The sequence below is a fragment of the Psammomys obesus genome, unplaced genomic scaffold (assembly GCF_907164565.1).
Source record: "Psammomys obesus unplaced genomic scaffold, mPsaObe1.curated_primary_1811, whole genome shotgun sequence".
Classification (NCBI taxonomy): Eukaryota; Metazoa; Chordata; class Mammalia; order Rodentia; family Muridae; genus Psammomys; species Psammomys obesus.
The window spans coordinates 147,926-215,830 of record NW_026589447.1 but is presented as its reverse complement, the minus strand read 5'-3'; the positions used below and the strand labels follow the sequence as shown (position 1 = coordinate 215,830).

At 47.7% G+C, this 67,905-nt stretch overlaps 5 protein-coding genes across 13 annotated transcripts in view; 3 read left to right on the top strand and 2 right to left on the bottom strand.

Moving 5' to 3' along the window:
- The window catches only part of Foxo4 (forkhead box O4), a 7,009-nt gene extending 3,465 nt beyond the window's left edge, over positions 1 to 3,544 (top strand). Inside the window, exons 2-3 of the mRNA XM_055605102.1 lie at positions 796 to 1,855; positions 2,135 to 3,544. Of these exons, the coding sequence (XP_055461077.1) occupies positions 796 to 1,855; positions 2,135 to 2,142 (1,068 nt within the window). The 3' untranslated portion in view covers positions 2,143 to 3,544. The remainder of the gene's footprint in view (positions 1 to 795; positions 1,856 to 2,134) is intronic.
- Positions 3,545 to 4,079: 535 nt separating this feature from the next.
- CUNHXorf65 (chromosome unknown CXorf65 homolog) lies at positions 4,080 to 6,502 on the bottom strand. Its single transcript, XM_055605043.1, has 6 exons — positions 6,478 to 6,502; positions 6,270 to 6,356; positions 5,935 to 6,069; positions 4,872 to 4,940; positions 4,324 to 4,487; positions 4,080 to 4,172 (listed from the first exon to the last, which is right to left on the bottom strand). Exons 1-6 carry the CDS (start codon positions 6,500 to 6,502, stop codon positions 4,080 to 4,082), a joined length of 573 nt encoding a protein of 190 aa, XP_055461018.1.
- A 542-nt stretch (positions 6,503 to 7,044) lies between these two features.
- On the bottom strand, positions 7,045 to 10,979 carry Il2rg (interleukin 2 receptor subunit gamma). Its single transcript, XM_055605081.1, has 8 exons — positions 10,857 to 10,979; positions 10,510 to 10,624; positions 10,118 to 10,296; positions 9,775 to 9,914; positions 9,124 to 9,286; positions 8,273 to 8,369; positions 8,016 to 8,085; positions 7,045 to 7,697 (listed from the first exon to the last, which is right to left on the bottom strand). Exons 1-8 carry the CDS (start codon positions 10,954 to 10,956, stop codon positions 7,512 to 7,514), a joined length of 1,050 nt encoding a protein of 349 aa, XP_055461056.1. The 5' UTR covers positions 10,957 to 10,979; the 3' UTR covers positions 7,045 to 7,511.
- Positions 10,980 to 16,577: 5,598 nt separating this feature from the next.
- Positions 16,578 to 39,686, top strand: Med12 (mediator complex subunit 12). 7 transcript variants are annotated; one of them, XM_055605057.1, is made up of 46 exons: positions 16,578 to 16,871; positions 17,387 to 17,491; positions 17,683 to 17,874; positions 18,007 to 18,166; positions 18,609 to 18,790; positions 18,949 to 19,059; positions 19,171 to 19,425; positions 19,928 to 20,074; positions 20,375 to 20,474; positions 20,586 to 20,722; positions 20,948 to 21,079; positions 21,859 to 21,985; positions 22,688 to 22,917; positions 23,353 to 23,433; positions 23,548 to 23,718; positions 23,922 to 24,066; positions 24,234 to 24,284; positions 24,578 to 24,696; positions 24,885 to 25,028; positions 25,464 to 25,627; positions 25,853 to 25,984; positions 26,316 to 26,543; positions 26,719 to 26,863; positions 27,031 to 27,151; positions 27,591 to 27,692; positions 27,790 to 27,903; positions 28,158 to 28,333; positions 28,495 to 28,674; positions 29,705 to 29,776; positions 30,222 to 30,355; positions 30,522 to 30,683; positions 31,358 to 31,469; positions 31,625 to 31,714; positions 32,231 to 32,340; positions 32,571 to 32,706; positions 33,280 to 33,441; positions 34,710 to 35,087; positions 35,316 to 35,466; positions 35,604 to 35,800; positions 35,973 to 36,050; positions 36,142 to 36,196; positions 36,272 to 36,359; positions 38,056 to 38,305; positions 38,737 to 38,874; positions 39,065 to 39,146; positions 39,482 to 39,686. In XM_055605057.1, exons 1-46 carry the CDS (start codon positions 16,773 to 16,775, stop codon positions 39,523 to 39,525), a joined length of 6,489 nt encoding a protein of 2,162 aa, XP_055461032.1. In that variant the 5' UTR covers positions 16,578 to 16,772; the 3' UTR covers positions 39,526 to 39,686. The 7 variants fall into 7 exon arrangements, with proteins under 7 accessions (XP_055461032.1, XP_055461031.1, XP_055461028.1 ...); XM_055605056.1 differs by having other exon boundaries at positions 35,604 to 35,809; XM_055605053.1 differs by having other exon boundaries at positions 22,688 to 22,911; positions 35,604 to 35,809; positions 36,142 to 36,359.
- A 1,734-nt stretch (positions 39,687 to 41,420) lies between these two features.
- On the top strand, positions 41,421 to 63,810 carry Nlgn3 (neuroligin 3). 3 transcript variants are annotated; one of them, XM_055605082.1, is made up of 7 exons: positions 41,421 to 41,526; positions 44,019 to 44,673; positions 49,246 to 49,305; positions 50,970 to 51,119; positions 57,114 to 57,299; positions 59,650 to 60,439; positions 61,138 to 63,810. In XM_055605082.1, the coding sequence occupies exons 2-7, from the start codon at positions 44,217 to 44,219 to the stop codon at positions 61,979 to 61,981; spliced, it is 2,487 nt and encodes an 828-aa protein (XP_055461057.1). In that variant the 5' UTR covers positions 41,421 to 41,526; positions 44,019 to 44,216; the 3' UTR covers positions 61,982 to 63,810. The 3 variants fall into 3 exon arrangements, with proteins under 3 accessions (XP_055461057.1, XP_055461058.1, XP_055461059.1); XM_055605084.1 differs by lacking the exon at positions 41,421 to 41,526 and adding an exon at positions 45,320 to 45,379 and having other exon boundaries at positions 44,181 to 44,673; XM_055605083.1 differs by lacking the exon at positions 49,246 to 49,305.
- The last annotated feature ends 4,095 nt before the right edge of the window (positions 63,811 to 67,905 follow it).

The window sequence follows — 67,905 nt, the reverse complement described above, 5'->3', positions numbered from 1 at the left end:
GATTTAAGCTTGGCATCCAGTAGAATTTAGAGAAGGAAACCTCCCTAGGAAAAAGGGACAGAGAAATTATACCTCATGAAAGTGTGGAGTGTGTCCCAACTGGCAATAAAAAGACTGCTGCACCTTTTGATGTTTTGAGACAGGGTCAGTCTCTATAGCTCTTGCTTTCCTGGAATTCACTTTGTAGACCAGGCTGTCTTCAAACTCACAAAAATCCACCTGCCTCTGCCTCTCTGAATGCTAGAATTAAAGGCCCAGCCTCAGATCTAATCCAAGAGAGTTATCTGGTTGACCTAAAGGCCCAATGAGGAATGGAGCACCAGCTGTGCTGAACTTCCAGCCCTCTAGCAGATTGAGAGAACTGGCCCATGACTGGTCATTCCTGGACTGGTATGGCCACCATCCTGTACCCGACCTTGTACATCAGGAAAGGAATGGAACTATGGAAGGCCTTTTCCTATCTGAGCCTAGTTTTTCTACATCAACAGTACTCCCCGGTGCCCACCAACCCAACACTGCACCCAGAGGTTTGAGAGGAACTTTTCTAGGGTGGATATTGGCTCTCTTTGGAAAGTAGGTTGTTACTTTGTCTTCCTGTACTGAGAAATGTGGAGGTCTCACTGGGCCTGGCAACTTGGTATAGTCTCTTCTCTCCCGCCACACTCTAGTTTTCCTCCCTGGATTTGACTTTTGAGCTTCTGCTGTGTTCCAGCCCTCCCTTAGATTAAACAGCTGGCTACCAACCTCCCCTAAACATATCTCATGCCCCTTTTCTCCTACCTCTGTCCCATCCAGAACTCCATCCGTCACAACCTGTCCTTGCACAGCAAGTTCATCAAAGTTCACAATGAGGCCACTGGCAAGAGCTCTTGGTGGATGCTGAACCCAGAGGGCGGCAAGGGTGGCAAGGCACCCCGCCGTAGGGCTGCCTCCATGGATAGCAGCAGCAAGGTGCTCCGGGGCCGCAATAGAGGCCCCAAGAAGAAGCCATCTGTCCTGCCAGCTCCACCTGAAGGTGCCACTCCAAGGAGCCCTCTGGGCCACTTTGCCAAGTGGTCAAGCAGCACTTGTCCTCGAAATCGGGAAGAAGCTGATGTGTGGACCACCTTCCGTCCAGGAAGCAGTTCAAATGCTAGCACTATCAGCACTCGGCTGTTGCCCATGGGGCCAGAGTCTGAGGTGCTATCAGAAGAGGAAATGCCAGCCTCAGCCAGCAGCTATGCAGCGGGGGTCCCTCCCACCCTCAGTGAAGATCTAGAGCTGCTAGATGGGCTCAATCTTGCATCCCCCCATTCCCTGCTGTCTAGGAGCAGTCTCTCTGGCTTCTCTTTGCAGCATCCTGGGCTTTCTGGCCCCTTACATGGCTACGGTGCCTCCCTTTTTGGCCCAATAGATGGGTCTCTGTCAGCAGGAGAAGGGTGCTTCTCAAGCTCCCAGTCTCTAGAGGCCCTGCTCAACTCTGATACACCACCACCTCCTGCTGATGTTCTCATGACCCAAGTAGATCCAATTCTGTCTCAGGCTCCTACACTTCTGTTATTGGGAGGAATGCCTTCCTCTAGCAAGCTGGCTACAGGAGTTAGCCTATGTCCTAAGCCACTAGAAGGTCCAGGTCACAACAACCTGGTTCCCAGCCTTTCTGTGATGGCACCACCGCCAATCATGGCAGGTGCTCCCATCCCTAAAGTCCTGGGAAACCCTGTGCTCGTGTCTCCTACTGAAGCTACCAGCCATGACAGAATGCCTCAGGATCTAGATCTTGATATGTATCTAGAGGACCTGGAGTGCGACATGGATCACATCATCAGTGACCTCATGGATGGTGGTGAGGGACTGGACTTCAACTTTGAGTCAGGTATAACACCTCTTAATCACTACAGCATCTTTGCTCTTGAATGCTCTGCTAATTCTAAGATATGAGCCAGAGAGAACCTTGTAGCAGATAATAGAAGTTCCTGGGGAGTTGGAGAAAGGATGTCATATTAGAATAGTATAACTTCTAGATCGGACCTCCGGGCTCCTCATCACGGAAGGGAGGGCTGTGTGGAGGTGAGGGAATACCTACCTCTGGTATGAATCTGAATGGTGTCCCAAATGAATCTTTTATTTTGTCCTTTATTTCTTTTTCCCACAGATCCCTGAGTCACAGCCGGAAGCTTTGTCCCCTGCTTCAGCGGTAGAGGTGGAGCCAGGCCTGCCTTCATCCATTTTTCCCCCTTGAGCCCTCTCCAGGAGTTTGGGGCCCTGCTTTAGAGCTAGGGTTAGGTGGTCACACAATAGAGTGTTGAGAAATTATAAAGATAATGCTTTGGCATATGGGGATTGTGGAGGAGAGTGATAGGAGGAAGAAGGGAAGAGGGCTTATTCTCACTGTGCCAATTAGGGGATAATTATGGCCCTTTCTTGAGAGCCATCATTGATCTCCCCATTCCCACCTCCTAGGCCTTGTAGCAGGGGCCAGCAATGCTGTTGGAAATGTGAAGTCACCAGTGGCCTTATTACCCTGCCTTTGGGAGCAGGATTACTCTTTTTTTTTTTCTTTTGTAGAGTCTTACTAGAGCTGGGCCAGGCTAAATTGAGCCTGGATTTTTATGCAGTGGGGTGGGAGTTGGGTAGGGGATCTAGAAGGGCCAAGTTTTGAGCACTGGAGTGGCTCACCAGGCCAAATCACTTTTGGAAGGATGCAGATAACAGACAGGCTTTTTATAAACTTTTAAAGAAATAGAAACACAAATATAGAGATTTTTAACAGTGGTGAGGTGCTAGTGATGGGGAGTATGCTTTTTTTCTTTCTGAAGGCTTTGTCATAGTGACATGGTACAAACACTACAGACTTTATGGAAGAGACGCAGGAAGCTGGGTAGCAAGAGTGACTGGACGAAAGTGCTCCCCTTTTGGACCAGGTCTAGAAAAAGCTCTATGCATACTTAGGTTAGAGTTTAAAGAAAGAAGCCTAAGCCAGATTCCCGCATTCTGTTCACTTGTGCCTAGAAGAGGGTGCTGTTGGGGGGCAAGCACACTCTTTGTTTGACCAGCACGGGTTAGTGCTACCAGAGAGAGCATCCAAGGCCTGGAATTGCCTTGGGGCCTGGGAGGGGCGTGAAAGAAGAAGGATTTAGGGTAGTAAAGTTAGGTACAGAGACCTCCCTGTTCAAGACTTGGGACAGCTGTCCCTGCCCTTCTTCCTAGTCCTAGACTGCCAGGGTTATGTGGAAGACTGTAGTGGCTGGCAGGGCTGTGGAGAGGAACAGGGAAGGGGGAGCATGGGGAGTTTGGCTGAGGGTCTGGGAAATGAGCAGGGATGGGGGAATGTGGATCAGGTTTACTAGCACCTGCCAGAGAGGCCATCTGGGGCTCCTCCACCCAAGCCCCTAAGCAGCCCCTCCCCCAGGGTCCTTTGCATTGTCCCCTCCCCCACCCCTGCTGTGGGTTCCCATCATTTCCTGTGTCAGCGCCTGGCCTGCCCAGATTGTATCATGTGCTAGATTGGAGTGGGGAAGTGTGTCAAATCAATAAATGAGTTCAATAAATGTCTATAATCAGATATGGTTTCTGGTTTCTGCTGTCTTGCTGCCCTCCTCCAACATGGGGGATGGAGGCAGGCAGAAAGGTGAAGGGCAGTTAGTTGAAGGGCGGGTGGGAGGGACTGCCCGCAGGCTGGGAGGTGGGGAAATTTCAGCCTGGGAGGTAATGGAGTGGTGGGGGAGGGACACCTCAACCCAGCAGGAGTAGGCGGCTGTAAGATAGGCCTCCTCCTCCTCCGAGGGGAGGTAGGTTACTCTGGTTTGAGAAGACCCCACCCCCTTCTCTGGACCTCAAAGGCTCATTGTACTGAAAGTCTAGTAGCCAGACTTCACAGTCTTTCCTCAACCCCCACCCCCACCCACCCAAGTGCTCGCTCCAGCCCTCTCTGTTGTTCCTCCCATCCACCCTCAGCCTTCCTGGTGTCTGCAGCCTACGGAAGCCTTTGTGCAGATACTAGGAGGAGTCTTTCTAGAAAAAGAAACCTCCTGTTAAAATCCAGTAATTTCAGGTTTTCCCCCGGGTAGTTGCTGCTCTCACTTGGTCACTTTATTGAGTTAACGGTGTCTCTTGACAAAGTCTGCTCTAGTCTTATAGACTGGTTTGCGGCTGGAAGGTGGCCCATCGTCATCTGACCGCGCAGATTTAGACTAGAAAAGAAAAAAATATATTAATGTAGAGGCTCTGCAGGGAAAGGTTTCTACTGTCTAGGGCCAAAGGAAAGAAAAGAGATTGGAGTCAGGTGGTGAACATAGACATCAGATTGAGAAAGGAAATTCTAAATTCGAGCAATGCACGAACCTTCATTTGCCCGCTTGGGCTGGGTGTCTGCTGTACACCACTCTTGGGAGATTTTGTTGGGATATTTACAACGGATTCCATGGCTGCCAATCTTTTAGCTTCTAGAGCTTTAAGCATCTTTATTCGACTTCTTTCTAAGAACTCACATTGTGTGCGAAGGGCGTCTAGAAAACAAGAAAAAGCACCAGTCCCTCAGAGGAACAGAGATGGAACCCATTCTCTGTCATTCAGTGGACCAGTCAGATTAGATGAGAGGATGCCATGCCAGGGTGATAGAGAAGATGGCAAGGAAGTGAGGAGAGTGGCATGTATGGTTCACATGGTTTAAACTAGACAGACCCTCTAAAGTTTACCGAGATCCTTGTCCCCCTTTTCATAAGCTCCTATGATCCCACCTACCACGCTATGCTGGCCCCATCCCAACATTCATACTGCCCCCTTCTCTGTCAGTCTTCCACATTCAGCCCTGGCTGCCTTTAATTAAAAATCCCAGCACATAGCTATGTACACCTCTTCATAGGTCCTACCTCCCCCACCAGATGCCTTACCAACTATTTGAGGTTCTGGATTCTTCAGGAGGGGCACAATAGCTTTGTAGGGATTCTCAATCTTGTTACCTGTAAACATAGCATTACTCTCTCTCCAGCCCCTGATACATACAAAGTCCCTGCCCTTTTGAAGGCCAAGATTTCAGGATTCTAACACTAAACACCTTGAACTGGTATACTTTTTCCCTTGCCTTGGCATAGAACTCCATACACCCTAGGATGAAATAGGATGGCATAGTATATATGTACCTAACTACTGTCATCAAAATAGCGCCCTTTTCCTTTCCTTTTTTTTTTCCCCCTTTCGGTTTTTTCAAGATAGGGTTTTTCTGTGTAACAGAGGCCTGGCTGTCCTGGACTTACTTTGTAGACCAGACTGACCACAAGGTGTATGTCACCGCGGCCAGGCTGTAGTGCCCTTTCTTTGAGCTGATTAAATATAGTCAATTTGGATCTGGCTGAGGATGTCCTACTTACTATTTTGTTTTTGGAGTCTTGAGGTAGGATCTCCATATAGCTTAAGTTCCATGTGAACTCCTAACACTCCTGGCTCCACACTGTAGTGTTTTCTTTTGAGACAGTGTCTTACTATGTAGCCCAAGATGGCTCCAACTTTCAAGCCTCCTTACCTCCATTTCTAAAGATTGTATTTATTTACTTTGAGACAAGGTCTTATGCAACCCAGGCTGTCCTCAAAGTTTCCGTATAAAGATGACCTCGCACTTCTGATCCCCCTGCTTCCACTAGGATGATAGGCATGCTCCACCATACCCAACTTTATGCCATGTTAGGGATGAGACCCAGAACTTCATGCATGCTAGGCAAGCCCTCTGCCAACTGAGCTACATGCCAGCCCTGCTTTATATTGTTTGTTGTTGTTTTTCTGGTATTTGTGTTTGGGATGAAGTCTTGCTATGAAACTAAGGCTGCCCTTGAACTCTCAGTCCTCCTGCCTTAGTTCCTTGAGTGCTAAAAAAGCTGCCTTGCTTTTTTTTTTTTAAGGACAAGTTTCATAATCCACCTTGAGGGACTTGATCTATAGAGAACACCTCCAAACTTCTACCTGGTGCCCCACGCTCCACTTTACAAATGTAGTAGGTATTTCTAGGTGTAAGGAATTTGCTGGCATAGTCTCCAGGTGTCTTCGACAGGAAGAGTAACTTCATGGTCCCCGTTTCATCACAAAAATCAATGATGTCTAGAGGAAGGCCACAGGGTAATTGAGATAGGTAAGAACAGAGAATTATGAATAAAAAGGGCCAGTGGTCCTCTACAGAATGGGTTTGAAGAATGTTTAGGGATATGAGGATAACCCTTCTTGTTGGGAGGAAAGCTTAGAGACAAGAAGCAGCTTGCTGCTTTTGAAATTCAATCACTACTCCTCCCCAAGCCACTTACCTGTTTTACGTAATCCCATTTTCTTTTTGGTGTAATGGAGCAAGAGAAGGATAGAGCAATTGGTATTGAGCAGAAACTGTTCATTATCTGAGAAGAGATGGGATAGAGGTATGCAGGCCCTTCTCTAGTTCCATCCCATCAGTGAGCTGAGCTATCCTCAACCCTGCCCATGTCCATCCCCACAGTGTTGCTCTGTGCTGCCCATCACCTCCATGTTGGACGAAGATAAACATGCTACCAAGATCATCGCACTCTTCAGTCCCTGGTGAATGATGCAGAAAAAAGGTGTTCTAGTGGCCCCAGGGATCTGAGGGGGCCAATGGGGTTGGAGGACTGAAGGGACAGATGTAGCTAATAAGTTGAAGGTGGTCCAGACAGAGCAGACAGGAGAGTCTTTGGCATCTGGGGATGGTCAACATCTGTGGGGGAGGGGCCAGGGGCTGCAGTTAAAGGATTGTGAGGTCAGAAGTGATACATACAATAGAAGGTAGAGTAAAGCCAATGAGAGAAGACACTGGGTCGGAACTCTGAAAGAGCTTCTAGGAGTTGGAACAACATGGCAAATATAATTCTAAACTGGCCCGTAGAACGAGCCCGAGCACAGAGATTTACCATAGAAAAGTAAGTAGACAGAACAGTACTTCTTTTAGCTAATTTGTGGTACCTTTGCTTCTACATTACGACTATATTATAAAATTCCTCCCAACCTCACTGCACTCTAACTTTCGGTTGCTCCCCAATCCCACAACAGACATTTTTGATGATCATTGGTAGAAACTTTATTTTTCATTGATTCAGGAACAATTGAATGGTAGGTAGAAAAGGAGAGGAAGGATCCTGTAAAAGAGAAGGGCCATGCTAGGCATAGTAGTACATGCCAATAACCCCAACACTTGGGAGGCTGAGGTGGAAGGATTACCTGTGAATTATAGGCCAACCTGGTCTACACAGTGAGTTTTCAGCCACCCTGCGCTATAGGGTGAGACCGTCTCCAAAATAAAGTGGGAGGTGCTAGACTGAGCAGGGGAGGGCTTGTACAAGGAAGAAGGAAAAGGGGCATTCTCAACTAAAGCATATGGAATGGAGGAGCAGTTACATGGGACATGAAATTGAAAATTAGCCACAGGGGGAGCCAATGGGCACTGGATCCAGATGGGTGAGATGTGTAGGGGGAAGTTAGAATCATTTAGAGCTATAGGACTCTGATGTTCCATCAAAGGATTGAGGCTCAGGCTTCAGGCTTCAGGCTTCAGGCTTCAGAGAATAACATGGAGGAGGCCAGTACGGGCTATGCAGGCTGCAAGGAGAACCTCCAGGCCCCTCTCCTAGGGCCCCTCCTTTGGGGAGAATCTCACTGACATGGCAGAACCGTTCACTGTAGTCTGGCTGCAGACTCTCAGTCAGCCCTTTAGACACACCACTCCAGGCCTAAAGACAGATATCTCCAGGTCAGAGGTCAATTAAGGGCAGGAAGCAAAAGACCCAGGCTCTGGGCCAAGGGAGCTCTCACAGCCCTGCAACCATTGTGATTCCAGAAGGGCTATCATCCAGGCTCCAGGGCTCCTAAGACCACAATTTCCATTTGTCTTTTGCTCCTTCCCTCTGCCTAGCCCACCCTCCATTTGGTCAGCCACATCCTGATGGTACAGGCCCCTCCTCCCTCTACCTTGCCCCCCTCACATTCTGTCTTGCTGGCTGGCAGTTGGCAGTTGATAACCTGCAATATGCATATGGCAGTATTCTCACCGAAAAGTTTCCGTGGTACTCAGTAACCAGATCCTCTAGATTCTTGATGGTGGGAATTCGAGGCATTGCCCTGAGTGGAGAAAAAGAGGGAGCAGAAGCATTAAATGAAAGCTTCTTTACTACCCTTTATCCAACTGGCCAGCGTGGAACCTATAGCTTCCTCTTAGCACCCCATCATAGCTCTTGGATGATCTACCCTGGAGATCCTGAAGTAACCCCTCACCCCACCTTATTTTAAGGGCGTCCTGACATCTCACCGTTCCAGCCAACAATACACAAAGATCAGGGTAATAATCAATCCCATGGAGCCAACAGGTATGAACACAGCTTCCAGCACAAACACGGAGGGATTCTCTGTAGAAAAAAGAAAGGAAAACGAGCCCTGCATGTGTGGCACTCAAAAGACATGGATGCCAGGCACCATGCCAAACACAATCCTTATGCTGACTTTCCTTCCACACAGCTCCTAAGAGGGAGGAACAATGTTTATCTACATTTTACAGATGAATAAACCAAATTAAAGAGGCCAGCCTAGATCCAAGGTCATCCTCACTATGCCGACTCTATGGAATCCCGTAGAGACCTCCCACACATGGTTAGGAAATGTGCGGCTGTGAAAGTTACACGGCGGGTTCACAAATCACACCACGAGACCAGTTGCACGTGGGAGGTTTATTAGAGGAAGGGAAAGGGGAGACGAGGCGAAAGAGAAAAAGAGAGAGGGAGGAGGGGCTCCAGGAGTTCTCTGATAAGGTGACCCAGGGAATTCGCAGGTGGTTCCAGGTGACCAGCGGGTGGTCTTCTTGGTGGCTTCACAAATGCCTGATAACCGGTTTGTCTGGTCCCTTGGCCGTAGAGATGCCTGTTTACTGATCCCATCACACATTCCATATTCTCCTGAAGCACCCTTTGGCCTTCACTCTCCTATTTTGGCCGCACCTCCTTCTCATCCCTGCATAGAAAACCCTGCTTCATAGTGATCGAGTTGAAAAAGTGAGGGGAAGTAGAGGCTTAGGCATAGAGATAAAGCAAACAATAGTAGTAGTGTGTTACAAAGGTTGGGGTACTACGTTAATGATTTAGAGGTCATGTATCTGGGTGACTTTACCCTTTGTAGTGTGGCTTCCCCAGTAGACTGGTTGGCTCCATTTACTCCAGTGTTGAGTACTTCCACAGATGGGGTTAAAGCGGCTCCGAACTCGGAATGTGTACAGTTTCTGCCCATCCACACTAGGAAGGGAGAATCTGGGTTCATGATCCACTCTTTGTTCCTGTGGAGAAGAAGGGTGAGGGAAAGAGAGTTATTTGTAAAGGAAGAGAGAATGCGAACATCCTTGCCTATACCTCAATGTCATCTTCTGAGTCTTCTAAATTCTTGTTCTTCCCAGTTATGGAAAAACAAACAGACACCAAGAAACTGGTTCTGGTCCCTCTCCCAGTTCTACTTTGCTCCTCTCCTGACTAATCACAACACACTGCTCCCTTGTCTAACTTGACTCAGAAGTAGCTCTCCCCTCCAGATCTACTCGCTGGCTTCCTTTATGTCTGGCATCAGGAAGAAGATGATCTTCCTGATCACATCTGGGAAAAGCCAGAGTAAAAGCTCACTGGTGATGATAGAAAAGGAAATGAAAATATAGACAGAGAGCTGGGAGGCAGAGAACTAGGACTCAGTATTAGGTTCTTATATCTGAGTAGTTGAATCCTTTCTCCTCTTGCATGGCCTTAGCTACTGCATCCACAATGCCAAGTCACTCACCATCCAGTTTCGATCTCGGTCGCTCCGGTACTGCACCAAGTATTGTAAACAGCGTTCTTTGATGCTGCTTTTCCAGCTCAGCTCTAGCTGGGATTCACTCAGGTTGTAAAGTGTTAGATTCTCCGGAGCCCATGGGATCACTGGAGATATGTGTGCTTGTGGTCATTGCCCTAGCCTAGACAAGTCAGGATCTTGGAGGTAATTCCCCTTATTCCTCCCCCCTTCCCCATCCCAAACCCCTATCTTCTCCTTTCTGTCCAAGGCCAACAATGAGGAAAGAACAATCTATAAACTCCGGTGTCCTTAAGCTCCCTGGCCTCTTGGCCACTTCTTTCTAGATTACCAAGATTCTGCAGGTTTAGCCTCTGTTCCTTCCTCTGGGGTTTCTGGGGGTCCTGGAGCTGGACAACAAATGTGTGGTAGAGATCGATGTTCTTTTCTTGTATCTGACAGCCAGAAGTAATCTCTTCTGAGAACAGATAGTGGCTGCATTCCCGGAATTTATCATTAAATTTCTGGTACCTAGAGAAGGGTTACAAGGAAGAATAATGGGGCAAATGTGGGTACTGCATATACCCATAGCCCAGCCTTGTCTGGTCTGAGCTGACAACTTACCCCATGAGAAACTAGTAGGATGCCTGAGAAACTGGCTACCCTCATTTTTGGCCCCCACACAGTCTCTCAGCTAGCCCAATTTCTCAACCTTCTTGTGCTAACCCCTCCTGCCTCTCTTACCTATAGTGCAGAGTCAAATTGGTTGGCTGGGACATAGAACTGCTATTCCAAGTACAACTTATATACTCAACATTGAACACAAAGCATTGAACGTGCGGGAGGGGCGGAATAGGACCTGTAGAAGTCAGAAAAAAAAATCTAAGTATGGGAAGAAAATGTAGTAGTGGAGTGAAAGAAAAAAAAATCTTAGTCAGAAGAAGCAGTAGTGAGACAGAGAGCCCTTCCCCCACCCCACGCGTCTTTTTAGAGTCATTATAGTGGCCACTAACAGGCTCCAGATTTCTTCTGTTTAGCCGTTTCCCCATAGCCTTCCTTTCAACAACCCCGTCTGGTCCTAGATTTCCTACCAGTGCTGGTGTCTTCATTCCCACTGGAGCTCCACCCTACCCCCAGCAGAAGCAGCTGAAGGAGTAAGAAGGTTCTAGATGGCAATAATGGCTTCAACATGGCACTTGCTCTTCTTTCTCTGGGTGTAGTCTGTGTCAGAACCCTGAACAACTCTCCCACAACCCCTCCCCACCCATACATTTCCTTTTGTCATAGCTTCCGGTGGAAAGAACCTTAGAAACCACGCTGTAGAGGGAGGGGGTTAGCAAGTGGGTTATTAACATAGGCTAAGTCCCCTGGGATGTTGGGTTCTGCTTTAAGGTGATGTTATGTCATGATGAATCCTTGATCAACAACAGTGTCACACAGTCAAGAATCTTCAGGCCACCTAGGTCCAGGAAAGCTCTGCTGAATACCCACCCCCACCACAAACCATCATTTCCAACCACCTTTTCCCTCTAGGCTATCTTAAACCTCTGTCAAAGTTCTACGGTCTTGAGAGGATGGAAAAACCTGACTTGATTCATGTGGGCACATACATAGATGTCTTTCCTCTGACCTAATCTGAACTAGAATAGCCACCCCTAGCTGCTGCCTGAGCTTGGTCCCTGTCACTGGTGAGAGCTGGCTTCTAAAATGGAAGAAAAACAGTATTAACTTCTGGCTCCCTTATCTCTCTGCAAGTCTGCTTCTCTTTCTGTCTTCCTTGTCCTGCTTAATGACATCAGCACCAGCCAGAATTGAAACCTCAGGGTCCTCTTCATGTCCTTCTTCTCTCTCATACTGAGAATCCAATCAGCCCTGTTTCTGTGGTATTTCTCCCAGCAGTTTCCTCCTTTCTGTTACCTCAGCCACTGTGCTAAATCAGCCTTTCATTACCTCTAGTCATGATTATTCCCGTAACACACAAACTGGTCCCCTTTCTAAAGGGCCTCTGCTCTCCAGTCCATTCCTCATTCTGTGGCTAAATTTACCTTCCCTCAGAGCACAGGGTTGATTGGAGAAGCCATTTACTGAAATTGTTTATCCAGCCAACATTTATTGAGTCTTTAATATGTGCTAGGTACAGTGTTTATGTTCTGAGAACATAAGACAAATAAGACATCATCATTTTAGAAGCTTGTAGATAAGTGGGGAATATATAAATAATACAATGTACTGTAATGAGTTCTACATCATAGATGTGGAGATTCTCCAAAACACAGTTATACAAAGGTAGAAGCCAGCCAGCTGCTCTTTTCCTCTGCCTGATTTGCTACTCCATTTAATCTCTGGTAAAATTACACTCGTTTTTCAGATTCTGCTTTAAAAGCATCTCTTCAGTAAAGTGCCCTTGAACTATCCTTTTTCCATCTTGGTCAATTTAGTTGCTTTCTCTTTTGAGGGGAGAGTTGGTGGTGAGAGGGGGTCTCATGTAACTCATCTTGTCCCCAAACTTGGTTTGCAATGAAGCTGTTCTTGAACTCCTAGTCCTTCTGTCTCTATCTCCTAAAGTTCTGGGATTGTAGGGAAGTGCCAGCATGCTTGCCTTGCCATCCTTAACTTAATCATACCTTCTAAAACCCCTTTGCCAAAGAAAATCACAAATTCTGAGTGCATTTTGGAGACCACCATTTAGCCTACTGCAGAGGGGGCTATTTTAAAAGCTATCCATAGCCTTTAGGATTGAGATCAAGCTCCATTCATCTATATTAGCCACATTGGATGCAACTTTATTTAGTTTTTTTGTTGTTGCTGCTGTTTTTTTTTGTTTTGTTTTGTTTTGTTTTTGCATGTGTGTGTGTGTTTGTTGTTTTTGAGACAGGGTTTCTCTGTGTAGCCTTGGCTGGCCTGGTGGACCAGGCTATCCTCAAACTCACAGAGATCCTCCTGCCTCTGCTTCCCCAAGTGCTGAGATTATAGGATTGCGCCGCTGTGCCTGGCTAGTTTGCTTAGTCTCTGACTGCCTAATTTAGAGAAGATTAAAATATCACCTCTTAGAATGCAGACACCACCAAACCTGAATTTTCAGGGGGAAGGGGGTTTTAATGGAAAGCAATAAGAACTCTAATTCAGTGCTGGTGTGAATGGATGAATGGAAGCCTCTAGGTTCATTTCCCCTCCATGGTTTTGTTTTGGTTTATTTTATTTTATTTATTTATTTTGAGACTCAGTTTCTCTGTGTAGGCCTGGCTGTCCTGGAACTCACTCTGTAGAACAAGATGGCCTCCAATTCAGAGATCTGCCTACCTCTGCCTCCCCTGAGTGCTGGGACTAAAGACATGCACCACCACACCTGGCTGCATTTTTGAGCCCTCTGTATTTTTGGGTGATAATAATAAGTCAATGTAGAAAATAAATTCATCAATTGTAACAAAATGTACCATTCTAGGTAGGGTGAGATGAGGCAAGGCAGAGGGAGTGAATAAGAGCAGTTTCAGGTTCATAGCAGAAATAAATATTTTTTTGAAGATTTATTTATTTTATGTATGTGAACACTATTTTCATACACTACAGAAGAGGGCACCAGAGCTCATTATAGATGGTTGTGAGCCACCATGTGGTTGCTGGGAATTGAACTCAGGACCTCTGGAAGAACAGCCAGTGCTCTTAACCCCTGAGCCATCTCTCCAGCCCTAGAAGGAACTACCTCTACCTGCTGTGAACCTAAAATTGCTCCATTTCTTTTCAAACAAAGTCTCAGATTTACTGTGTAGCTGAAGATGATCTAGAATCCTGCTCTGTCACATCCAGTCTCAAGTGCTGGGATTACAAGCATGTGCCACTATACTCAGCTGCTTTTTCTGGTTTTGAAGGCCTTCAGAGTTAAAATAAAAAATCACCACATTTGGTGTATTTTCCTCTACCCAATCACATTATATATTTGAGGCTGACCTTTGCAGTTTTCCTCCTCCAGTGGACTACTGCTAAGGGTTCAGACCTTGTGGACTGTTATCAGGATTTTCACTTGCTACTTCATTTTTGCCACTTGTCTGTGTCACTTTCCTTGAAACAATTTCAATACGTAGTTTAAACTGCCTTCCTTGGTCTCCTCAAGCATTGCAGGCATGATCTTCTCAGTGGGTATTGGAGTTTTGTTTTCATTATTACTTATTTATTTTATTGATTTGTTTGTTCTGTTATTTGTCTTTAAAGACAGAGTCTCTCTATAAAGCACTGGTTGTCCCCCAAACTCTCTATGGGCCTCAAAATCAATGATTATTCTGCCTCTGCCTCCAGAAAGCTAGGAGGCATTCATCACAGTGCCATGACTAGATATGTATTTTGTATGTGTGTGTGTATATGAGTGGGGGCAAGTAATTTTTTTCCACCATATGGGTCCTGAGGATTCAATTCAGGCTGTCAGGCTTGGTGGCAAGCAACTTTTCTTGCTGAGCCATTTTGCTGGCCCTAATTTTGGTACTTTTATTATTGTACTTTAGCTGTCTTTTCTCTAAAAATATAATATCATCATAGAAAGAATATCAGTTGTGTAATATTGGGCAAGCAAATTATCACTCTTTGAAAATCAGTTTCTTAGCCAGGAACAGTGGCACACACCTATAATCCCAGCATTCAGGGAAGCAGAGGCAGGCAGATCTCTGTGAGTTCAAGGCCAGACTGGTCAACAAAGTCCAGACCAGCCAAGGCTACACAGATAAACCCTGTCTCTGAAAAAAGAAGAAAAAGAAGAGGAAAGAGGAGGAGGGATGATAGGGAGGAAGAGGAGGAAAAGAAAGAAAATCAGCTTCTTTGCCTGGTGGTGGTGGCATAGGCCTTTGATCCCAGCACTTGGGAGGCCGAGACAGGCTGGAACTCTGTGAGTTCAAGGGCAACTACACAGCAAGTTCTAGGTCAGCCAAGGCTACACAGAGAAACTGTCTTGAAAAAGAAGAGAAAATCGGCTTTCCTTAAACTGGGTGTGGTGATGCAGGCTTTTAATCCCAACACTTGAGAAGCAGAGGCAGCAGGATCTGTTTGATTCTAAGTGGTATACATAGCAAGTTTAGGTGCTCTGGGACAGACAGGACTACACAGAGAGACCCTGTCTCAAACAAACAAACAAAATCAGATTTCAATCATCCAGAAAATGGAGACAATAACAGTCCCTAGATCAGGGAAACTGTATTAAAGGAGGTCTAAAGCTTGTGACATAGTGGGTGCCTCTTTCTATAGCAAAGGTTCTTTTAAAATTTCTTTTTATTAAAAAGAAAATTGTGCTGGACATGGTGGTGTATTTCTATAATCCCAGCACTTAGAGAGACAGAGGCAGGCAGGTCCCTGTGACTTTGCGGCTAGCCTTGTCTACAAAGTGAGTCCAGTACAGCCAAGGCTACACAGAGAAATCCTGTCTTGAACCCCCTCAAAAAAAACTAAGTAAAAAATTTAAGATTTATTTATTTTATTTTTATGTGTAGGAGTGTTTGCTTGCACTCATTTATGTGAACCACATGCATGCCTGGTACCTGTGGAGGTGAGAAGAGGGCATTAGGTCTGGAACTGAAATTATGGATGATTGTGAGCTACCATGTGGGTGTGGGGAGTTCAACCCAGGTCTTCTGCAAGAGCAACAAGTGCTCTTAAGCACTGAGCCATTTCTGCAGCCCTGGATTTATTAACATTTTGCTCTTTTTTTCTTTGTTTATTTATTTATATGGTTTTTCAAGACAGGGTTTCTCTGTGTATCCTTGGCTGTCCTGGAACTCGCTTTGTAGACCAGGTTGTCCTCAAACTCACAGAGGTCTGCCTGCTTCTGCTTTCCAAGTGCTGGGATTAAAGGCATGCACCACCGTCCAACTAATTATTATTGTATTTATATGAATGTTTTGCCTGCAGGTAAATCTACACATCACATGTCGTACTTTGTGCCAGAGGGATCCAGAAGAAGGCACCAGAACCTCGGAGCTAGAGTTACAGACTAACTCTAGCTAACACTATCATATGAGTCCTGGAAATTGACCCTTGGTCCTCCGGAAGAACAGGTAGTGCTCCTAATCCCTGAGCCATCTCTGCAGCTACTCTTTTTAAAATTATTTATTTATTGAGACATGATCTCACTGTGTAGCCAGGGCTGTTCTGGAACTTGCTCTGCAGACCAGGCTGGCCTCAAATTCAGAAATTCCCCTACCTCTGCATCTCCCTTCCAAATGCTGGGATTAAAGGAGTGCACCACCATCGGGCAGGCAGACTGCTGTGAGTTCAAGGCCAGCCTGGAGTCCAGGACAGCAGCCAAGGCTACACAAAGAAAGCCTGTCACACACAAACACACACACACACACACACACACACACGCACACACACGCACACACACGTGTATACACACAAACACTGGAAGGAAACACTACCTCCCGCCGGCCATAAATCCTTTCTTAAACAATAGTAGTTTCTAATCTTTAATCTTTACAACTGTCCTTTGAAGGAAGTATTCGCATACCCATTATCCGGATGCAGGAACTAAGAAACTGAGTGATTAGTAAAAGATGCAATTATTAACTAGACTAAACATTCCTGAGCACTTATTTTAGGCCAAGAACTCAGCGAGGCGACGGGAACCTAGTTCCTGCTAGGGCTCAGCACCACGGCTGCCTTTCCTATTTCAGGTCTGCGCCTCCAGCAAGGGCCACGCTGGTAGATTTTCAGTAGGTAAAATTGACTTTCCCTCTTAGCGCCCAAAGCTTCTGGGCTGTGGGGCTCCGCCCCGCGCTGGCGAGGCCCCACCCACTCTGCAGTCAGTATTGTCCGACGGTACCCAGCGTCCCTCAGCAGTTTCCGGCAGTAATCGAGAGTTACTAACGTGCCCCGCCTCCGCCACCCCCCCTTCTCTCAGCTTCGGTCCTCTCAACCGCCGCCCGGCTGGCTTGCTGTCCCCGCGCTACCTCCAGTCCTCCGCCCTCCGCCCCTTCCCTCCCCACCTCGCCTGGCCCTGTAGGCGCCTCCGGCGGCACGGGCTGGGCAAGATGGCGGCTTTCGGGATCTTGAGCTATGAACACCGACCCCTGAAGCGGCTGCGGCTGGGGCCTCCCGATGTGTACCCTCAAGATCCCAAACAGAAGGAGGTGCGTTCACAAATCCCAGTTCCCACGGGGTCCGGGCAGGTGATTAGTATAGAAAGAGACACTGACAGTTCTGGGAAGGAGGGGGGGCGGGGCGATTAGGTGAGAGCAAAAGTCCCAAAAGGGGGAAGAGTAGAGTGGAACTGGTGCCAGAGAGTAGGGTCTGCCGGCAGTTCCGGTTGCTGAGCAGGCAATGGTTCACGAGCCACGCCAGAGGTGCCCCCCTCCACACTCATGTGGACACTCACACACAAACCTCAGAAAGTTAGGACCAGCTTGGTGAGGTCCCTTCAAGGGAAGAGTGATGTTGAGGTCGCTCTGGGAGATGTGGGACTCTTCATTGACTGTGGGGCTGAGGGTGGGGTCCAAATGAACATAAGGGCTGGGCTTTAAATAATCTCTTCTACTCAGAATCCTCCTCCTCCCTTTCTCCCTTGTTACCTTCCCCTCTGCCCTCTCTTACAACCTCTTCTATAAGATGAATGGGGGTGCGCTAAAATGCTGTTTTTCTGCCTCAGGATGAACTGACGGCTTTGAATGTAAAACAAGGTTTCAATAATCAGCCTGCTGTCTCTGGGGATGAACATGGCAGTGCCAAGAACGTCAACTTCAATCCTGCCAAGGTGAGACAACCCTGCCAGGCTGAAGGAAAAGGCTGGAAAAATCTGAGGAGCAAAGGCTCTGGGTTGGGGAAACTAAAAAGGGATAACCTAAATGGCAGAGTTCATAATTCAGTGCTACCACATTGCCATTTCCACAGGAAAAGCAGGACCACCTGTCCTTATCCCCCTGAGGTATACTTCTCTTCCTTTAGATCAGTTCCAACTTCAGCAGCATTATCGCAGAGAAGTTACGCTGCAATACCCTCTCTGACACTGGTCGCAGGAAGTCTCTAATGAACCAGAAGGACAACTTCTGGCTGGTGACTGCAAGATCTCAGAGTGCTATTAACACCTGGTTCACTGACCTGGCTGGCACCAAACCACTCACACACCTAGCCAAAAAGGTGAGGTACTGTTTCCTATTCTTAATGTCAAAGTGGGGAATGTATCAGGTACCTACCTATATTCTGAGATTAAGCTACATGGTGTCAGCTCCTGGGGTAATAGAGATTTTTCTGTTTGTGATGTCCATCCAGGTCCCCATTTTCAGTAAGAAGGAAGAAGTGTTTGGGTACTTAGCCAAATACACAGTGCCTGTGATGCGGGCTGCCTGGCTCATTAAGATGACCTGTGCCTACTATGCAGCAATGTCTGAGACTAAGGTTAAGAAGAAAAATACTGCTGACCCCTTCACTGGTAAGTGATTCTGTACAAATGTACCACTGATGGCTTCAGGGAGTGATAGAGCCTTAGAATAATTCTTCCTAGCCAGTATTCCTTGTTTCTGCATAAATCTTGCATTCACTCAATTGGGACGCATGTTATCTGCTTTGCCCAGGTACTGGGCTGTAAAGATGACCAGCATATAATCTCTGCTCTTTGGATCTTAGTGAAGATGCTAAGGCATATGTAGCATAATTAAATATAGAATGTGGTAAATGCCAAAAGAGTAGACAGAAGGTTCTTTGAGACGTCAGTGGACATAATGATTACTTGCTTTAAGGAGGTGGCATTTGTCTACAGGCTAAGAGGATGAATACAGCCCAGAGCTGTGGTGATTGTGGGTGGAGATAGGGGATACAGAGTATTTGAAGCCTAAGAATAGTGTCACATAGCTCCCTTTCCATATTTTCTTTAGAATGGACTCAAATCATCACAAAGTACTTATGGGAACAGCTACAGAAAATGGCTGAATACTATCGGCCAGGGCCTGCAGGAAGTGGAGCCTGTGGTTCTGCTGTAGGACCCTTGCCCCATGATGTAGAGGTGGCAATCAGGCAGTGGGACTACAATGAGAAGCTTGCCATGTTCATGTTTCAGGTAGGAGCAAGGACATGATGTCCATGGCATTGAGTTGCACCTTATCCTGTGCTGTCCATATAGAATGGAATTTGCCTTTTACATTACCTATTTAGGCTCTCTTCATTCTTCCATTCACTTTATCTGCCTTACCTCTAATAGTTCCCTGCTATCCATAGGATGGAATGCTGGACAGACATGAGTTCCTGACTTGGGTGCTTGAGTGTTTTGAGAAAATACGCCCTGGAGAGGATGAATTGCTTAAATTGCTGCTTCCCCTTCTGCTTCGAGTAAGACCTATACCTACGAAGGGAATGTTTAGAGGGATTTGTGTAAGAATTAGACATCATAGCAGTGTCTTTTGGAGGAAACTAGGGGCTGTGTTGGTCATATTTTCACAGTATTCAGGGGAATTTGTTCAGTCTGCCTATCTGTCCCGCCGCCTTGCCTACTTCTGTACCCGGAGATTGGCTCTACAGTTGGATGGCGTGAGCAGCCACTCATCTCATGTTATATCTGCTCAGTCAACAAGTTCTCTGCCCACTACCCCTGCACCTCAAGCCCCAACTAGCAGTACACCCTCAACTCCCTTTAGTGACCTGCTTATGTGCCCTCAGCACCGGCCGCTGGTTTTTGGCCTCAGCTGTATCCTTCAGGTAGGTACTAAAGGGCCCCAGAAAGTATAAAGAACTGACTACTCATCCTGGAGAATGGGGTGTGAGTCCATCTCAGAGGTGGGAGCAGGCACCAAGTAACTGGTCAAAGATTATTGTTTCTCTGTGATAGGATATTTCCTTTTAGAGATTTTGGACATTCTCTTCCAGGGCTAAGTAGTCAGCCCAAAGCTATTTAGGAAAGTGTATGAGAATCTGGGTATAATAGTGTATTCCTGTAGTCCCAGAACTTGGAAAGAAGAGGCAGAAGGATTGGGAGTTCAAAGTCAGCTTAAGCTACATAGCCAAATGAAACTATGGCTCAAAATACTATTAAAAAAAGGGGACGGTAAAGAGGAGGGGGATCAGGAATGATACTTGCTCCAAGGACTCAGTCATAGTAAAAACCTAATTGAGATGTGAAACCTAACGGAAGTGGGAATAAGTGGGGATTTTAGAGAGGTAGCCGTGATAACTGGGTTTGATGTATCTATTTATCTGGCAGACCATCCTTCTATGTTGTCCTAGTGCCCTAGTTTGGCACTACTCCTTGACTGATAGCCGAATTAAGACAGGCTCACCACTTGACCACCTGCCTATTGCTCCTTCCAACTTGCCCATGCCAGAGGGTAACAGTGCCTTTACTCAGCAGGTAAGTTTAAATGCTACCCTGGAACTTCAAAGTTGGGATGTGCTTTATGTTTTTGTTTTGTTTTTGTTTTTGTTTTGTTTTGTTTTTTTGACAGAATCTTGCTGAGTAGCCTTTGCTGGCCTGAAAGTTGCTGTGTAGACCAGGCAGGCCCCAAACTTAATGGCCATCCTTCTGCCTCTGCCTTCCAAGTGGTAGATCACAGACGTACCATGCCTAGCTTTTAGCTACTTTTTTTTTTTTTTAAGCCTTTAATGTATCTGAGTGTTTCCTTGGAGTTTTTTTTTTTTTTTTTAATTGCAGGTCCGTGCAAAATTGCGAGAGATTGAACAACAAATCAAGGAGCGAGGACAAGCAGTTGAGGTTCGCTGGTCTTTTGATAAGTGTCAGGAAGCTACTGCAGGTTGGTATCAGAGGACAGAAACTAAGAAATGATGAGTGATGGTTTCATAGATATCTGAGAATCTGAATGCATTGAGCCTCTAGTTATGTCCCCTTTACTCTTTGCCCTTAGGTTTCACCATTGGACGGGTGCTCCATACTTTAGAAGTGCTGGATAGCCATAGCTTTGAGCGCTCTGACTTTAGTAACTCTCTTGACTCCCTTTGTAATCGAATCTTTGGACTGGGGCCTAGTAAGGATGGTCATGAGGTGAGTAAGAAGAGAAACAGAAAGAGCAAAAACATTGCAAGAGAAGCAGTATGTATAAGGCAAAGGTATAGTATGCTATTGAAACCAGGAGGTTCCTGAAGAGATTTCTACCTGGTTCCTGGGCCCAGTATGTTTTTAGCTGGGGCTTTGTCTTGAAGAAAGAAGAACTCATTTCTTTTGTCCCAGCCTTCCCTTACTTATCCTTGTCAAATCCTTTGGTTACAGATTTCCTCCGATGATGATGCTGTAGTATCATTATTATGTGAATGGGCTGTTAGCTGCAAGCGCTCTGGTCGACATCGCGCTATGGTAGTAGCCAAGCTCCTGGAGAAGAGACAAGCTGAAATTGAGGCTGAGGTTAGAGGCAAAGAAAAGGGAATAAAATGCCCAATGGAAAGAATCTAACTGGGTTTGGACATATTGGAGTGATTGAGGTAGTACTGAGATTGGGACTGGACAAGCGGGATTAGAAAGAAACAACAGATAGAAAGCTCTTGTCTTGGCACATACATGTAATTCCAGCACTTGAAAGTCAGATACAGGAGGATCATGGTTAAAAAGTCAACCAGGACTAGATAGAAAGACAATCTCAAAAGTTAAAAAGCCAGGTGGGGCACACCTTTAATCCTGGCTCTCAGGAGCTTGAGAAAAGCAGATCTCTGTGAGCTCGAGGCCAGCCTGGTCTACCTATCAAGTCCTAGAACAGCTAGGGCTACATAGAGAGATTCTGTCTCAAAAAAAGTTTTATAGAAAATACTGGGCATGGTGGTGCCTGACTTTAATCCCAGCACTCACTTGGGGGGCAGAGGCAAGCTGATCTTGATGAGCTTGTGACCAGCCTGGTCTACAAAGTGACTTCCAGGCCAGCCAGAGCTACATAGTGAGATCTTGCTTCATAAAACCAAATAAACAAAAGTGGTAAATTTACCAGAGAATGTTAAGGACATAAGGCACTAATAGAAAGGAACTGATGGATAAACTGGTTAGCAAAGAGATCACGGCTGTTGTTGTGAGGTGGCAAAGGAAATGAAAAGTGTGCGATGGAGTCAAGACAGGTGATACTTCCAAGGTTATATAGATAAAGAGTGAAGAATCAGGAAAAAATTCATTCCTCAGTTTGTTCTCTCCTCTTACAGCGTTGTGGAGAATCTGAAACAGCTGATGAGAAAGGTTCTGTCGCCTCTGGTTCCCTTTCTGCTCCTAGTGCACCCATTTTCCAGGATGTCCTCCTGCAGTTTCTGGATACACAGGCTCCCATGCTAAGTATGGACACCTAAAACCTTCTAAATTATAGTATTGTAACTGCCTAGATTCAGTTACAAGCTGTGTCATCAGAAAACATAAAAGAAGGATCTTCTGGTCTCTATTTCTGTCTTGGGCTCTGTGCAGAATTACTTTTAGGCATAATTCTACTCCTTGATGGTCTCACAGTTTTAACAGAATAGAGAGAACTGCAAAAAAATAAACCCAAGAGCATGCGAGCAAAGCGTTTTTACTTTAGGCACAGCAGCAAAGATGCTCTGATCATTGTGAGGTGTTGGTGGTCAGTATTAAGTGGTAAAGCCAACCCTACTTTTCTTTTAAAATTGTATATGGGTATTTTGCCTGCATGTATGCCGAGCACCTTGTGCATGTCTGGTACCTGCAGAGGCCAGTGGAAGGCATCAGGTGCCCTGGAACTGGAGTTTATAGACAATTGTGAGGTACCATGTTGGTGCTGGGAATCAAACCCCAGGCCCTCTGGAAGAACAACCAGTGAATGCTCTTAGCTGCTGAGGCATTTTTCCAGCTCCACTAACCATACTTCATATCTCTAGGCAGTTTTTGAATTGTTGTTGTTCTTGTTATTGCCTCAGGGATGTCTCTCTGCGGTAGTCTAAGAGCGCCATTACTGACATGTTCCTCCCTCTTTTTGTCCCATTTTTTTGTTCTGCTAACTCATCTTTCCTCATTCCCTCCTTGTAGCTGATCCCCGCAGTGAGAGTGAACGAGTGGAATTCTTTAACTTAGTACTGCTGTTCTGTGAACTGATCCGACATGATGTTTTCTCCCACAACATGTACACCTGCACTCTTATCTCCCGGGGGGACCTTGCATTTGGAGCCCCTGGTCCTCGGCCTCCTTCTCCCTTTGATGATCCTGTGGATGATCCAGAGCGCAAGGAGGCCGAAGGCAGCAGCAGTAGCAAGGTAGAGGTGTGTGTCCTTTTCCTTGCTCTTAATTATTACTGTTGATACTCCCATTTTCACAGCTTCTGGAAGCCTCTGAGAGTCTCTTTTACTCAACAATACTAAGTATTTTCTCAGTACTTTGTGGCTTATAAGTAGTCTCATATAAGTCTTTCACTTGGTCTTCAGAAAAGGTCTATGAGGTACTATGCCTTCCATTTGAAGCTGATGGAAACGGAGGCTTTACTTACTTACTGGTTAAGTAACTGGACAAAGGCTGGAGAGATGGCTCAGCCATTAAAGGCTAGGCTCACAAACACAAATATAAGTAACTGGACAAGATTTGAATCCAGAACTTGGGCTTTCCTCATGCCTCCTTGATGCAGTTCTCTGTGTACTTTCCTGGATACTGAGGAGCCAGCTCCTGGCTAAGGAAGCTCTTGCTTTGTTGTATGCTTTCAGGATCCAGGCCTCTCTGAATCTATGGACATCGACCCTAGTTCCAGTGTGCTCTTTGAGGACATGGAAAAGCCTGATTTCTCAGTAAGATCTTGAGCATGGAAGAATCCAGTGCCTTGGTTCTCCCTTTATGCCTCCTTTGGGAATTTCTTCATGCCTCCTGCTTCCCCTGAATGTTCTGCCCTTTCACCTTCTTAGTTGTTCTCTCCTACTATGCCTTGTGAGGGGAAGGGAAGCCCATCCCCTGAGAAACCAGATGTCGAAAAGGAAGTGAAACCCCCACCCAAAGAGAAGATCGAGGGGACACTTGGGGTTCTTTATGACCAGCCACGACATGTGCAGTATGCCACACACTTTCCAATCCCACAGGTACTGTTTTCCAACATTTGTGATGGTCTGTTTTTAAGCCCAGATGTTCATCTAAGGAATTTGCTGAGGGGCTGGACCCGTTCCCAAGGGTGTGGGTGTGTTTGAGAAGGGGCTTGAACATGGGAGTGCTGAGAGATACAAAGCATGCTCTTCAGAGGAGGGAAGGACTTGTGATGGAGTCTGATGGTGCTGCTGGGATGCAGGAGGAGTCATGCAGCCATGAGTGCAACCAGCGGTTGGTCGTACTGTTTGGGGTGGGGAAGCAACGAGATGATGCCCGCCATGCCATCAAGAAGATTACCAAGGATATTCTGAAGGTTCTGAACCGCAAAGGGACAGCAGAGACTGGTGGGTTTGAGGCTCCTTAAATAGAAGACTCCCCTAAGAATGCCCTAGTCAGTCTTCCCATGCCCAGTGTAGGGCACTCCCCAGTCATGTCCCAATGTCCTGTCTCTTGGAGTCTCCTGAGAGCTCTAGTCCTTTTGAAACTTCCCCCTCATTCCCCCCCTCTACAGACCAGCTTGCTCCTATTGTGCCTCTGAATCCTGGAGACCTGACATTCTTAGGTACCTCACAGTAAGCCCCTTACTGCCCTTCTCCCCTTCCCACCCTTAACTTAGCACCTCCCCGTACACATTCCTCTGGGGTTCACATAGTCTGTGGTCCTTTAAACGTGTGCTTCATTGTCCTGTTTGTCCCTACCCCAGCCCTTCCTTGACCTCCCTCCCCGTTTTTTCCCTCCCTTCCCTCCTTTTGTTTTCCCCTCCTCCCTTCCTACCATAGTCCCTTCTCCACACCCCTACCCGACCAACTAGTTTTCTTTTTTGTCCTGACTCATTGCTTTCAACTGTCCCCTCAGGTGGGGAAGATGGGCAGAAGCGACGCCGCAGCCGTCCTGAAGCCTTCCCCACTGCTGAAGATATTTTTGCTAAGTTCCAGCATCTTTCTCATTATGACCAACACCAGGTCACGGCTCAGGTGTGGGCCTCTGCAACCCCCTTCTCCCACATTCTCGCTTCCTGTCCTGTTTTCCTTTTCATCTTATCCCCCTCCCCCACTAAGCAGGCTAAGCCTGCTGCTCTCATCCCCTTTCCACCACCATCCTTTACTGCTTCCCTTGGTCTTCTTTCCTTCCATTCCTGTCTCACTCGCACTGCCCTTATCAGGTCTCCCGGAATGTTCTGGAGCAGATCACGAGCTTTGCCCTTGGCATGTCATACCACTTGCCTCTGGTGCAGCATGTGCAGTTCATCTTCGACCTCATGGAATATTCACTGAGCATCAGTGGCCTCATCGACTTTGCTATTCAGGTGGGGAAGTTGGAGGTGATAAGGGCAGAAGAAGGAATTCATGGTCTGTAGGGTCACGAAGACAAAAGTAGAGATTCCAGCTAGCTTCCCAGGCTGTTTAGATGTCTGGAAGACTAGCACAGGGGGAGTGGAACATGAGCTAAGACTGCTGGAATAGAGACTTAAGTGCTCCCTGGGGAGTCCCAAGAGACAGATTAGAGCTTTGGGTACAAACCACCCTCCCATTGTGGCATTCATAGCATGCTGTCCTGGAGACCAGTTAGAGACACTGCTGGTACACTGCAGGACACTGGGGCATGGTAACCTGACCCTTCTCTCCTGAAGTAGCTTCAGCAAGAAGGGGCTCAGGCTTTAGCCATGCCAAGTTCCTCATAGAAAGTGAGGTTATGTTCAATAAAAGGGGCTTCTCATGTTTCACCTCCATTTCTCTGATAGCTGCTGAATGAGCTGAGTGTGGTTGAGGCTGAGCTCCTTCTCAAATCATCTGATCTGGTGGGCAGCTACACTACCAGCCTATGCTTATGTATTGTGGCTGTCCTTCGACACTATCACGCCTGCCTCATCCTCAACCAAGACCAGATGGCACAAGTATTTGAGGGGTAAGCAGGGTTTCAGAGTAACTGAAATGTGCAGGGTTCTGGTGAACGCCATTTAGAGATGGCCTAGGAAGGACATGTGGGTCCACATAGTAGGGCAGAGTCTGCTGCTAAGGTAGGGGTAGGCATAGCTTCGCCAAGACACTTGAATTTGTTGATAGACAGGGCCTTTGTGTCCTGGGCCCTGTCTATCACCTGTTAATCCTCCCTACCCTGCCTCTGTGACAGGCTCTGTGGTGTAGTGAAACATGGAATGAACCGTTCAGATGGCTCCTCTGCAGAGCGCTGTATCCTTGCTTATCTCTATGATCTGTATACCTCCTGTAGCCATTTAAAGAGCAAATTTGGGGAGCTCTTCAGGTAAGAGAGGTAGAAGGGGTAAGAGAGTGGGGCTAGTCCAACGTCCTTCCCATTACTGCACACCTCGGCACCCTCCTGTCTGTACAAGACCATTAAGGACTATGTCCTTCTGTTACTTATTACTGAAAGTGATCCTTCTTCCTCCTTGCCTTCACAGGCCACTCTTTCTTAACATGTGGGTCCCTTCCTACCATGTCTGCTGTGGCCCAGCTCCCTTTTTCTTCTCCCAAGGTCCTCCATCCTTCACTCCTTTTCTTTTCTCCCCTCTCCTGCCCAACCCTATACATCACTAGATCTTCAGTATTTCTATTTTTTTCCCCTGTCCATGCAGTGACTTTTGCTCAAAAGTGAAGAACACCATCTACTGTAATGTGGAGCCATCAGAATCCAATATGCGCTGGGCACCGGAGTTCATGATTGACACTCTGGAGAACCCTTCTGCTCACACTTTCACCTACACGGGGCTCGGCAAGAGTCTTAGTGAGAACCCTGCTAACCGCTACAGCTTTGTCTGCAATGCTCTCATGCATGTCTGCGTGGGACACCATGATCCTGATAGGTGTGGGTCATATTGAGTTGAGAAATGGCCATCATGCCTCCACCTGGTATTGGGAGGAGTGGCTTACCCATAAGATACTATACCTTTCATTGTCATGGGGGTGGAGACAAGAAGTTATGAGTCTGAGGTTTTGTGGGGCAAGACTTTTCCTGAGGGCTTTTGTACTCTCCCCTAGGGTAAATGACATCGCAATCCTGTGTGCGGAGCTGACTGGCTATTGCAAGTCACTGAGTGCAGAGTGGCTAGGAGTTCTTAAAGCCTTGTGCTGCTCCTCTAACAATGGCACTTGTGGTTTCAACGATCTCCTGTGCAATGTAGACGTAAGCCTTTGGGTGGGGTCTTGCTGGAGAAAGAGGCAGTTACCTCTTTGGTAGACATGTGGCTACAATCAAGAGCAAAGAGGGTCAGAGTTGAGCAGAGTGGAGACGTGGCGCACTGGCTGGGTCCTTCCCTATATACTGACTCACTGTCTGTCTACTTTTTTCAGGTCAGTGACTTGTCTTTTCATGATTCCCTGGCCACTTTTGTTGCCATCCTCATTGCACGACAGTGTTTGCTCCTAGAAGACCTGATTCGCTGTGCTGCCATCCCTTCACTCCTCAATGCCGGTATAGAACCAATCTGTAACCCCTAGAATATCAGGACTCCCATCATCTATGGATACATACTCCATAGTCATCCTCTTATCGTGGAATACCGTGCTCCAGTTCCCAGGCCAGTCCTTTGTTGCACTCCAGGCTGGAAGGCTTGAAGAGCCTATTTTGAATTTGCAGCCTTAATGTCACCCCCCCCCCCCCCCCCCCCCACATACACGCTATCTGGAGATGGAACCCAATACCTTCCTGAGCTTCCGCCTAGCCTGTGGACCTTTTAGGTTTTTGATCCTTCAGCTGTGTAACATTTCTGTGCTCCATTTCCCTTTCAGGATTATATTGTTTCTTCTCCTTCCACCTCACTTGTATTTCACCCTTCCTCCTCCCAACAAACGCATACACATGCATAGAGTTTGGTTTCATTTGTTTCAGATATGCTCTGTCTTCATTTTAGCTTGTAGTGAGCAGGATTCTGAGCCAGGGGCCAGGCTTACTTGCCGCATCCTCCTCCACCTGTTCAAGACACCACAACTCAATCCTTGCCAGTCTGATGGAAGTAAGTGACTTTGGTTGGAGGCAGGCAGTCACAGAAACTTGACTCTCCCAGCCCACTGCTTATCCTATTGCTTCCCCTCACTTCTGCTCCCTGGCAGACAAACCTACCGTTGGAATCCGGTCCTCCTGTGACCGCCACCTGCTGGCTGCCTCCCAGAACCGCATCGTGGACGGAGCTGTGTTTGCTGTTCTCAAGGCTGTGTTTGTACTAGGTATGCAGGGTGGTAGGAAGAGAGACATGCCAGAAGTGTATATAGGGTGGAGTGCCAACTAAACTACAGGGACAGTCTTTCTCCCTCCCAAAGGTGGTCTCTCTGACCTTTGGAGAAGAGGGGAGGGAGAGGAGTATATTTCTGTTTCATGGGGCCTCATTTAGGGGAATTTCTGCCTCTGTGGGCCAGAGCAGCTCTCTACACACTGTTCTGATCTCACAGTGCCCTCCCTATCTCCCACCCATGAACCGCAGGGGATGCGGAGCTAAAAGGTTCAGGCTTCACTGTGACGGGAGGGACAGAAGAACTTCCAGAAGAGGAGGGAGGAGGTGGTAGTAGCAGTCGCAGACAGGGTGGCCGCAACATCTCTGTGGAGACAGCAAGTCTGGATGTCTATGCCAAGTACGTGCTTCGAAGCATCTGCCAACAGGTCAGTTTTACCTTCCCCCCACACCACCTAAGTGCTGCAATGTAATAGAGTCCTGTTTCTAGCCTATGACCACATTACCTCCCTGCTATACATTGGGTTGACCCGTCCCTGGCACAACTTCCTGGGGTTGCTTGCTGTCTTCTAATTATCAGCTTCCTTAGGAATGGGTAGGAGAACGTTGCCTTAAGTCACTGTGTGAGGATAGCAATGATCTACAAGACCCAGTGTTGAGTAGTGCCCAGGCCCAGCGCCTCATGCAGCTCATCTGCTACCCACATCGACTGCTGGACAATGAAGACGGAGAAAACCCCCAGCGGCAGCGCATTAAACGTATTCTCAAGGTAGGCCAAGGTGCTGGGTTGCTGGGGGAAGCACAGGACTCTACCTGGAAACAGTGGGAACTGTTCAATTATTAGATGAACAAGCATAGAGGATAATGGGAGCAAGAAAAACATCTCCAACAAGGGCCTAAGATCAGATCTAGTGGTTTGGTCTAGAGTTAGGGCTGCCCTCAAGAACTAGGCTGTTAGGTGAGTACACAACTATCTGGACTGAGTACAGCTCATCTGTGGAAAAATTGCCTCTGAGAACCCTGGATTCGGCTTTACATATAAGGCACTTTGGTTGTGGCTCAGTGAGTGAGTGGTAATAACTACTGCAGTCGAAAATGTACTTCATGCACAGGCACTGTGTGCACATCACCATGCATTCAGGTTTTTCATTTGTTATTTATGACCTTAGGAAGTGAATATGAATCTCCTTGTTTGACCAGTTAGGAAACTGAGGCTTGAAAGGTTAATTAACTCATCCAAAGTCACACAAGGAGCCAGTTAGTTTAGAGCCAGTATGTGGACTCAGGTGTGCCTGTGCCCTTTTGCTTTATCATGTTGTTTGCTTCAGACATTTGACTGACTGGAGTGGAAAAATAAGGTCATGAAGGAAGAACTAAAGGAATGAAGTCTCTTTAGCCTGGAGGAGATAGTGCTGAAGAGAGATTACCCAACAGTAACTTTCCAATCTCTGCAAGACTTTGAAAGAGTGTCCTTTAAAGACTCTGTGGGGGACTTTGGGCAGCTGATATAAAACAACAGAGTTAGGTTTCAACCTTAACATTAGGTATTTAAAGGTTAACTATTAAGTAGAACTTTGTGAGGCTCTGAGACGGAAATACCCATGAAACCATACTTTTAACCATGGTAAAACACTAGTTTTTTGTGATTTGGTATTGTTTAAATGTGGTCTTTTCTAAAGAGAGGGACATAGAGGTCCCTTTCCAACTTCTAGGAGTCTGTTGTGGGGGAGTAAGGATTAGCCATAAAATAGTAGCTGACACAGTGGTGACTAGTTTGGAAATGGGGTTTTTACCACCAGAACTTAGACCAGTGGACCATGCGCCAGTCCTCCTTGGAACTACAGCTCATGATCAAGCAGACCCCCAGCAATGTAAGTAATGATCCTAGACCCTTCCTTTCCCAGGCTCACCTCCAGTTCCCGAATCAGAAATATCAGCCATCAGAGAAGAGCTGAGGTCCTACCCTCAGCTCCTGACTGAAAGAGATAAGAGGGGCTATGAGAATGGTAGACACATGGAGCTATTGATAAGAGAAATGGGCTGAGAGGTTTGAGCCTTTTGCTGTGGAGAAGTATGGGTATGGTGGTCATAGATTCTGCCTCTGTGGCTGCAGATATAAGGAGGTTTGCAAAGGAGAAGACAGTAGAGAACTATAGAGCTATGGAGGCACAAGAGGGCACAGCTTCTGACACAGTTTTGTCCCCACTGTAAATCTCTATTGTGCTCTCCTTCAGTCTCATCTCCCATTTCTCCTGCCATGTTTCCCCTCACTACTAACTGCCTATTTAGGACTTCTGTTCCTTTCATCCTCCTCAGGAGATGAACTCTCTCTTGGAGAACATTGCCAAGGCCACAATCGAGGTTTTCCAACAGTCAGCAGAGACAGGGTCATCTTCTGGAAGTACAGCAAGCAACATGCCCAGCAGCAGCAAGACCAAACCTGTGCTCAGGTTGGGTAGAAACATGTTAGGATATGTGCCTCATAAGATTTTCTACTGATAGCACGAATGATGTTCTGGAAATGGTGATACTGGACATGCCCAGAGAAAAGAAATGATAAATTGTTCAGTCTTGCCCCCCTGACTCCCTTTAGACCCTATGTCCTCTGTCTCCTAGCTCTCTGGAACGTTCTGGTGTATGGCTGGTGGCTCCTCTCATTGCCAAACTGCCCACCTCAGTCCAGGGACATGTATTAAAAGCTGCTGGGGAGGAATTGGAGAAGGGTCAGCATCTGGGTTCCTCTTCCCGAAAGGAACGAGATCGACAAAAACAGAAGAGGTAAAAGGGTTCTGGTGGGTGAGAACTGAAGAGTGAAAGGGAGAGAGATGGCAGGACCAGGGAAGAATAAACTTTGGGGCTCAGAGTAGAGAACAGGATTCATGAGAAAGTGGCATTTGGGTGGGGTGTGGTGGTGCACACCTTTGTCTCCAGTACTTGGGAAGCAAAGGGCAGGGGGATTGCTGAGTTTGAGGCCAGCCTAGTCTACATAGCAAGTTCCAGGACAGCCAGGGCTACATAGAGAAACCCTATCTCAAAAAACAGAAATAATTAAAAAAAAAAAAAAAAGAAAGAAAAGTGAAGGGAGGGAGGAAAAAAGTAAGTGGCAAGTCAAGTTCTGAGTGGCATGGCTAAGCAGGAGGTCACATCTTAGAGGTAGAATCTAGGTTTCAGCAAGATAGCTCCATGGGTAAAAATGCTTGCTGTCAGCCTTGAGTTTGATCCCTCGATCCCACATGGCAGAAGAAGAGAGCCAAATCCCGCAAGATTTTCCTCTGACCTCCAGATGTGCACCGTAGCATATGCACGTGCATGCACATAAAACAAAATACGTGGAAAACCAGCAATGAAATATAAAGAAAAAATGCGTTAAGAGAACCTGGGACTAGGACGTTGGAAGGTGTTTGGCCAACGGTCTCCTCCTCTCTTTGCCCTCCCCCTCCCTGTGAATGTAGCATGTCCCTGTTGAGCCAGCAGCCTTTCCTATCACTGGTTCTGACATGCCTGAAAGGACAGGATGAGCAACGTGAAGGGCTCCTTGCCTCCCTCCACAGCCAGGTGCACCAGGTACGCGCATCCGGGCCATAGAGGTGACACACGGGGTCCTCTTAAGTGGCTGCTATATGCATAGGCCTTTCCTTATTCTCTGATAAAAATGTTTGGTGATTTGGACTGGAGAGAAGGGAAGGTTCCTGAGCGTGTCAAACTTGTTTCTATCCTAGATTGTGATTAACTGGCGAGAAAACCAGTACTTAGATGATTGCAAACCAAAGCAGCTAATGCATGAGGCACTCAAACTTCGGCTCAACCTGGTGAGGGGGAATCTGGGGTGAAGGAAGAAAGGGTGGGGCTGGAGATACAATTAAGAAGCCCCAGGTTGTGGGACAGGTTTGAGAATGGAGGCTCTGGGTTCCTTGAGGTCTTCCAATATTAACACCGCTTTCCTAAAGGAAGTGGGACCTTAAAATGGTTAAAGGAACTGAATTGTGGCCAGGATCTAATAAACTGAATACGTTGTATGCTTACAGGAACCCTGCCCCAGTATTCGACATTCTGGCTGGGCCCTAGCAATACTAGAAACCCATTATGGAATGTTGAATTTAGTACAAGTCCCATGTCTTTATAAGTAAGGAAACAAATCCCGACATATCAAATTCAGCCACTGACCTAAGACTGAATAGGAAATCATAGGTACAAATGACAGGACAAGGCCTCCGCGGGGCGGGGGAAGAGGGGCCTTAGCTCCCACCCAACCAGGTTCTAACTTAAGCTTTTGTCAAGAACTGACCGTCAGCTTCAACTTTCTGACCGACTTGTGGTCCTGGCAGGTTGGGGGCATGTTTGACACGGTGCAGCGTAGTACCCAGCAGACTACAGAGTGGGCCCAGCTCCTCCTGGAGATCATCATCAGTGGCACCGTGGACATGCAGTCTAATAAGTGAGCATCCCCAGCCCTGCATGCAGGTCATGCCCTGAACGACTCCCTAACCCATGCCAACTTCAGCAACCACCCACCCCATGGCCCTGGGTTTACCCCCACCACAATGATTTCAGGCCCCTTGGGATGACATCTTGAGTATCTCTTTCTGCCTGTGACCTCTTGGCCCATTTTTTTTTCCTAAACTTTTGCTCCCCTGGTTTTTCTCCCTGGCTTCCTGCCTACCACAGTGAGCTCTTCACTACTGTGCTGGATATGCTGAGTGTGCTTATCAATGGAACATTGGCTGCAGACATGTCCAGCATCTCGCAAGGCAGCATGGAGGAAAACAAACGTGCATATATGAACCTGGTGAAGAAGCTTCAGGTGAGAAGTCAAGAGCAAGGTTTGGGGCTGCTGGAGGCTCAGCTCCTTCTGCCCTGACTCTGTGTTTACTGTGCATCCTGGGAGTGGGGAATGAGATAACTTGTTTTGATCTGAGCCCTCTTCCCTTCCCTTGCCTGTCTGTTCTTTTTTTTTTTTTATCTGTGCAGTGGGGATTTACTGAGTGCCGTTGCCTTTTTTTGTAATTTAAATTTTTTTGTTTAGTTGTTTTGAGACAGGATCTCATGTGGTAGCCCAGGTTGTCCTGTAGCTCACTACATAGCCTATATTTGTACTTGAGCCCATAGCAATCTTTCTGCCTCAGTTGCATAAGTGCTGAGATTATTTTCGTTTTTTTGAAACAGGGTGTGAGGTTCTTTAAATATCCAAGGCTGGCCCTCAAACTTAAAATAATCTTGCCTTAGCTTCCCAAGTGCTGGTACTATATATCTACACCACCATGGTCAGCTCTGAGTGTCTTCTTTATACTCACTATGTTCTATGCTACCTCTTGAGACTGCCTGTCCCTCTTTTACTGTATCTTTGAACTCATGATCCACCTTCCTGTGTCTGCAGAAGGACTTGGGGGAACGCCAGTCAGACAGTCTGGAAAAGGTTCACCAACTGTTGCCACTACCCAAGCAGAACCGAGACGTCATAACTTGTGAACCACAGGGCTCCCTTATCGATACCAAGGGCAACAAGATTGCTGGCTTTGATTCCATCTTCAAGAAGGAGGCATGTCCTGTTGTCTTCCCATGCCCTTTATCCCTCCCCCACAACACCCAGCACCCCAGGTTAATCTCTGATCTCACAACGCCAGCAAATATATGAAAATCAGGAGCACATTAGGCTCTCCCCAAGAAAACCTGCAAATCATTTGTGGGGTTTTGAGCAAATAACTTATCTTTCCTTATACATTACCTCCCCTTCTTTTGGAGTCTCATGTTTACTTCTACCTGTGTCTCACTATCCTCTCCCATTTTACTCCATGTCTTACCCTCTTCTCTGTCTCACTGTTTTCTTGTTCTGTCACCATTCTGCTGACACCCTATCTCTTTTCTCTATGTCTCTACTTGCCCAGCTCACCTCTTTTATTTTTCATGTCACCTTCAGTATTTGGAGTAAAAAAATTATGTGCATAGCTGTATATATGCCACTTACATATGTAGGTGCCTGTGGAGGCCAGAAGTTGGATCCTTTGGAACTGGAGTTACAAGTGGTTGCAAGCCACCTGATGTGAATTCTGGGAAACAAACCTGGGCCCTATGCAAGAGCAGCAAGGACTTTGAACCACGGGGCCAGCTATCCAGCGCTTAGTTGCAATATTTTTCTGGGTTAACCATATTACTCTGCATAGAAGAAGGAGAAAGGGAATGCAGAGTTTAAAATGCATATTGAAACCCATTAGTTTACACATTCTCCTGATTGCTTTCTTCACCCGTCTATTTCTCTCCTCTTCCTGCCCCTCCCTGTCTCTCTGCTCCTACCCCTCTGTCTTTTTCTTCTTATTTCTGTCTGACTGCCTTTCTTTGTCATCTTGAATTTTCCTTATCTCTTCTCTCTTCTCTCCTTTCCTCTCTTCTCTTTTCCTCTCCCTTCCTTTCTCTTTCCTTCTCCTGCCCTCCCTTACCTTTCCTTGTTTTGCTTCCTCCGCCTCTTTGGCTTCTTTCTATCCATCTCATCTTCTCTCAGCTTTTCTCCTCCTCACCATCTGTTTCCCTGTCTGCTTCTTCAGTACCTCTTTCCCTCCTGGCCTCCCCTTTCCCCTCCACACCTTTCTCCTATAATTCAACCCTGTCCCAGTAAAAATATTCTTTCCTGCATACATCCATGTGTCAGTGCCTGTCTTTCCCTGATCTACTTAAAACTCTTTCCTTGTTTGAAAACTTGTCAACAGATATTTTACCCTTTCTATAAGTTCTCAAGTCCTGCCTCCTGTTCTCCAATTCTCAACAGCTCATTGTTTCTTTCTCTCTCTTTTTTTTTTGGGGTGGGGGGAGCAGGGTCTACAAGTTTCCACCAAACAAAAGATCTCTCCCTGGGATCTTTTTGAGGGCTTGAAGCCATCAACAGCACCACTCTCCTGGGCCTGGTTTGGCACAGTCCGAGTGGACCGCCGAGTGGCACGAGGGGAGGAGCAGCAACGGCTGTTGCTCTACCATACACACCTGAGGCCTCGGCCCAGAACCTATTACCTGGAGCCACTACCTCTGCCCCCAGAAGATGAGGAGCCACCAGCCCCTACCCTACTAGAGCCTGAGAAAAAGGCTCCTGAACCTCCCAAGACTGACAAACCAGGGACTGCTCCTCCCAGTACCGAAGAGCGCAAGAAGAAGTCTACTAAGGGCAAGAAACGCAGCCAGCCAGCCACTAAGACCGAGGCCAGTCCCCATCCCTACCTAAGCCCACTTCTGACTTTGTGTGTAGTAGGGAGTTTAAGGTTCCTGATTTATGGGAGGTGTGGGGTTCATGGGGAAGGGGTGCCATTAGAATCATAACAGTGAATTGTATCAGTGTCACCCCTCCTCACATTCTTTTCCCTCACCACCCCCACCTCCCCACCCAGAACTGATGTAACTCACTTACCTTTGTCCTCTGCACCCATGTAGGACTATGGCATGGGTCCAGGTCGGAGTGGCCCCTATGGTGTGACAGTGCCTCCAGACCTTCTGCACCATGCAAATCCTGGTTCCATATCCCACCTTAGCTATAGGCAAGGCTCAATGGGCTTGTACACCCAGAACCAGCCACTACCTGCTGGTAAGTACTAATCACTAGGAATGGTGGAGTTGAACATTCCTCCCTCCCCAGGGGAGATGTTGATGGCTGGAACTATATTAAAAAAAAAAAAAAAAGGCGGAGCTGAAGAGTTGAGGCCAATTTGTTGTCTTTTCCAGGTGGCCCTCGTGTGGACCCATACCGTCCAGTGCGACTACCAATGCAGAAGCTGCCAACTAGACCGACTTACCCTGGTGTGCTGCCTACAACTATGACTACTGTCATGGGCCTAGAACCCTCATCTTATAAGACCTCTGTGTACCGGCAGCAGCAACCCACAGTGCCCCAAGGACAGCGCCTTCGCCAACAGCTCCAGGCAAAGATAGTGAGAGGGGCAGTAGGGAGGACTGTCAGGGAGAGGGGTTTTGGTGGGTCACAGAACTGAGGAGATACTTTGGACCATCACAAGAACATGCAGGGTAGGAAGCCTACAAGAAACATGGCAGAAAGTATTTCCTGAATTTGAGTTCTTTTTTTTTTCCCTTTAGCAGAATCAGGGGATGTTGGGACAGTCATCTGTCCATCAGATGACTCCTAGTTCTTCCTATGGTTTGCAGACTTCCCAGGTAAGTGCTTAGGACTACGAGCATCAGGGACAGGGAAGCAGGCTGCTGTCCACCCTCATGCCCCAATTCTCTCTCTCATCCTTCCCTCCAGGGCTATACTTCTTATGTTTCTCATGTGGGATTGCAGCAACACACAGGCCCTGCAGGTACCATGGTGCCCCCCAGCTACTCCAGCCAGCCTTATCAGAGCACCCACCCTTCTACCAATCCTACTCTTGTAGATCCTACACGCCACCTGCAACAGCGGCCCAGTGGCTATGTGCATCAGCAGGCCCCAACCTATGGGCACGGACTGACTTCCACTCAAAGGTACCCAAAGTAGTGATGAACTGGCAAGGGACACTGAGGTATAAGCAAACATCTGATTGGGAAAATCCCATGCTAACAGGTGATAAATAAGCCTGAACTGTGGGAGATATCAGGGACACTAATCTGGTCACATAACCATTAACAAAAATGACCTAAGTTGGAAGGAACCCTAGAGACCCAATAGTCTCAAATTTACAATCCTGGCACTTCCTTGAGGACCAGAGAGAAGAAACAAGCGTAGCTAACTTTCATAAGAAAGGATCTGGTGTTTATAGACATGATACATGATAAGGAGTCTTAAATAAAGCATTAAACAGTTAAATCTAGGCTGAGGATATGGTTTAGTTGATAGCATGCTTACATAGCATGTGTGAAGTCCTAAGTTTGATCCCCAGCCCTACATAAAACCTGGTGTGTTGTACATACCTGTAATACCAGCATCTACAACATGGAAGCAGGAGGATCAGAAGTTCAAGATCATCCTTGGCTACATAGTGAGGCAAGCCTGAGCTACATGAAACCCTGTCTCAAGGGAAGAAAAAGCAGTTGAACTCTAGGATGGACTAACAAATGAATTTCATGGTTAAGTTTAGTCAAATCTTAGATAAGACCTGGGTAACTATCATGAGGCCCTGCAACTTAGGATTTACAATAACAGAGTGGGCTGAGTAATTGCTTGATGTGTAGCCAACATTGTGCCAGGACTAGAGTGAGGAAAAATAGTAGGAAAAAAGTACATGGTTCTTCACCACAAAAATTTATTTTACCATAGTTGAGAAGAAGTAAAGTCTTACACAGAAAAAGAGAAAAATACCATGTAGAAGAATATTTAGAGAATTGTAGGAACAAAGACGTAATTGGATATTCAATTGGAGGCCAAGAAATAAAATGCGACTTAGAAAAAGGTATAAATCAGAGTCACTAGAGAAAGATTCATGGTTTAAAGCTAGCCTTTGAAAGATAGCTATGATTAGGATTTGTAGAGAAGGGGAAAAGAAAGGGCATTCTAGGTAAAGGATGCAGCATGAGCAAAAACATGGGACTGGATTGAGTGGAGACAGAAAGGAGCAGGTCTTAAGTGTAGTGTGGAACATGTGCTGGGGAAGGAGCTGGGGCCTGGCTTAGAGGGGACAAGTTGACATATGACATTTATACTGAGCTAATGCATTGGGACATAACCCCAGAAAGGACTGCTTGCTCAGGACAGTGAGAGGAGGAGCTTGGTGTGTTGAGAGATTAGTGTGGAATGAGCGGATGGAGCACAGGGGAAGGTGTGAGATGATGAGGGAGCCCAGCTGCAGATTGTCACGGATATACAGATTCGGGTAGAAAGGGCATATGAAGTAGCAGAACAGCTGGGGGTGTTTCTGGAGAGCAATAGCAGCCACAAAACACTTGATAGGTGCTTATAGAATGCTTATTGTGTGCAGAATGTTTTTTTCATAAGAGAAAAATAGCTAAAACAGAATCGAAAAATTCCTAAGCATTAAGGTTATGAGACAGTAAAATGGAGTATTGTCTTTGTGTTTTATTCTCTGACCTAGAAATCTGTCAGACTCCAGAAGGGCTCCTCTAGTTAGAGCCAAGAGGAATGAATGCAATGACTTGTTAGTTTCTTTCAGGTCAGGGACCCAGGGTTTGTACCACCCCCTTTCTCTGCCCTGTGCTTTGACCTCTGGAACTCTTGTCTTTGGAGGTTTTCACACCAGACACTGCAGCAGACACCCATGATGGGTACTATGACTGCGCTGAGTGCTCAGGGTGTCCAAGCAGGCGTCCGTTCAACTTCCATCCTGCCTGAGCAGCAGCAGCAGCAGCAGCAGCAACAGCAGCAACAACAGCAACAGCAGCAGCAGCAGCAGCAGCAACAGCAGCAGCAACAGCAGCAGCAGCAGCAGCAGCAGTACCACATTCGGCAGCAACAACAGCAGCAGCAGATCCTACGGGTAAGGCCCTGGGATTGTGTCTAAGACTTGGGAGTCCAAGAAGGAAAGGTTATATTCTTCCCACACTGTCCCCAAGATGAAATGTGAGGTAATGGGCTAAGCACCCAGCAGAATGGCTGAGGTATGTTAGTACTTTTTATTGTCTTTGGTTTCTTCAGACAGGGTCTCAGCCTATAACCCAGGCCAGTCTTAAACTGGTGACAATCCTCCTGTTGATGCTTCCCCTCTGCTCCTTTTTATTTCCTGAGGATCATAGTGAGGGGAAAATTAAACACTGTCTTCCAGATTACTGTTTGGTTTCTTTCAGATGTGGACCTGGAGTTCTTCACTGTTTCTTGACCCCAATTCCCTTTTTCCTTCCTGCTCCCACTTTTCAATACAAAGTCACAGATTCCTTGCTCTTCTTAAAATTATTTCTTATGTGCTTATAGCAACAGCAGCAGCAGCAGCAGCAGCAGCAACAGCAGCAGCAGCAGCAGCAACAGCAGCAACAGCAGCAACAGCAGCAGCCACACCAGCAACAGCAGCAGGCAGCTCCTCCCCAACCCCAACCCCAGTCTCAGCCCCAGGTAGCTGCTGAACTACAGCCACAGGCTCAGGGATTGCTCTTGAGAATGGGCACATAGCTAACCCATGCTAAGAACAGTGTGTAATGGGGTAGTGTTGGGAGGTCAGTTACAGCACTAAGAGGCTAAGAGGTATGGGTGAAGAAGGAGGTGGAAGGTTGGAGTTCCATCTTCTATTTCCATTTCCACCCAGTTCCAGCGCCAGGGGCTTCAGCAGACCCAGCAGCAGCAACAGACAGCAGCTTTGGTGCGGCAACTTCAACAACAACTCTCCAGTAAGCCTGCCTCCTTCCCAAGAAGAATCTGAGGAAGAAGAGGGGATGGGAGCTGGGTACAATGGCTCATACCTGTAATCCCAGCACTTGGGGAGGCAGAAGCAGGCAGATTGTTGTGAGTTCAAGGCCAGCCTGGTCTACAAAGTGAGTCCAGGACAGCCAAGACTACACAGAGAAACCCTGTCTAAGAGGGGATGGTGTTGGCACAAGTGGCTGAGGTGCAGGCTTCAGGCCCAGATTGTGGAGGCCCCTTTCCCTTCCCAGCTCACTACCTTTCCTCATGAATACAAGCCCTGGTTGGTCTTCCACCCCTGACAGTCTCTCATTTTTCACAGATACCCAGCCACAGCCCAGTACCAACATATTTGGACGCTACTGAACCACCTGGAGGAACTGCTTGTACACTGGATATAGCCCAGCCTTTCTGCTTAATTCCCAGTCCCCTTTCTGGGCGAGCTCCAGTAGTGGTTGAGGTCCTTCCCTCAGGCTCCGTTTTTAATGAATTTTTAGTATTTTTGTTAATATGAATCATTGAACTGTTGGGTTTTGTACATTATTTATATAGAGAGACCCCAGAGCTGCTGCACCCAATACATAGAGCTTCTTTGCAAGAGAAGTGTGTGAATCTGCATGTGGAAGGACTCCTGTGAGAGCACCAGGGAAAGGATGAACAACTCAGTGCCTTCATGCCTTCCATATCATCTCCCTCCCTCACCCTCTGCCCTCCATTTCTGAATTCTGGCTGCATTAGTACTCTTTCTTCCCTACTCAAAGGCAACCTGCAATGAGCTCCTAAGTCCTTAAAGGCAGCTCACTTCCTCAACTTCTTTACAGCTTGCTTCCACTGGGGATGTACCACTAGAAGAAGGGATTTATTAGGTTGGAGAGAAATCAGTGGAACCCCATCATCCTTCCACAACACCCCAGATAGTGGGTCTCCAATAAGATGAGTGTAGGGGCAAAGATGCCAGACAATACCTATAATTTTGTCATCTCATGTGGTCTCCATCATATACCAAGCTGACTAGAGAACTCCTCTGAAGTTGATGTTTCTGAAAAGTTGTTTGCCATGGGCACAAAATGTCAAAAAAATGGGTGACAGAAGTCCAGAGTGGCTTTAGTAGGAAGAGAGGCCAGTTTTGTTCTGGCCTGCTGCTGAAGTTTCATGTTTTCACAGAACCCACTGTGGCAGTTTCCCAGAGTGATGGTTGCTCATTCTCAACTCAAAACTTCCTTCAGAGTCACTTTGGGAACAAGGGCTGGGCCATTCTCACCTTCCTTGTGGTTTATCTGCCTTGGGCCCTCAATCCAAGGCTGGGCTAGAGACCCCAACTGCTTTATAATGATTGTTTGTGCTCTGGCCAGCTGGGGCTGGAGGAGGCCTACTCTAGCCTGGTGGTTGAGTAACAACTGGAGGGTACCCTCCAAGCTCTAGGCTGCACCCTGTCCCTGAGAAGTGTCAAGTATGCTGGTAAAAGCAGGAGTGCCAATCAGTCAATATCCAAGTTATTTTGAAAAGTCCCTCTGAGCCCACACAGCTCACTTACACATGGGATTTGCCCAAGTCATAAATAAGGAATGGGGCTTCCAGGTATGGTAAAGCCAACACAACTAACGCAGTTTTTTTTTTTTTTTTCTTGACTCTATCCTGGCAAGAAACCCAGGGTTAGAAGTTTGACTGGGATAAGGGATAGTCAGCAGGGATTTGGGGGGTATATGTGTGCTGGGTCAAGTGGACAGGTGCATTACACACAAAAACTAGATAAAAGCATTGGATATTGGGGTGAGGGTAGAAGCCAGAATGGTCAGATAACTGGTGTCTATCCGAATCCAATCCACCTTAACAGAAGCAGCAGAAGTGAATGACATTGGCCTCTGGGTAATGGCCTCTGGATGAGGGCAAAGTGGCCCTACTGGTGATTGCTCCTTGAGTGGTGCTAAGGAGAGGCGATGGTTGCCAATTGAGGTCTCTGTGGCAAGAAACTGGTGTCTTCTGCATGCAGTGCCTCAGTTTCTTCCCGTGTGTCAAGGTCTCAAGCTTTGCAGATAAAGTTTGGATTTGTAGTCCTGGAAGATCACCTACCTGTCTGATAGCTGGGGAGGTGAGGGGGGGGGGGGGAGCGGAGCTTGCGTGAAGGGGGGGGGGGGGGGGATTGGGCCATGCCCCAGGACTTGAGCCATCACTGGCACAAAAGGAGTTAATGCCAGGGACCGCGCCCCCTGTGTCCGGGCACGCGCAGCGCGCCCCCTCGGTGCGCGGGCACAGCAGCCAGGCTGCCGGAGAGCTGATCTCGGGGATTCGGGTGCTGAGCTCTTGGCCTGGAGGCGATATGGGTGGTCCGTGGCCAGGTTCAGTCGTTTGCAGCCGCCTAGGGAACAGGTGAGGCCGCCTGCTCCGGTCTCTCATCCTCTAGCTGTCCATGCCTTTCCCCAATCCTGTCCTCTCCCAATCCCCGAGTCCCCTCCACCTCCCTAGCTAGTGGCTCCCATCCTTCTCAACCCAGTGTTCTTCATAGGTACCCCTGACCTCCCAACCCTCCCTCACTGCTTCTCTACCACCTCCCTAAATCCTGCATCCCTATCATCTTCCTGCCCGTGCTCCCTCTATTTCTATGGTCCAGCCTGCATGCTCACCAAAAATACCCCCAACCAGAGCCCCCAGCCCCATTCCAGTATTGCACATTGCCAATACCCCCTCCCCTGCAGTGCACCCCCATCCCTCTTCCATCATAGCATCTTATAGCCAGGTTCCCTCCCCCACTCTCTGCAGCCCCCCCATCCAATGGAGGCCTTTATTCTATCCTCCCCATTTCTAGGGCAATTTCATCCTCCAGTATCGTTCCAAACCCACATAGCCCCCAATACTGCAGTTCTCAACACTGGTCCATTCCAGCACAATGCCCCTTACCCAAAACGGCTCCAACCCCCAAAGTCCCCTTAGATGCCATTCTCACCCCAGCATCGCTGCCTCCCCTTGTCTTCTCCTAAATTGCAAGTTGGACGAGAATGGAGATCTTGGCCTTGGGAACTCACAGTGGGTCCTAGGGTACAGAGGGCATTTGGGGGTCGGTTGGTTTGTCTAGGTGTTCACCAGAGGGAGGGGCTGCAGCGAATTGAGTCAACAGGGGAATTTGGCATTTGGCGCGGAAGGGTTACTGAGGAGGAAGGCCTCTAGAAAGGGTTAATGGAATTTGTGAGGTGGGGGCAGCATTGAGGGGGTTAAAAAAGGGGGGGTGCTGGCGGGGAAGCCGTGTGAATGAGCGGTCTGTGCCCCAGAGTTGCCATGGAGACGGTGAATGGGGGGATTGTGTGAACTCAGCTGCGGACTATCCCCCCCCCCATATACACACCCACCCACTCCCTCCTGCCCCACCTCCCTACTCCTATCCCTTCCGTCCCCATCCCCTCCTCCTCTCCACCAGGGTGCATTGTGGGCAGTGTCTGGGATCTCCCCACCCCATACTTTGCTCCCCATTTCCTCTAAGCCCCCATCCTTTTAGTCACTTTACCCTCCTGCCTGCTTTCCTGTCTTCCTCTCTGTCTCTGTCTCTGTCTCTATCTCCCTGTCCCTTTCTCTTTCACACACACACACACACACACACACACATTCTCATTCTCCTCCCATGGTGGCCGATTGCAGATTGCTGGTTGTTCCCAATCTCCCTCCCCCCCCCCCTTCAGCCACTTCTTAAAGGAACATGCCTGCAATCTCAGCAGGCGGGAGAAATGAGGGAAAACTAAATGTGCGTGCGTGGGTGCGTGTGTGTGTGTGTGTGTGTGTGTGTGTGTGTGTGTTCACAGAGTGCATGTGTGTCCATGCGGGACAGACATGTCTGTGCGCCTGTGTATATGTGTTGACTGTAACTGTGTCAGAAGGCCTATGTGTCTGAGTGTGTTGCTATTTCTGTTTCTGTCTCCACCTATGTGTCATCATTATGCTGCTTGTGTCTGGATATTTACCTATGTGGGTATGTGTGATTTTGTTTCAGTGGGTCTCGGTGTGAGTGTGCGCGAGTGTGTGTGAATGTATCACTGTGAGGCTCTGGCTGTGTGAGGCAGTCTGTTTTGGAATGTGGGACTAAATGAGGGGATCTTAGTGGGTTTGGAATGTATGTCTCTACCAGTGAATATTGCAGTGTCTGTGATCCTGGCTTGGTCTCTCACTACCTCTTTGAGTCTTTGTGAGTTTATTTCCAAGTGTATGTTCCTACACCCTGTTGTTTATTTTACACTGGACTAGTATCCACAATGCCTAGTGTGATCAGTAGATGGATTTTTTGCCTTTGCTTCTGGTATTTGATTTGAATGAAGAGCAAGGCAGCAGCAATGACAAAGGTTTAAGGGCTTGGCAGCAGTGAAGGCTGAGGAGAAATGTCAAGGAGGGGCATGGAAGGGTCTTTGGACTTAGGTGAATGGCTGTTGTGTTCCCTGCCTTGTGTGAGGGTAAAGGGCTTCCCTCTGTGGGACCCTCCGCCTGTCTGCTGCTTGTCTTTTCTTATGCCTTCAAGTCCTGGAGTGAAGTTGGCAGCCATACTGGAAGGTCCACTTCCAACTCTCCCTGTCACTACAAGCTCTGACTCCAGCAGACCCTGGAGAACTCCCTTGACGATGGAGTTGGAGTTACAGACTGTGAATTTGCAGTGGCAACAACTGTCACTCTGTTCATGCCCTTAGATTTTTTTTTTCCAACCATGGCTGGGAACATAAAATAGTTCTAAAAAAAAGCAATGGATCACCCATGAGTCCCTGGACCCCTGGGCATGTAGAATATCTAATTGTGGGAAAATAGGCCAAGCCCACCAGGGTCCCAAAGATTGACTCTAGAGCCCTCACAGACCATCTTGGGTGATACGTGCTTCCTTCTTTCCACAGGCCTGTCTGGCCCTAAGGGAGCTCTCTTTCGAAGTGGTGGTACTTGGACGACCTGTTCTCTGCGTTGCTGGGCACCTGTAGGTGTCCCTCGACAGCTCAGTTTTGAGGTTCAAGTCAGTGTGGCCATGAAGGGGCTGCCTGTTGGGCTGATGCAGTGACCCCGGAGTCTGCCTCTCCTGCCAGTCCCCTGCCCGGACCATGTGGCTGCAGCTTGGCCTGCCCTCGCTGTCCCTGAGCCCCACGCCCACAGTTGGCCGGAGCCTGTGCCTCACCCTGTGGTTCCTCAGTTTGGTGCTGAGGGCCAATACCCAGGCCCCAGCACCCACAGTCAATACTCACTTTGGGAAGTTAAGGGGTGCCAGAGTACCATTGCCCAGTGAGATCCTGGGTCCTGTGGACCAATACCTGGGGGTGCCCTACGCAGCTCCCCCGATCGGCGAGAAACGTTTCCTGCCCCCTGAACCACCCCCATCCTGGTCGGGCATCCGGAACGCCACACACTTTCCCCCAGTGTGCCCCCAGAACATCCACACAGCTGTCCCCGAAGTCATGCTGCCAGTCTGGTTCACTGCCAACTTGGATATCGTCGCGACTTACATCCAGGAGCCCAACGAAGACTGCCTCTATCTGAATGTCTATGTGCCCACAGAAGATGGTGAGTGCCGCGGCCAGGCATTGTGCCCTCCCTTCCTCCTGCCTGCCCTGTTGTGTTTGTGGCTTGCATGTGGTTGTGTGCCCTGCAGCATGCATCTGTCTGTCTGTGAAAAGGCTTCTAACCATCACTCTGCTTGGCCTTTCCCCTCCCTGTTCTTCCCCTCTCCCAGCATTGTCCGAGCTCCCATGTGTGAGTGACACTGATGCCAGAAGGGGGCTGGCCAGGCCTGAGAGATTTGACAGGTCTAGGTCCAGTGCTGGATGGGGGTGCCCCGGGGGAGTCTGGGTGACTGCTGGCAGCTGCCTGCGGGAGGATGCTGGCTCTACCGGCCTCCCCGCCCCCACCCCTGTCACCATTCCACCTGTTTTGAACGGTGGTAGGTGTGTGTGGCTGAGGGAGCTGGGTGTGCGTCGGGGGCGTGGGGCAAGCCTGGTTGGCGATGCTTAGGTGCCTCCTCTTCCACTAGCTGATGCCTCCTCCCGTGGGGGTCACATTAAGGTAAGTGACAGAAACAAGGAGATGGTGGGACAGGCTCTCTGCCATGTGCCGCTGCAGAGCAGCTCAGCTCTTGGGGCCTGGGTTGGGGGGATGCATGCCCCTGGGCAGAGGCCTCCTGTTATTTTTTAGTTTTTTATTCATTTTACAGTAAAGCGGATTTCCAAGGAATGCGCCCGAAAGCCCAACAAGAAAATTTGTAGGAAAGGAGGTAGGTAGCGAGCCGGCGGGGAGGGAGAGAGAGAGAGAGGGAGGGCTGCCTGCCCACCTGCCCCTGTCCCTGAGGACCCAGCCTTCCTTCAAGTAGCCTAAGTTGAGAGGGCAGTGAGCAGGCTTAAGGTCCCACCTCCTCCAAGGGCCCTGGCTGCTTTGCAGAGAGCATCCAGTAGCCTAAGGCAGGTTTAGAGCAGAAGCAGAAAGCCCACTGATCCCAATCTTCCTAGCTTCCATAAGGAGCATACCAAAGATAGAGCCAATGGCTCTTTTGGTAACTCCTCAGAAGAAAATAGGCAGTCAAGCTGGAGCCAGAGGCTCCACCTTCTCCTGCAGCCAAAACAGATATAAGACCATCCCTCCAGTACCCTGTCCTGGGTTAAAAGTCTATACTCAACCTTCCCCCACTTAAGCATAAAAGAAACTCAGGCACATAGATTTATTTGCTCTTCTGAAACACACCCTTCCCCTGCTTCACCACCTCTGGCCAGAGCATAGCTGAAAGACCCAGGCTACTCTTGTGACAGAGATTGGAAATCTCTGGAAACTGTAGACATTAAAGAAAGCCAATTTTAAATTCACCCTCCTGCTGAAAGAGATTTGTTTCCATGTACAGTAATGTTTCCTGTTCGCACACCGCTTTGTGTTTTCTGCAAGGGTTCTCATATTTAACTCATAAACGCCTGTCCATATCTTGGGAAGCAAGCAAGGCAGGAAGCAGTATTCCGATTTTACAGATGAGGAACGGAGCCCAGGGGAGTGACTTGCTATACAAGGCCCTGTTGCTGTTCTGGGGCAGAGCTGGGGCCAAAACCTAGGGCTCTTGACCCTCAGGGAATGTTCTTTCCACTGTAGCCCACAAAGGCAGCTTCCACCTCACAAATCCCATCTTTCTGAGACATAAGATCAGACCTTGGCTGGGTTGGGCCAATTGGCTCTAATAACAGCCTAGGGAACAAAGACAATCACAACTCACCTCAGAAGCTTTTGGCACGCTTGGCCTTTGTTTTCCTTTGATGCTCTGGGGTAGGGTTTCTCCAGTGTCATCAGGATGCCTGAGATGGAATGACCCTTACTGAATGAGAATCTCTAAGGACAGCTAAGAATTGGCACATTCAAAAGCTCCTGTGTGGAGTCAGACTCTGCCGTTAAGAATAGTGTTTCACCTCTCTTTACATCCAGCTCAGGCCCTCACACACAGTAGGAAGCATGCACAGGCTCTCATGCAAATGAAGGACCTCTGTAGTACTGCCGAAGGAGGAACACTTGTCTAGGAAGCACAATCCCCGACTGACTCCAGCCTCTGCTGCCAACTCATAAGCCATTCTTTTGACTGTGTTCATTTTTTTCTTTGCTTTGCCGTGTTTTGTTTTGTTTTTGAGCCAGGGTCTTGCTCCACAGCTTAGGCTGACCATGAACTCTTTATGTAGCCTACGTTCAGAGGTCAGTCTTTTTTTCTTTTTGTTTTTCTTTTAAGAGCCTCCATTTCCACACGGGAAGGCAGAAAACCATTCTGGCTATAACCTTCCATTAACCTATACATGTATTCAGGGAAAGGGTTTCAAGGCTGCTTTCATGAGTTACTTAGTGGGGTGCAGTGGGGTAAGGAATAGATGGCATTACTAGTAGCCACTGCTTAGGAGGAAAGACCTTTTTAGGGGTACAGTAAGAGCCTAAGACAGGACAAGCTCATGCTGACATTTTGGGCAGATTGCTGACTGGAAGCCACTATGCAGTGTGAACATTTTGCCAATTATAATTGTGGATGATGGGCAAGGTGCCGTTGGGATGTAAAGGGAGACTAAACATTGCTTTGAAGAAGCTCCTAGCTTGGCATTAAAACTCTGCTGGATTCCTTAAGTCCATAGGCCAGTCTGGAAAATGGGATTTATACAGGATAGGGGAGGGCATTTGATTATTAGCTCCCTATCCTGAGCCTGTTAGCCATTTGACACATTTATGAATCTTGCCTCTTTCGATATATGGGGTGTGTGTGTGTGTGTGTGTGTGTGTGTGTGTGTGTGTGTGTGTTGGCCTATGTGGGATCCTCCATGGCAGCATGTCTATGGGTGATGCCTGGTAAAGCCCACGGCAGCAAGGAATTGTTAGTCAAGGACGTGATGAAGGAGGATGTGCTGGACAAGGGAGGCTGGGACAAGGCTGGGATGATGTAGCAACCCAAGTACCCTCAGACCCTCATAGAAGGAGCCAACCAGAAGTGAACGGTGCCCCTAGGGAAGATCTGCTTCAGCCCCTGCCTCCGTGGAGTTGAAAGAAACTGATGTCTAGGAATGAGTGATCCTGTTTGCTGGCTGATTCACTGTGTGGCCATGTCTCATTGACATTCCGAGGGCAAGACTGGCAGGCGTTGAGCTAATGTGTTAAGACACTAGGTGCCACTGGAAGTTCAGGAAGCCAGAGGCTGTTTCTACTAGAGCTGGGTTTTTGCCCCAGTTGAAAAGCCATCTTGTAGTAGGAGAGTAGTTCCTGTTTTGGTTAATAACTATAAGGCTATTTAGTCAGACCAACAGAATGCAGACCAACAGAGAAAGGAGAGATATTTTCTTGCTCTGGGTTGAAGGTATCTGTGATCATGGAAGCAAGAGGGTAAGATGTGGGGTCCCAGCAGAATTACTTCCATTTTGACACACTGAACAGCAACCAGGCATAGATCATGTCTTTTTACAGCCATTCCAAGATATCCTTCTAGTCTCCTCAGAACATGAAGGAGAAGTGGTGCCAGCCTACCCCCCCCATGTCCTAAATGCCTTTCTTCCTCCTCTAGTCTCTTTTCTCTCCTCTCCTTTCATGTTCCACCTCTTCTCTCATCTGCTTCTTCCTTCCCCTCCCCTCAACCCTGAAAGGTGGCATGATGCAGTGGAAAGACCATAAGGGCTTTGGAGTCAAGCAGACCGGGGTTTGATTCACACCTCTAGCTCTTCCTAGCTGTGTGATCTTGAGCAAGTCACTTTACTTCTGTGAACCTCAGTTTCCCCATCAGTGAAAGAGGAATAAGGGTAATGCGTACCTCACTGAGATTTAAGGATCAAACAGAACAGGAGAAGTAGAATGTCTGGAATGTGTTAGATGTTCAGTTCTCAGTATATGGTAGGAACTATTTCTCTCTCTTTCTCTCTCTCTCTCTTTCTCTCTCCCTTCCTCTATTCCTTTCTTCTTCCCTCCCTCCCTCCCCCTCTGGCTCTCTCCTAGAGCAACACTTGCTGCTCTTAAGACTGGTTCCTGTGTGCAAGAGCCCCATTTGCCATTAACAAGAGCAGGGGGCCCCAGTGAACAAAGCCAGAGGGAAAATTTCATCTCCCATCTTCTCCTGCGGGAATCAGGGTCAGCTGAGGCCCAGCTCGAATCTGCCCACTGGGTCGTGGGAGCTCAGACCAAAGGTTTCTAGTAAATACCTCTGCCCTGAGTACTATTACATAGCTATCCACGGATGCTGGCAATATCACTCCTCACCTTCAGTACCTGTCCCTGATCTCCAGCTCAGCCTGCATGTGTCTGCACACGCAGTCCTTCTATCCAGAATGAAGTTTCCACAAGTGGCCCTTTGGCTCTGTACCCCAGCCTACCCGCTGCTACCTCCTAACTGAGAACTTGGTTGTGGACAGGAAGGTGGGACAGGAAGGTATAGGGAGGTCAGCACAGCAGAGGCCTGCAACACCATCATCCTGATAAAGGTCTGGGCCTCAGCCCACCCATTCCCTCAGTTCTTGCCATCCCTCCTGCCTGTCCTGGGCCCAGGCCCAGAGCTGGCTTGCTGGGCCACACTGCAGTCATGCTGTTTTTGAATTCTCTCTCTGTTTTGTTCTCTGTTCTGTGCTGTTGTGTCTCCCCGTGTCTGGTCCCCAGGATCCGGCGCTAAGAAACAGGGCGAGGACTTAGCGGATAATGACGGGGATGAAGATGAAGGTATTTGGGGGCTGCAGGGCGCGGCGGCTGGTGCATGGCACAGAGCCCCTCCCCTTCTCAATGGGGAGAAGCCCCATCTGTCTGTCTGTCCGTCCGTTGGTGTGTTTCTGTTCCTGTACAAGGCCGTTGGGCTGTTCCTCCGTCTTTGGCCTCATTGGCCACTGGGACTTCTGGGCTAATGGACACATCCAGCAGGAGCAGGGGACCAATCACAAGTAAAGCCATAGGGAGGGTGTCTTCCTGGCCCTGGCCCCTGACCTTCTCACATCTTCTATGAATCACGGGCACCTGCCCATATGTGGCAGCAGAAATGGTGATGAGTTAACAGGGCCAGGGAGAGTGGGGACAGGCACAAAGAAAACTGAATGGTAAGGGGATGCCTGGGTTTCTTCTGGGAACCATTGGGGTCCTGGTTCCTTGCAGAGTGGCCCTGCTAGGGCACACCAAGAGGCAAAGCAGTGGCATTCAAAGATGGCACTTCCCTAGTTTTCTTCTCCCAAAGCAAGATGGCCACAGGGCCAGAGTTTGCACTAGGTTGGGAACAGAATCAGGAAAACTGTGTCCTAACAAGCCAGGCTGAGGCCCAGATACCACATCAGTAGTAGATGGACTAAAATTCTAGGGTGGTGATGGGACCAGCTTTCCTCCTTGGGGTAACAAGATTGTGCTGCAGCAGAGAGTGTTTCCTTCTCACCCATGCTCTGGGCCTACCCCTTTGGAGGTCCTGGGGGGATGGGGTCAAGCAATGCAGGGGATCCACTGGTGACCAGCAGGGCTGTGCCAGTATGACAGAGAGTGGGCCAGCTCACAGACTGACAAGTGACAGGCAAGTCAAGGTCAGGCCTGGAGTCTTCTCTTGACTGCTCCAGCCCCACACCATTCTGATGGGGCTTGGGATCAGCCCCTTGATGAACCCTCGGGCACTGGCCTGGGTGGAGACGTCTACATTTTAACTCTGGATGGGCAGGCCTTCTCATGCCGAGTTCTGCTCCATCCCAATGTTTTTAGCTAAGTTGGCCCAGGAAGAATGGGGGATATGGGCATGTGGTTAAGAAACCATGTCTATAAGGTTCCCCACCGCAATCTCTACCATCTACTGCCCCCCATTTCCCCACGTTCCTGTTCTCTCCCTGTGCCACCCCTTCTCCCCATCCTTCTTGTCTCTGTCTGCACTGGGGGGTGGAGTGGAATCCAGCTGCTGCCGATGGCCGTTTTTCCATGTAACTAGTCTAGTCCTGGGGGTTTTAGGGCTCCCCAGCTCCTGCTTTCTAAAGCCATGTCAGGTCCCAGGACTCCTGGATGTGTGGGGCAGGAACTCACCTGATGCTGCTAACTGACCACTAAGCCCTTGCTATTTCTTCTTCTCTCACCCCCAGAAGTCAGTCGTGGCCACCCAGGCCCAGATGAGTGATGCCCACATGGCCATCTTCAGTTGGGAAGCACTTGAAATCCAAATCTTTCAAAAACATTCTACAAGTCCAGCTTTCTCTGGCCAATACTTGAACTCTGGGCCTAGCAGCCCCATGAGTCCTGCCCTCAGGGATGGTGGTGGTGTCCTGGCACCTGGAATAGCTTTGCTGCCCGCACCCCCCCCCCAGGGCTGGCGGGGGGTAAGGGAGAAAGGGCATCCTACCTAGCCCATGCCTCACCCCTTCTCCTTACAGATATCCGGGACAGTGGTGCTAAGCCTGTCATGGTCTACATCCACGGAGGCTCTTACATGGAAGGGACAGGCAACATGATTGATGGCAGCGTTCTTGCAAGTTATGGCAACGTCATCGTCATCACCCTCAACTATCGGGTCGGGGTGCTAGGTATGGTTCTCTGCCAGGTGCTTAGGAGGAAAGCAGACATTGAAAGGGGGAAGAAAGAATTCCAGGGAAGTCAATTCAGGCAGTCCTGGTTCTCTAGCTGGTGTTAATGACCGTAGTCATGAAGTTATTTTTTTCACCCTGACCCAAATACCAGGGGCTTTCTCTCATTTCCAGCCCCTTTTCAGAATATTTAGATGCCAGTGAAAATTCAGTTCAAATTTTATACTTTGTTTTTAAGGAGAGGTTAGACAGGATAGCCTAGGCTAGACTTGACCTCCCAGTCTTCCTGCTTCCACCTCCCAAGTGCTGAGATTATAGGCATGAGCCAGCATGGATAGCTCAAACTTAACACCTCTTGAAGTCTCAAGCAAGACCCATGTTACCAGACTTTTACTTGACTGAGTTTTGTAGGTCCTGTTAATCTTGTCTTCATTGCTGCCCACCCAGCCCTCCAGTCCTAAGTATGTACAGACATACAGGTATTCTTTCTTATCTACCTTGTGTCCACACACCCTTTTACACTCACACATCAAACCCATCCACCCACTCCCACGCATACAAATATTTCTCACTCCCCAAGACACATGCACATGCACACGGCTCCAGTCCACTCCTACACATACCCTCACAGAGCGAGACACATACAGTCTTGCTCACACACATATCCACATACCCACACACTATATGCTCCACACCCAACACAGATTTCTCTCATCTCCTATATACATACATATATGTATATATGTGCATATGTGTGTGTATATATATATATATGTATGTATGTATGTATACACACATTTTTGTTAGAATCTTTTTTTTTATTCAGAAAAAAAAAAACCCCAAAAAACCTAAAACCAAAAAATTTTCCAAACACACGCAGGAGGAGGTATGGGTAGGGGGGAGGTATCTGTTTATCCAGCCCTAGCCCCCTGCCCACGTGGTTTTGGCATCAATAAGGGAAATGGGGTAACAACCCCCAAAATAATGGTATGTGTGCATATGGAAAGAAGGGGTGCAAAAGCTGCAGGGTGTGGTGGGGGAGGGGACGGGAACGCTGCAGGTGAGAAGCCATTTCATAACATTTCTTGTTGATCAAAGCACCGTGGAAACCTTCTTTGCCCATCAGCAGGACTAGCATCCTGGCGGTCATGGTGACCGTGATGTTGAAGGTGGGGGCTCCTCCAGTGCTCTTGGTACAAAGAGCCATTGTAAACTCCCCGTCCTGCAGCAGATATGCACACATTTTAATATGCTCTGTTCCACATCTTTTATCCACAGCTACACCATATATACCATACCCTCCCAGAGCCATAATTTCTACTACCCTTATTTTGACACCTTACACAAATACCTAAACTCTGTATAGCCACACCCAAACTCTACATATCCAAACACACACACACATACACACACACACACACATATCCTCCTATGGGTCCCACTTGTGCATTCACGTCATACATGACACATTTCACATATGCAAAGTTATCCCTCTCTTATTCTACATAATGCAAACTAGAATTCTTTTTTTCTTCCATGCATATAACCTCCTACATGTCCACCCACCCTACAAGTTTACAGATAACACACACACACACACACACACACACACACACACACACATATCTGCTTCCACACTGGTAATCATTTCATTAACTGTACATATATCCCCTCACATATCCACACTGAATAGGCCCCCTCTGCATCCTTAGATGCATACACACGTACACAGTCTTTCCACATATACTCTGCTAATATATACCCAGCACATACACGTGTGCTTTCCCCTCACCTCTCAAATACACACATATTCTTGTACCTCAAGCTGTACACACACACACACACACACACACACACACACACACACCACACATACACACCTCTATTTACCCTAGCTCCATTCATGCTCCCTCGTGGATACGAATGTACACATTCCTTCTCCTTCCTGCATAAATCCCTTCACTCTTATTCGTTTTGTGTACCTACTCAGACACATGTGTTTCCCAAAGCCTTTCCCATGCACTACCATGTAGCTTACCCACCACATATTCTGCCATGGATAGATACCTTCTTGGGTGATTTAGGCTGATTCTCTACCTTATACCTTTTCCAATGACTGTCGGTACCTATCTGCGGCCAAGGTCTTAAGATAAACAAATACTCCAGAGAAAGTGGCAGGGCATATAGGACCTTGCTCTCTTTTAGATGCCCATCGAGGTTCCACATTCTATTTGGCATGAAGAGGCCAACTTCTTCCCTGGGGGACTGTGTTCTTAGGATTTCTGTGGTCTCTGCACCCATATGTTGAGCCAGCAGTTAGTCTGTTTGCTGGGCAGGAGCTTGTTTGAATTTGCTCTTGGCTACATTGCTTTGCCAGTTCCAGTCCCAGTGGCCCTGGTGCTGAATTTTGCTTCTGGGCAGGACTATATACACAGAATGGCAGTCTCCTCTTGACTTCATAGTCTCTATGGAACTTCACAGCTTCCCAGAAGCTCAACCATGAAGCAAGCTCAGGCTAAGAGCAATGACTTTACAACCTCCTCTCATTTGGAGAATCCGAAAAGTGCATCTTTGAGATTAAGCAATTAATGATCCAAAGAACATTACTCCACAATCAGAAAGAGTTATCAACTGAGATTTGGTTCGAAGTTCCCGACCACTTCCTATGTACTCTTCAGTTCCTATTCTGGAATACAAATATAATCAAGGCACTGATTGCATTCTGGGTACATAAAAGATGGTTTTGTCTCTTAGCACTAGATGTAGAACATGAGTTTGTCCCCGATGCTTGGTGACTTTGTAGCTCTGTTTTGCTTTCCAAAGTCCTATTGAAAATAAAACAGCAAAACAGGCGGCCAGTTTTAGACTCTTAGTTGCATACATTTGCTTGCCTTTCCCCTCAGCAGCACCTCCTGAGCCATGAGGGCAGTGAGTCCATGGAAGCTTCTCTAGGGGTCTTGAGAATGTCACTAGCTAATTCGTGGAGATCTCCTCCCACCCCTGACACGCCAAGGCAGAAGGTGTAGCTATTATTTGAGACACTTCCACTGGTCTTGGGGCCAAAAAAAAAAAAAAAATCTAGCAGGATATAGGATGTGTATATACCTAGAAGTAGTGGATATACTAACAAAGTAATGGCTTGCCAAGTTTGATTCCAGGTTCCAAAATTCATTTAATTCCACATCATTGCTCAGATATCTTCCAGGCAAGCTGAAAACATGGTGAGTGACAATCCTGGAGTGACACAAATACCTAGTTTTGCTACAGTCTGCCAGATTCCTCCATCGTCTGTTGACGGACAGCTTACATGTACTACAGTATAAACTTGGGTTCAAGGAAGCTGACTCAGATTTATTTTGACAACTGTGGCGTCGGGTATTTGAGTTTTCATTCTCATAGAGTTTCGGTGGATGGCCAGGATCCTACGAAGCTATCAATGAGTGGTTTCTCTCCTAGGCTGCAAGGCTTTGTGCACTCCTTGTCAGTATGCTTACCTGCCCCATCACCATCTGAGCCTGTTGGCTATAGCATTTGAAGTTAGGGCTCTTTGTATAGGGAGGCCCTAGCCACATACTTCACTCGCTGTTCCTTACCTGGAAGCTCATGAGGTCTGAGGGAGCAGAGCAGAGATATGGCCTCTACGCAGGCTCTTCAGGCTTTGTCCTAATCTAGGAAATTGCTCATGTTGGAGAAATCTACTCTACATCCAAGTACTACCCTCCCTTGCTGGCTAAGATAGCAGATCTCTCTCTATCGCTCCATTTCTCTACCTTTCCCTTTCTTCCTCTCCCATCTCTCCCTCCCTTCTTTCTTCCCAAGGCCTTGCTAAGTAATTCAGGCTGGCCTTGAGCTCACTCTGTGTGGTTTTGAACTCAAAATTCTCCTGTCTCTGCCCTCTGAGAGCTGTGGAGGTAGCACTACCATATCCAACTAGGACAGACAACCTTAACGTATCTCACTGAATGATGCCTTGACAAAGACTGAAGCCAAATCTGCTATTGTCTAAGTGAGAGAAAGGGACAATGAATATAAGGAAAGGAGAGAAGGACGACATGGTAAATTTTGCTAGAAGATCTCAAGGCTTGGGCAGCTGAGTTGGGCATTGGTTGGCATGGGTTTCTTCTTCTTCTTCTTCTTCTTCTTCTTCTTCTTCTTCTTCTTCTTCTTCTCCTCCTCCTCCTCCTCCTCCTCCTCCTCCTCCTCCTCCTCCTCCTTCTTCTTCTTCTTCTTCATCTTCTTCTTGCCACTACTCTCAGCTAGGTTTTATGATCCACAGGAGTCACTTGCATTTCTGAATGGAACCCCCCACAGAGATGCTGCCCCTCCCCCAATCTGAAGGAACTAGAGTTCTTCCACTCATCATTGCTCAGGTTTACTCTAATCCCTTCTCCTTTCTTCATCTGGAACCTAGGGTTAAGGAAGACTTATGTCAAAGTTCTGGGAGGAATGCTTAAATACTTACTACTTACATACTTAATTTGACCAAAGGAAATTAATAACACACTTGGAGGTGGTAAGATGGATTCTCTAGCAAAACCGGTACAGAAAGGCCCGAGAAAGATAGTGATGTGTTTTTTCTGCCTGCTTGGCTCTATTTGAATTAAACTTCTGCCTGCAGACTGCCAGGACTGCGAGCCAGCTCTCTGTGAGCTGTGGGCTCCTCCAACATGGCCCTGAACCAAGCTGATTCCAGGTGCTGTGAACAGGCTTTTAACTGTGGAGTCTAAGCATACTGATCCAAGTTCGGGTTTCCAGTGTGTAGGAGCACAGCAATTACACCCACCTGGAAAGGACCCTTCCAGAAGCCTAGGGCAGGAGAAGATAGATGGAGCTTTCTGAGGAACCCAGGGATCAAGGAAGAGATAGAGGAAATGAGGCATCAGGATCAGTCTAAAATGGAAGCACAGGGTGGGGGTGGGGGTATAGGACATCTCTGTGGGATAGCCAGCAGGTGGGCGGGAAGGTAGTCACCATGGTAACAAGTCTCCACGGCAGCAAATCCCAGCAGGTGGGTGGGAAGGTAGTCTCCATGGTGACATGTAGTCTCCTCAGCAGCAAATCCCAGTGGGTGGGCGGGAAGACCTGTTTCTGTGGTAACGCTGTGCACTGACTTCCTCATTTCTCCATCAGATGAAAAAGATGATCTGACCCAGTGGCTTCTCAACTTTAGCAGGCATCAGCATCACCTGGAGAGCTTGTTAATCACACAGATTGCTGAGCTGCATCCCCTAGAGTTTTTGATTGCTTAGGTGTTGGAGGAAGGGATATGAGGACCTGACCCAAGAGTGATGAGAAGGGGGCCATACCAAAGCCCTGGAAAAAAAGTGGAGATGGACAGATTTGCACAGGAAGGGCAAATCGAGCTTAGGGATTGCTGCCCGTGGGCTCTTCACTTCAGAGAGAGAACGAAGGAGAAAATGTAACTGTAGATCTGCCACGTGCTTGGCTTATGCTCATTTTATCCTTGTTACATCCCTTTGAGGTATTTTTATCCCCATTTTACAGAAGAGGAAGTTACGGCCCAGGGATTTTAAAATAACTTTCTGAAGGCCACATGTCTAAGATGTATTCATCCTGGATTTAACCAAGAGCTGTTTGGCTCTAGGGTCCTTAACTTTCTCCCCATTGCATCTTTGCTGATATTAGGATCACATCCCCAAATATTACATCAGGGAAGAGAATGCTGAGTTCTGGTCATTTGTAAGCTCTGCAGTTTTACTCGTCTGCCTAGAGGAAAACACCCACATCAAATGATCTGTCACTCCTTCCAAACTAGATCCTGGGTGAAAAGCAGGGGTTTACCCTGCCTAGATTGGTGATGCTGGGCCTTGCAAAAAGAAGCAGTGGTTGATGTTAGCGTTACTAAGATGGGGAAGCACTACATGACAGCATGCTTATCTTCCATGTGACACCCCCCCAATTCATTCTTGCCATCATAACCCAAATCCTGCATCCCTCCACCTTCTTTATCCTCGTGCTTTTTGTTGAAACTAGGTTTCCTGAGCACTGGGGATCAGGCTGCCAAGGGCAACTATGGGCTCCTTGACCAAATCCAGGCCCTCCGATGGGTGAGTGAGAATATTGCCTTCTTTGGAGGAGATCCCCGTCGAATTACTGTCTTTGGCTCGGGCATTGGTGCATCCTGTGTCAGCCTCCTCACACTGTCTCATCATTCTGAGGGTGAGTAGCTCTTGAGCCTCAACATAGAACAGCTTAATGCTGGTACATGTTGAGCTCCTGGTATCCCAGGCTCCAGAATGACTGGCTCCATATCCCAGGAGTGCCCAGGGGAATCAGGCCTCAGTCCAGCACCAGGTCCCTTGTGGGGGAGGTGGAAAGGAAACGTTCAGCGCAGGAAGAAGTGCTTCTCCTCATGTGAAAGACTCCCCATTCACACCCTGCTCAGGCTTGCATGGGAGTCTTATTTGGGAGAGTGGGAATAGAATGCCTCTCTCTGAAGGGACAATAGTTCCTTGTAGGCGAGGAGATCTTTTAGTATGGGAAGGGTGTATTACTTCAGGGTCAAAATCTAAGGTGGAAATTGGTTTATAGGTGTAGGAAAAAATTCATCTACCTTTCTTGGGGAAAAAAAAAAGACCTGTGCAAAAGGAGAAATGGTCTAGAGTGAGAGGTGGGTCCAAAGTATGACTCCATGGCCTGAGAGACAGACCACTCTGAGGGGGGCAGACTGTTGTTGGACCACAGACTCTTTCCAGGACTATACACCTCACTGAAAGACACTCATTTTGACCCTCTTTCTGGTGTGGGTCCCTCTGCAGTGAGTTTCTGAAGGGCTTGCATAGGCCCCATTTTGCTAAGCAATGGAATGTTCTCTCTCCATCTGGACTGTAGAGGCCATTATATTTCTGAGAGGCAAAGCTGAGCTTCATATGGAGAAAAATTGTCCTTGAAATAAGTGCCCTTCTCTAAAGTGAGGAAGTATGTGAACAAGAACACATTTTTATGGCTGAGATTGACCTTGTGAGGGAGTGCTCTCACAACAAGACTTACCATCTTTTGAAGAAGGCTTGTGTCTGAAAGTGAGGCGCCATTTTCCCTGCCCCAGAAGCTCTGTCTCTGAGCCCTTTAGAAACTTCACTGGTGGAAGACTAAAGTGTGGCTTGCATCTAGAGAGGGAATGGGAAACTGGGCATGGTGGTGCACACCTGCAATCCAAGTGCTTAAGGAGGCTAAGGCAGGAAGTCTGCTGTAAATGTGAGGCCAGCCAGGGTTACCAGCAAGACTCCCTCTCAAAAAATGAAGACACACACACACATTCACTCATGCAACCACATGCACAGAGAGAGAATATGAATGAGTGAGTGAATGAATGAATGAAGGGAAGGAGACCTGAGTTTCATCCCCAGGACCACTAGAAGGAGTATCTGTTTCTAGGTGACAGTGGAATGAACAAAAATCCTTTTTTTTTCCTCTAGAGGAAAGTGAAATGACTGACTATACGGATGCCTGTGTCTAAAGAGAGGCCTGGCACCTCTTCAGACTGAGACTCTTTACTGGCCGTCCTGGAACAACACTGTGCTGTGCATCTTAAGGGGGGGGTGTAACTCTCTAAAGATTTGTTCTTTCTGGGTAGGGATGTGGCTTAGTGGCAAAGCACTTACATACCCTGCAGGATGCTCTGTGTTTCATCCCCAGCACTAATAAATGTATCATAGAGGATAATCTGGGGAAATGGCTCTCTCTTGAGCGGTCATCTAGACTTCTCTCCCTCTGCTCATGCAAAGCATCTTTCCATTGGCTCTGTGTACCTGAGAGCCAAATGCCCCCTTGGGAATATTGGGGCCAGGGAGAGATAGTTCTTTCTTTCAGAGAGGTGGAAGAATCTTTTTCTTTTGAGTTTGGGGGATGGGGTCCCTCTATCTCTGGGACTTTGGATGGATGTGATATGTCCATAACTTCAGCAAGTGCCGAGTCCACACTGCCAGGGCATGTGCCAGGAGACTTTCAGACCCCAGGGCCTTTGCTCTTAGGATCCATCCTTAAACTCCCAGAATGTGGGGCTCTCTCCTGCCTGCATTTCTCATCTCTCATGAAAAAGACCCCTTTGTGGTGTGAGTGCCAGCTCCCTGGTGGTGCGTTGGCACAGAACTGGGCCCAGCTGGGCAGGAAGTAAGAGGCAGAGACAAGGAGTGATAAAGAGAGGAGGAAGCATAAGGAGGCCCATGTCTGGGACCCAAGGGGTTAATTCTCCCTAGCATTTCTCTTAACCCCCAAGTTACCAATCCCTATACCAGGAGTGAGAAGCAGTGTGTGTGTGTGTGTGTGTGTGTGTGTGTGTGTGTGTGTGTGTGTGTGTGTGTGTGTTGGAGGAGCTTGACAGGGAAACAATCAGAGAAGGAAGGGGCTCAGCAACCTCCCTCTGGTCCTTTCCTGTCATCTCCTGACAAAAGACTAGCTCCTCTTTCATAACCAGTTCACAGCGCAGGGCGGCCTCAGTGACAAAAGATGAAATGTTTTATGGCCATATGTGACATGACAGCTCTGACCCTATGCCACCTATATTCTGTAGGTCTTTTCCAGAGGGCCATCATCCAAAGTGGCTCTGCTCTGTCTAGCTGGGCTGTGAACTACCAGCCAGTGAAGTACACCAGCTTGCTGGCAGACAAAGTGGGCTGTAATGTGCTGGACACCGTGGATATGGTAGATTGTCTTCGACAAAAGAGCGCCAAAGAGCTGGTAGAACAGGACATTCAGCCAGCCCGCTACCATGTGGCTTTTGGCCCTGTGATTGATGGTGATGTCATTCCTGATGACCCTGAGATCCTTATGGAACAGGGAGAGTTCCTCAACTATGATATAATGCTAGGTGTCAACCAGGGTGAGGGTCTCAAGTTTGTGGAAGGGGTGGTGGACCCCGAGGATGGTGTCTCTGGCACTGACTTTGACTACTCTGTCTCCAATTTTGTGGACAATCTGTATGGCTATCCTGAGGGTAAAGACACCCTGCGGGAGACCATCAAGTTCATGTATACAGACTGGGCAGACCGTGATAACCCTGAGACCCGCCGTAAAACACTGGTGGCACTCTTCACTGACCACCAGTGGGTGGAACCTTCAGTGGTGACAGCTGATCTGCACGCCCGCTATGGCTCACCGACCTACTTCTACGCCTTCTATCATCACTGCCAGAGCCTCATGAAGCCCGCATGGTCAGATGCAGCTCATGGAGATGAAGTGCCCTATGTTTTTGGTGTCCCTATGGTAGGTCCCACTGACCTTTTCCCCTGCAACTTCTCCAAGAACGATGTTATGCTCAGTGCTGTTGTTATGACCTATTGGACCAACTTTGCCAAGACTGGGTAAGGAGAAAAATGACTGTCTTCTTCTTTGAGACCCCCAGCATGCCCTCCCCTTTGCTCTTCTGTCTAATCTCTTCCATTATCTTCCTTTCTATGCAATACCCTAAATCTTGCTTGCTAACACCTTTAGTCTCCTTCTTGTCATGATTCTGTGCTTTTTTTTTCTTCCTTCTATTTTTGTTGTTCTTCTTGTTGCTCAAGCAGATAGTAGGGCTCTTTCTTAGCACATCCCAGGCGCTGGTACCAAATGATAATTGTATTGAAGCTCGGAAGTCAGTCTCAGGACTGAGCAGGGAGGTGTTAGTGTTAGTGGGGGAACTGTTGGATTCAAGGTTAGCTGGTCAAAGGCAATATGAAAGGGAAGAATGTATATTTGGAAAGAGTCTTCCAAGGGCTCTTGATAAAACTGGGCAACTGAAAGTTACTGATAGATATTCAATTGCATGTGAGAAGACAAAGCATCTCCATAGCCTGATGGCAGTGGATGAGCTCAGGGAAGAATGAGATGTTTTCATGCTGCCTGCCTTGGGAACTAGGAGTTCAAGCCCTGGGGAAGAAAAGGGTGGGGGAGGCAATAGGGTCCTGAAAAGCATGGAAATCATGGGAAATTTTAGACTGGGGAGAGTGAGAAGGAGGAGGTTAGGCCTTTGCTTTCTCCAGGTAGCGTGGTGACCCCAGATTTCAATGTGGTATTTCAGGGATCCCAACAAGCCGGTACCCCAGGATACCAAGTTCATTCACACCAAGGCCAACCGCTTTGAGGAAGTGGCCTGGTCCAAATACAATCCCCGGGACCAGCTCTATCTTCACATCGGGCTGAAACCAAGGGTTCGAGATCATTACCGAGCCACAAAGGTAGCCTTTTGGAAACACCTGGTGCCCCACCTGTACAACCTGCATGACATGTTCCACTATACATCCACGACCACCAAAGTGCCGCCCCCGGACACCACCCACAGCTCCCACATCACTCGTAGGCCCAACGGCAAGACCTGGAGCACCAAACGGCCAGCCATCTCACCTGCCTACAGCAATGAGAATGCCCCTGGGTCCTGGAATGGAGACCAGGATGCAGGGCCACTCCTGGTTGAGAATCCTCGAGACTATTCTACTGAACTAAGTGTCACCATCGCAGTGGGGGCCTCCCTCCTGTTTCTTAATGTGTTGGCCTTTGCTGCCCTCTATTACCGTAAGGACAAACGACGCCAGGAGCCCCTGAGGCAGCCTAGCCCCCAGAGAGGAACTGGTGCCCCAGAATTGGGAACTGCTCCGGAGGAGGAGCTGGCAGCATTACAGTTGGGTCCCACTCACCATGAGTGTGAGGCCGGGCCCCCACACGATACACTGCGCCTCACAGCATTGCCAGACTATACCCTGACCCTGCGGCGCTCCCCTGATGACATACCACTCATGACTCCCAACACCATCACTATGATCCCCAACTCCCTGGTTGGGTTGCAGACATTGCACCCCTATAACACCTTCGCCGCAGGGTTCAACAGTACAGGGCTGCCCCACTCACACTCCACTACCCGCGTATAGCTCTAGCCCGGAGCGCAACCCATCCCCCAGCTCCCTCCCCCCCCCCAGACCCACCAACACACATGCACACACATACACATATATGTACACGCACGCACCCACACCCTCCAAGCAGACCCATCTGCACAAACACAGACAGATGTGGACATGCACCCGCATGTACAAAAAACACAAAGCAGAAGTGAAAACCTGAACAGGCCCTTCAAATGGGGACACATATGAGTCCTTGGTACCAAGGGCCCATGGAATAGCAGCTGGAACCAGCTCCCTGAGCCCGACCATAGACATTCCTGGGGCCCTGGAAGCCACAGCCGAACACCCCCTTGGTGCTCGCCTTCTCAGAACTGCACCGTCTACCAACTGCAGACTTGGGAGCTTTAAAGAGCAGGATAGCTCTTCCTCCCCCCAGACTTGGTCTTTTCTCTGGGTCTTGTTTTTGTTGATTTTTTAAAAAAAATTGGAACCAATGCTTTTCCAGCCCATTGAGTGCTAAGCAGCTGTGGAAGGGAGGGCTCCAAGATCAGGACTCTCAGGTTCTGGGACTCCCAACGTTCACACAATCAGACCAAGGAAAAGGACCCTCCCAGACAGTAAGACTATGGGGTGCAAGACTATGGGGTGAAAGGAGGAAGAGGCTAGCAATGGATGGGGCTGGAGGGCCATCAAGGACAGAGCACCAACTGGTTCTGTGTCCCCATAGAGGACCGCAGAGCCTCCAGCGTGGCCTGCTCCTGCGAAAGCCAGCAGCAGCAGCCTGACTAGAGGAGAATAGGTTTGGTAAACTAAGTACCGTGGGGGCCCTGACCTTATTGGGCTCCTAGGTACATAATCTGGGTTCTGCCTCTGCCCTTGGGAAAATGGGGAAATGATATCAAAAATTTGCCCCATTTTCTTTAGTTTTTTGGTGTCTGTCATTTCTCTTTCTAAACAGTGATATTTTTGTTTGTTTTGTTTTGTTTTTTGTTTTTATTTTGGTTTGGTTTTTCCTTTTTTTTTTTGTTTTGTTTGGGTTTTGGTTGTTGTTGACTTTTTCTTTTTCTTTTCTTTCTTTTTTCTTTTCTTTTTTCTTTTTTTTAAAGAAAAGTTCTTAAAACACTAACAGAAACCCATGGAGTTTGTCCTTTGTAAAAAATTTTAAACACAATGTCTTGATATAAAAATAAAAAAATCCAGTTAGCAATCCCAACCTGCCTCCCTTGCACAGGCCTGCCCCAACAACCCCTGGAGCCAGGCGCCTGCTCAGGCTAGAAGCTCAATGTTCAGCAGCCTGCGGCCTCCTGCCTTGCAGCGCCTGCAAGTCTAGGCTGTGCTCTACTTGCCCAGGGCCCCCTGCACAAAGCCTCTCTGATCCTAATCATTTTTGCTGTACCATCCTCCTGCCCCCAGCACTTTAGATTTCTGCAGCTGGAACCTCTTAACACCTCAGGCCACCTAATGAAACAGCAAAAATAATATTTCCTTCCTCCTCTGCCACCAGGCCACCACCACCTTCTCCAATGCTACCACTACCATGGTCATCATCTTGCCCTCATCGTGGACTGGTGGCTAGGAAGAGGCTTGGCCTCTGACCTGCTGAGATTCTTTCTCCTGTGGAAATGCAGTACACGTGGTATCAGCCTATGACCTCCTCTGTCTCCATTGACTTACAGAAGGGCCACTCTCCTTTCCTCAAGGGATGCGGGTTTCTTTTTCTGTGAATTGGAATAGTAGAAGTCACTCAAGATCCGTTTCTCTGGTAGGACTGTCACTAGTGGCTCCCTGACAACTCTAGGGGATGGATTCAAGGCGGGGACCCCATAGGGTTAGCATTGTAGGGTTTCTTATTGTCCTCTGTGACTCGAAGGGCTAAACGTGAAGTCTGCTCATCAAGTATGACAGCTGGGCAGGGTTGCTGATATCTCAGAAGCCAGGTATAGAATTCTTCAAAGTGACCCTGACAAAATGAGGAAGATGAGCCATCACAAGGCAATATGATGTGCAAAGAGGGGACAAGTGCAAGGTATTGTATACAAAGATCAAAACCCAGAACTAATACACTAATGTGTTGCCTGGGACAAGAACATGGACAATAGTTGGCTCAACGCAGGAATAGCTAACAGAAGGGCTGGGAGCAGGAGTTCATGGTGAGTGATTTCATGATTGCAGAATAGCTTTGGGTCCTCCTTTCTCTTTTTTCCCTTTATTCTTTCTGAAACAAAGACACTAGCATATAGTAACAAAAACATCAGGGATGATCTGGGAAGTAATCACAGAGTGACTGTCAAAAGATAAGTCACCCCGGCAGCATATAGTCCAACCCACTTACACCTAGAAGGAGGAACAAGAAAGGAAGGACCAAGATTTCAATGTTTTCCTTAGCTACATAGTGAGCTTGAGGCAAGCCTGAGCTACCTGAGGCTCTGGCTGTGTGTGTGTGTGTGTGTGTGTGTGTGTGTGTGTGTGTGTGTGTTATGTATGCAGGTGCCCCTGGAAGCCAGAGGGAGTATCCAATCCCCTGGAGTTACAGGTGTTTGCAAGCTGCCAGACATGGGTGCTAGAAACCTAATTCAGGTTCTCTAGAAGAGGAGCAGGTGCTAACCCCTATGCCATCATTCTAGCCCCGAGACCCTGTAGTGAAAACAAACAAACAAACAAAAAAAAAACAAAAAAACAAAAAAAGAAACTAAGAATTCAACCCAATAGTTTGTGACCCTGTCATCATCCTCTTGGATTTGCTCTAGTCCTGCACTGGTTAGGAGTCAGCAGCGCTAGCTTTGGTGGACATATTTTAAGTGGGTGGGCAAGCAGGGTGGGTCTGGAAAAAAAGAAACTCTAGGCCAAAGGCTCTGCTGTTGGGTTGCTTTGTTTGGTTGGTTTGATTTTGATTTTGATTTTGATTTGTTTGTTGTCTTTTTTTTTTTTTTTTTTATTTTGAGATAGAGTCTCACTAGGTAGCCCTGGCTGGCCTGAAACTTGCTGTGTAGACCAGGCTGGCCTGGAACACACACACATTCACCTGCCTCTGTGTCCTGAGTGCTGGAATTAAAGGTGTGCACCACCATATCCAGCAAAATATTTTCTTTTTAAAGATTGTGTTTTTTATTTTTTTTTTTAGATTTATTTATTTTATTTTATGTGTATGAGTGTTTTGGCTGTATATATATACATATACACACACATATATATATGTGTACGCCATGTGTGTGCCTGATGCCCACGGAGGTCAGAAAAGGGAGTTGGATCCCCTGAAACTGGAGTTATGGATGGTTGTGAGCCACTATGTGGGTACTGAAAATGGAACCCAGGTCCTCTGCAAGAGTAACAAGTGCTCTTAGCCATTAAGTCAGCTCTCCAGCCCCAGATTTTATTTCTATGTATATGTGTGTGCACATCAGATCCCCTGGAGCAGTAGTTACAGGCAGCTATCAACCATGGGTCATGTATGCTAGGAACTGAACTCAAGTCCTCTGCAAGAGTAATACAATGCTCTTAACCACTGAGCTATCTCTCCAGCCCCCAGGTTGCTTTTTATGTTTGTTTGTTTTCTTTGAGACAGGATCTCTATGTAGACCTGGCTGTCCTGGAACTTGCTACATAGACCAGGCTGGTCTTGAACGTACAGAGATCTGCCTCTGAGTGCTAGGATTAAAGGCGTGTACCATCATGCCCAGCCCTAGGTTGCTTTTTTTTTTTTAATATAGAAAGAAAAAAGCTGATGAGGAACAACCAATGGTTGCCAAATACCTACTATGTAACAAGTGTGCTTTGACCATCTTCAATATGTGACTTCTGAATAAAGACCGAGCTGTGTTCTTTCATGGCCTGTGTCCTGCACTCCTTCTGCAGATGACAGAGTGAAAACAAGACTAAGGGAAAGCCAAGGAGTGATGTAGGTGTGGTGAGAAGGTTCTCTGGGTACCCTGAAAACCCTTATCAGTAGCTGCCAAATGGAATGACTGTGCTGTGGCTTTCATCCTCTGAGAGCCTGGATGATGCCCCCTTTTGGGTCCATTTTGTCTGTATTTTCATGTTTAACCTTCAGTGGCTCCATTTCAGATATTCCCAATGGGGCCCCTCATAGTAGAGAGACTCTAAATTAGGAGACTGTTTCATGGGGTGGGGTGATTTAGAAATGGTATTTCTTCTCACATACTCAAGATGCCATAGCAAAGCAGGGACCCATCAACGAGAAGCTTCAGTTGGGCCTCATGCCTTTCAAAGGCCTGGATGGCCAAGACAAACAGGATTTCAAGATGAATGACAGTCATTCTTGACCAATGTGGTTTCATGGTCTGGACCACATTGCTGAGCAGCAGCCCTGAGCTCATGTCCCACAGATCATTCATGTTTAAGTATAGGGTGCTGGGCACAGCTGTCTTAGGATCTGTATTTGTAGTATGTGTGAATGCTCAGAGGTTTCAAATCCCCATGCAAGAATGGTCACCATGACTTTAGGGTTGTCCCTGTGCTAGCTTATATAACTATCAGGGGTGAAGACACTCCTCCCAGCACATACTATCAGGAGCCGTGCTCAAAGGAAAGCAGTATGGCCCCCAGGACCCTCTCGCTGCTCAGAAGCACTCAGTGTCACTGTTCGCTCACTAATAGTGCACACAGGGTATTTGCAGAGCACCTGGTGGTGGTTTTTAAAACCCCACAGAAAATGGAATGGATATGTTCTTCAACTTCAAAACTAACTGTTTGGATGGGAAAAGGTGGCTCCCACATTGCAGATCCCACGTTACAAAATAAAGATTGCCCATCCCTGGACAGAGCCAGGAAAAACCAATCATTCCCCCCCACCCCCCCACCCTGTTCAGCTCACTCCCTTTAATGGGGAGACGGAAAAGTCCATGAAGAGAAGGCTATGGCCATCATTGCCTGGAATTAGATAAGGCAGTTTTGAGACAAGACAGAAAATTTCAGAATGGGTAAAGGTAGATATGTGCCTGGAGATTTGTGTCTAATGTGGGCAAATCATTATGGGATGGCCAGGAGGGTTTGGTATATTTGGTTTGTTTGTTTGTTTGTTTGTTTGTTTGGCTTAAAAAAAAACAACACAGGCTCTTACTATGTAGCCCCAGCTAGCCTGTAATTTGCAATGTTGACCAGCCTGGCTTTGAACTCACAGAGATCCATCTTCCTCTGTTTCTTGAGTGCTGGCTTGAAGCTGTAGGTTTGTTGTATGTGACTGACTACAAATGCTCCAAGGTCTGATGGGTGGAAGTTCTAGGAAAACAGATGTGGATTATGTATTAAAATGCTACTCTTTTTGCCTTTAAAAAATTTCTTTTACTCGTTTATTGTTCTTGTGAGTTGTTTGGGTTTTTTCTTTGCTTTTTTAGGCAGGGTCTCATGTAGCCCAGGCTGGTCTCAAATTGCATTCTGCGTTGCAGAATGTGACTCCAGCTTCATATCCCCCTGCTTCCACCTCCCGAGTACTGGGACTACAGGTTTGTACCACCATTCCCAGATTCTGCAGTACTGGGAATGGAACTGAAGGCCTTATGCATGCTAGGTGAGCTCTGTACCCAATGAGCTCCATCAGCAGCCCTGCTCTTTCCTTTTTTAAGAAAGCAAAATTGTAATAAAAGTTTCAGCTCATGATTGCAGCCTCTTAGAGTCTTTTGAAATTTATTACCAATAGTTTCATAAAAGGAGAAAAAAAACAAATGCCCTAAGATGGCAACATGAGCACTTTGATGTATTGGTAGCACCCTGCAATTATTGCAGACTCCCAAAGGGCAGCAGAGAAGCTGGGTTTCCAGCCCCGGGGTTGGGTGACTCACAATTACCTGTGACACCAGATGCCTGGGTTCTGGTGTCCTCTTCTTTAGAAGTTATCTATCAACAGAGATAGCCAGGCCATGACTGAACAAGCACTCCATGGGACAGATGCCTGATTAAAGGACTGGCCAGGTAACCTCCAGGTTCACTGGGATCTT

Excerpts from the sequence above, each read along its gene's own strand:
- CUNHXorf65 (XM_055605043.1), bottom strand. The coding sequence starts at position 6,502 with ATGTTTATCTTCGTCCAACATGGAG. Across the intron at positions 4,941-5,934 it reads AGTGGAGCGTGGGGCACCAG|GTAACAAGATTGAGAATCCC; the intron begins GTAGAAGTTTGG and ends CTATGTTTACAG. Across the intron at positions 4,488-4,871 it reads TCCAGAACCTCAAATAGTTG|ACGCCCTTCGCACACAATGT; the intron begins GTAAGGCATCTG and ends CTTGTTTTCTAG.
- Med12 (XM_055605051.1), top strand. The coding sequence starts at position 16,773 with ATGGCGGCTTTCGGGATCTTGAGCTATGAACACCGACCCCTGAAGCGG. Across the intron at positions 20,075-20,374 it reads ACAGTGCCTTTACTCAGCAG|GTCCGTGCAAAATTGCGAGA; the intron begins GTAAGTTTAAAT and ends TTTTAATTGCAG. Across the intron at positions 38,875-39,064 it reads AACCCCAGTCTCAGCCCCAG|TTCCAGCGCCAGGGGCTTCA; the intron begins GTAGCTGCTGAA and ends ATTTCCACCCAG.
- Il2rg (XM_055605081.1), bottom strand. The coding sequence starts at position 10,956 with ATGTTGAAGCCATTATTGCCATCTAGAACCTTCTTACTCCTTCAGCTG. Across the intron at positions 10,297-10,509 it reads AATTTGACTCTGCACTATAG|GTACCAGAAATTTAATGATA; the intron begins GTAAGAGAGGCA and ends ACCCTTCTCTAG. Across the intron at positions 7,698-8,015 it reads AGTACCACGGAAACTTTTCG|GCCTGGAGTGGTGTGTCTAA; the intron begins GTGAGAATACTG and ends ATCTGTCTTTAG.
- Nlgn3 (XM_055605084.1), top strand. The coding sequence starts at position 44,217 with ATGTGGCTGCAGCTTGGCCTGCCCTCGCTGTCCCTGAGCCCCACGCCC. Across the intron at positions 44,674-45,319 it reads CTATGTGCCCACAGAAGATG|TAAAGCGGATTTCCAAGGAA; the intron begins GTGAGTGCCGCG and ends TTCATTTTACAG. Across the intron at positions 45,380-49,245 it reads GAAAATTTGTAGGAAAGGAG|GATCCGGCGCTAAGAAACAG; the intron begins GTAGGTAGCGAG and ends TCTGGTCCCCAG.